Here is a 72,089-nt window from a genome sequence, read left to right as displayed (position 1 = left end):
AGCACACGAAAAAAATACATACAGACTTATGTCTCCTCTTTACCATCACTAACACGTATTAGAGGTAATTCTCTGGCTTTAACATAAATATTTTTAGCCAACATTATTTTGGTTTCAATGGTTTTCTTAATTCTCTTTTGGTTGTCTTTTTTGAAGGGATCGGATCTCGCAGCGGAAGCGCACGAATGCGTGTGCTTCGATCTTGTTTTAAAATTACAACAAAGAAAAAACATAAGCATAAGTTAAAAGGAAGTTAGTGATGCATACCTTTGAAGACACCTCTTCAATGTAGACACCAACGTCACCACAAAGTCTTCCTCGTTATCATTTGGATATTAAGAACTCGGTTTGTGGGAATCGTCTTATAATTTAAAGAGAAGTTGAGAAATCGAGAGAGAGATTTTCTCGTTAGAATTTCATAAACTCTATCAACCGACGTTCGGACGACCGAAAAGAAATGGGAGAAGCTCCCTTTTACAGGGAAAGAGGAGTGAGGAGGAAGTCACCACTTCCTCACTCACTTCCCCTCTTTCCACCTTAAGGTGGGAAATGGGAAAACCTTCCCACTTTCCTCCCATTTTATTTTTCTTTTTTTTAATTAAAATAATAATTAATTAATCTAATTTAATTAATTACAAAAAAGAATTATTCATTTAATTAAATTAAATGTAATTTAATTTAACCAAATTAATATATCACATTAATTTAATTAAATTAAACTTAAATTAATCAACTATATTAGAATCAAATTCTAATATTCATCTCTCTCATAATTTTGAATCCAATTCAAAATTAACTTTATATTATAATGTATCAACATATATTATATTAATTGCATCTCATCCAATTAACCTTAATTCCCTTCAACTAATTTGAACATTTCAAATTCTTTTCAAGACTAAATGCTCTTAACTATCCTTTATGAGCTAGCAAGGGGACTTAATGGACCTACAGATCGGAAGCTCCAATGATATGAGATTAATTGATTAAACTAATTAATCATATTAATCAACATTCGTTAACTATCGGTCACTTTACTAAAGACCCACAGTTGTACTCTTCTCACTGTAGAATATTTTGCGTCCATGGATTTTGACCATTACGGTAAGTCAATCCTTCACGAGCGTTCGTAACCACAGTTGGGTCAAATTACTATTTTACCCCTGTGTTACATCTTGTACCTTAAATATCGTTGATCCTCTAATGAACAACTTGGTTATGGTCCAACCAATAACTGGAAGTCCCTCTCGGGCCAGTGAGGGTGGGGCCCCTTGTTCAAGTCCTGGAGTCAGCACTTAAGAGAACACTCATCTACTTACCCTAAAGTCGGGAAGGAGTGAATTCCATCTTGTGTAGTTATGTTCCCAGCTCCCCACTCGGTCTCGTCCCCAAAATGGTAGGAATATTGAGTCGGCGACTCAGGTTACCATCACCCATATAAATCAAAGGATGGGTCCTAACAGGCAGGAGTCCATAACTCATTCAAGATTGAGATCGAGTTACCCGGTCATCCTATGTAAATATTAATCTATTAGCTAACAGTATTACAGCTAAAGATTAATTATTTCGTGGTATGATCTTATACAAACTCATTGTATAGGATACCCCCAATCGCATGTCTCCACACGAACGACCTGGATCAAGTCATTTGTAACTATTACAAAGTGGACCGTATCCACAGTGTTACCAGGATAAGGTACCAAACCTTATCCATATACTATAGACTCTTTAGATTACTACTGGAACATTATCCACCTGTATATTGAATACATACTGTATATATATATATATTGTATAACAAATATATACGTTGTATATTAAACATATACTGTATATCTGTTATATACTGTTCCAATTACATGACGTAACCTAGGATATTAGTTTACTACATTTGAGTTAATGCAATTCTAAGAGAAACATCAATAACAACTTTATTGAATGAATATTTGTTTTATGTTTACAAACGACGAGTTTAGGGCATAAAACCCAACATTTTTTTTCTTTTTATTTTTTCTATTGGCAATTCAATATGCACAATTACCCACAAAATGTAATGTTTTTTATTGAATTATTTAGTTTCCACCTTCGAGGCAATGCTGGACATGATAACCAATAGGTACAATCTTCTTTCTACTTTGGTTCTTTATCTATATGTGTGTTACAGATTTATATTTGTTATACTTGTTATTATAATTTTTATATTGATATTAAGCCCCCCAGGGCATACAACCTTACCCCTTATTGACAATTTTGATAAGAATCTATTGTATCACAGGATTACCATTGCTTGTCTACTAGTAATTATCTCCCAAATGTAAAGGTAAATATTTCATATATATAGCTATATATTATTTTTGTTAGTTTCAAGTGATTTTTGAAAGAGAAAAACTGAAAACGAATTAGTTGTAAGGATCTTAATGTATTAGAAGGTTGTAATGCAGTCCTGATTTGACTTTCTAATCTTGTCACTGTTTGCCTTAGATATTGCTAGCCATTGGCTTCAAATGTACATATATTATTGTTATTTTATGCTTGATCACGTGGATATTTTTTTTCTCCACTATGTGGAATTATATTGCTACTTCTTTAATTTTTTCCCCTATGACCTTAGTAATTGTTTAAAGGCAAAGCTACTCATAAAAATGTCAAAGATAACACTAATTAGTTGTTTAAGACATTTTTGGAAATAGAACATTTCTGGCTCACTGTTGTGTGTCATGTGAGATAATCTGAAATCATATTTGTTAATTACTCTATTATGAACACTTGTTGATATTGTCATCACCTTGTTTTCAGTCTCCATTTCCATCTGCAGGTTCTTTACATTATTCTATATTTCTTTTGGCGGAGAAGCAAAATGAAAAATTGATGAATGTGAGTATTCTCACTGCAAAATATTTTCGTATCCACGGATGTACGACCATTAACAGCAAGTCAATCATTCACGAGTACTTATAACTTTAGTTGGATCAAATTACCGTTTTACCCCTGAGTTACATCTTGCTTCTTAAATAACACTGCTCCTCTAATGAACAACCCGGTTATGGTTCGACCAATAACCCGAAGTCCCTCTCGGGCCAATGAGAGGGTGGGGCCCCTTGTTCAAGTCCCGGAGTCAACACTTAAGGGAACACTCATCTACTCCCTTAAAGTTGGAAAGAAGTGAATTCCATCTTATATAGTTATGTTCTTAGCTCACCATTCGGTCTTGCCTCCAAAATGGTAGGAATATTGAGTCGGCGACTCGGACCACTCTCACCCATACAGATCAAAGGAACTCACATGGGTAGTAGTCCATTACTCACTGAGGATTGAGAATGAGTTGCTTGGTCATCTTATGAAATAGCAATCTATTAGTCAACAGCGTTACATCTAAAGATTGGTCATTTCACGGTCCGGTCTTATACAAACTCATTGTATAGGTTACCCCCACTCGCATGTCTCCACACGAACGACCTAGATCAGGTCGTTTGTAACATTTACAAAGTGGACCGTATCCATAGTATTGCCAGGATAAGGTACCCAGCCTTATCCATTTACTATAGACCCTTTAGATTATTCCCGGGACATTATCCACTTATATATCAAGGATATATCAAATATATACCCATTATATATATTGTCCCAATTACATGATAATAACCTTGGATTTGGACAATGCAATGTTTTAAATTCAACAATAATTTGATTGAATAAGAAAACACAACTTTATTGAATATAAATTTGTTTTTACATAATTACAAACTATGAGTTTAGGGCAATAAACTCTACACGTTTATGGTCCTACCATAAGATAAAGTCCCTCTCGGGCCAGTGAGAGAGACTTCTTGTTCAAGACCCGGAGTCAGCACCTAAGGGAACAACTTATCTACTTCCCTAAAGTCGGGAATGAGTGAATTTCATCTCACCAAGTTATGTTCCCAGCTCCCTACTCGAACTTGTCCCCAAAATACTAGGCATATTGAGTCGGTGTCTCAGGCCACTCTCACTCATAGAAATCAAAAAACAATTCCTCATAGGCAGGAGTCCATCACTCACTCATGATTGAGATCGAGTTACATGTTCATCTTGTGAAATGTTAATCTAATTAGTTAACAGTGTTACAACTAAAGATTAATAATTTCATGGTCCGATCTTATACGAACTCAGTATATAGGATACCCCCACTCGCATGTCTCCACATGAACGATTTAGATCGAGTTATTTGTAACTTTTACAAAGTAGGTCGTATTCATTATTGTCGCTAGGATGAGGTACCCAACCTTATCCATATACTATAGACCATTTAGGTTATTACTGGAACATGATCTAATTGTATATCCATTATATATGGTGTATATCAATTATATATGATGTATATTAATTATATATTGTTCTAGTTACATTAAATAACATTGGATGTTAGTTTTATTGGATTTGACTAAATACAATTTTAAAACTACAAAAAAAAACTTTATTGAACAAATAATTTGTTTTACATTTACAAACCACGAGTTTAGGCATAAAACCCAACACTCTCCAACTTGTCCAACCCAAGACCTCGCTTCTACCTGTGACTCCTCTTTTTTATCTTCTCCTCAATCTTCTTCATTACCTTCCACTTCTTTCTCTAAACCCATTATTTCCACTTCTGTCCCAACATCCAACACCAATGCCAAAATGTTTCCCGATTATTAACTAACACTCTATGGTTACTCGAGCAAAGTAAGGAATTTTTCAAACCTAAAATTTTGTTGGGAAATATATTGAAGTTGAACCACCTGTCATTACGGGTTTGCGACGTGGAGCGGCCGACTTTCTTCCTAAGAGGAGAAAAATGGAATTGCCACCAGTCTTTATTTATAAGGTGTGACTGGCCACCCAAATGTATGGATAAGAGAGTCTGCATGAAAAAGATATGGGTTCGGGGGTCTTTTATGTATGGGGAAGGTATTAGCACCCCACAATACTCGTTCAACGAACGATAATTTATTTTTCATATTATTTTCAAGAAAATGGCCTTCAAAGAAAAGAATTTTATTTTTTATTCTTAAATGTCCCATGTTTTATTGATCATTATTCATAAGGTAAATAATGAACAATAATTATGAGTGGCCTAAAGCCATTATGAAAATTTTGTTTATTTGAATTTAATTCGGCCTCCCAAAATAAATTCATTACCTCGAGAGTATTAAGGAATCGACCTTTCAAATTCCTCAATTTCCGTCATAGGAATTTCTTTAGGAAAAATATTAACGACAAAGATTTGATTTGTTATTTTTTTGAAATATCATAAGTGTTTTTAAGAGTCTTAGGCTTATTAGGAGGAAATGCATTTATAAAAAGATATTTTCTCAGATAAATGTTTTTTTAAAACCATATTGATTAAAATTACGTATTAAAAATCAAATCTTGGCCTCCAAGATATTGATCTTTACCCTTAAGAATCCGAGAACATCGGCCTCCCGAACATTTCAAGGTTCCATCGTTGGGGCTTTTCATTACCAAATTTTTAGTTGAAAATATTTAATAAAATTAAGAAAAATAACATTTATTGTACAATATTATATACGTTTGCCAAATATCATACATGTAAACAAAATAAACATGTTAAAAAGATAATCAATAAAATCACATGTTACAAATAGTTCAAGCAACCATGATATGAAATTAGCAATAGAGATAAAATAAGAATAAGGTAAATAAAATAAGGGAAGAAACATATCCCAAAAATAATGTCGAAAGAATTAAACTTGCGTTTGGAACATGAGTAGGCAAAACAATATATGAGAAAGTATATCAATCTACTTTATTCGATAACAACATGGAAAACTTACTGTCTTGAGAACAAAACTCCGATTTTTGCCTTCTTATTCAAATGTGTCGTGAGTCAAATGATGAAGAAGAAAGTTGTGGTGAAAATAGTCTGTAGAGCAAACTTTTTGAGAAAGTGAATAAGGAGACAAAAAATGAAGAAAATAAAACAAAAGTAACCAAATGGAATGAAAGAAGATAAAAGAAGTTAGGTGGGTAGAAGAGAAAAAAAGAAAAAAAGTAGAGAGCGAGTGACATACTGTGTGATAGATTGTGAGTAATGAGTAGGAAGTGGTGAGAGAGAATTTGTGGGATAACGAATAAAGTAATGAACAAAGAGAAAGAAAAACGAAAAGAAGCAAACCTTGAGATAGAGCAAAAAATGAGAGTACCTCCCTTTGTGATATGTTTCTCCATTCTCCTTTTTAACCTAAACCACTACCACCTATTTATAGTGTTTCAAAACCCTAATTCACCAATGGAAAATATATTTTCATTCATTACACAATCAATCAAATCATACAAATTTATTACAAATTTTGATTTTTACCCAAATTATGCTAAATCAAATTTAAAACTTTTCCATATGAGTAAGATTTTGTTTTATTTTTATTGAAAAGATTTTATTTTGAAAAAACATGGAAATTCACATTTAATCCAAAAAAATCTTTTTGATTTTATTACTTTTTTAATTTTATTTAAAAATATTTTATTTTGAAAAGGAAATCAATATTGAAATTAAATACTTTTTTATATTTTTATATTTATTTTTTGATAAAACACATAAAAGGTAAAATATTGACCATAAAATAAAAACAAAAATTTACAAGAAAACTACTACAAATCAAATAAAAAAAGAATGATGAAATTGATTACCGGACAAATTTAGGGGTCTACACCACCTACTATCAAAGAGGCACTTAAATGCCCTCATTGGGTACAAGCAATGTAAGATGAATATGATGCTTTGTTACAAAATGATACATGGACTTTGGTACCAATCTCCTTCTAATAAAAAAAAAAAAAAGGTATTGGTTGCAAATGAGTCTTCAAAATAAACAGAACTCCAATGGTTTGGTTGCACGGTATAAGACTCGTATTGTTTCAAAAGAGTTTCATCAAGAGGCTGATCTTGATTATACTAAAACGTTCAGTCCAGTTGTTAAGCTTACCACTATTAGAGTATTGTTTACTGTTGCTCTTGCTTTTGGTTGGCCTTTACGCATGTTGATATTAACAATGTTTTTCTCCATGGTCTGTTTGAGGAGGTTTTTATGTCTCAACTGCCCGAGCTGGTTTCACATAGCAATCCCAAGATGGTGTGTCGCTTGAGGAAGGTATTATATAAGCTCAAGTAGATTCCACGTGCATGGTTTGATCGCCTGAGTAGTTTCCTTCGTTCCCTTGGTTTTATCAATTCAAAGGCAAATTTTTCATTGCTTGTTTATCATAAAAATGGGGATTGCTATTATGTTTTAGTCTATGTGGATGATATTGTGATTACTGGGAGCTCTCATCATATTATTGATCAGTTAGTTCACGATTTGCATCTTAAATTTGCTCTAAAAGATCTTCGAGCTCTGAGTTATTTTTTAGGTGTTGAGGTCTATTATCCTTTTGCTGGTGGATTATTTTTATCTCAAGCAAAATATATTTCTGATTTGTTACATAAGACCAAGATGCATGACTAAATCTATCTATATTCCTATGATCAGTGGGTCTGTTTTATCTGTCTTTCATGGTGAGACTTTTTCTGATGTTCACCTTTATCGTAGTACTGTTGGTGTTTTGCAGTATGGTACACTTACACATCCTGATATTGCCTATAGTGTTAATAAAGTTTGCCAATTCATGCATGTTAACCACTATTTCTCATTGGCAAGCAATAAAACGCATCTTACGGTATTTTGGTGGTACCTTAGATCATGACCTTTTATTTTGCAAACCTGCTAATTTACTATTGCAAGGGTTTGCTGATGCTGATTGGGCTTCAGACCTTGATGATCGTAAGTCAACTTCTAGCTTTTATGTTTACTTTGGTGGCAATTTGATAACTTGGTCTTCTAAGAAATAGGGTATCATTTCTCGTTCTAGTTCAAAGGCTGAGAATAGAAGACTCGCTCATGTTTCTGCTGATATGGTATGGCTTCAATCTTTATTTGGTGATTTACAATCACCAGTTGAGTGCCCGCCTACTGTATGGTGTAACAATCTTGGAGTTGTCCACCTTAGTGCCAATCATATTTTGCACTCAAGAACCAAACATGTTGAAATTGATATTTATTTTGTTTGTGATTTGATACTTCAGAAGCGTCTGCTGGTCTGTCATCTTCCTGCTTCAACTCAGATTGTTGACATTTTCACTAAACATCTTTCACCAACTCGATTGTTACCTCAAAGACCAAACTCAATGTTTATTCTTCATCCCACATTGGCTTGCAGGGGGTGTTAATGTTGGATTTTTGGCCTTAATATCAAATTAATTAATTTTAATTAATTAATTAATTAATGTTTTCATGATAACAAACTTAATTTTATTTATTGACATTTTTTTGTATTTTAAAGTGTCCACAGTGTAGAGCTCGTTACAACGATTCCAACAACTGTTAGATCATCCAAATTGGAGCTCAAACGGAGAAGTTACGATCGAAACAAATTGGAAGGAAAAATACCCGAGAAGATGTCGTGGACAGTTCGTAAGCTGACAAGTGACAAGCTTCTTTTTAAAATATATATATATATATATATATATATATATATATATATATGAAAAAGAAAAGAAAAAGATTAAAAAAACAAAAAAAACAAAAGTTACCAACGGTAACTTTGTTAAAAAAAAAATTTATGTCACTGTCACATTAAATGATGTGTCAGTGTTAAAAAAAATGGAAAACTTTACCGTTTTCTCACATATATATATTATTTTATTATTATTATTATTATTATATATATATATATATAAAATTCAAAAAAACTTGTCACATTTATATATCTATATATATATATATATATATAATTCAAAAAACTTGTCACATTTATTTATTTATATATATATATATATATATATATATATAATTCAAAAAACTTGTCACATTTATATATATATATATATATATATATATATATATAATTCAAAAAACTTGTCACATTTATATATATATATATATATAGAAGGGATGTTAATCCTGGAGCGGAAGCGGATTTTCATTGCTGATTTTCGCGATACAAAACCGAAATTGAAAGAAGGAAAATACAAAGGAAACTTTACATTTGAAGAACGTTTCTTCAACAAGTTTCCCTCGAACACCACCACTATGTCTTCCTCGCTATCCTCTTGGGTCTCGGGATCGTGCTGGTGAGAGCAATCCTTTGGAACGAGAGGGAGAGATTGAGAGCGCTTTGAGAGAAAATGATGGGAGATCTTTTTTTTTTCTCTGTTCTGTAAAAACTCTTCTTCACCTTCTCCAACACTTGGAGAAGCAGAAGAAGGGTGACGTGGGGTAACTCCCCACACCTCCCACTCCCCTGCAATTTTGCAGGGGAGTTTAATATTATTATTATTAATAAATAATAATATAATATATATATATATAATAATTAATATATAAATATATATAATTAATTAATCAAATTAATTAATAAATATAATTAATTATTAATCCAATTAATAATTAATAAATATATATATACATAAATAATTAACACTTAATTATTTATTATAAAATTAGAATCATATTCTAAAACATTTCTCTCGCATCTTATGCACATTATTTTTAACCTATAGTTTTAATATGAATCTCATTCATATTAATTTTATTTGAATCTCATTCAAATAATATCTCTCATAATATATAGTTTTAATTTACAATTAACTATATATTATAACGTATCAATATACATATAATCCCTTAAGTAATTTGAACAATTCAAATTCTTCCAAAAACTTGATCCTCGTTTTAGCCGTTATGAGCTAGAAAGGGGACCTAATGGACCTACAGATCCGAAGCTCCAACGATGCAAGATTAATCGGTCAAACTCATTGATCGAGTTAATCTAGATTCGTTAACTGCGGGTCATTCCACTAAAGACCCACAGTTGCACTTTTCTCACTGCAGAATGTTTTCGTGTCCATGGATATACGACCATTAATGACGAGTCAATCCTTCACGAGTGTTCATAACTCAAGTTGGGTCAAATTACCGTTTTACCCCTGAGTTACATCTTACTCCTTAAACACCACTGCTCCTCTAATGAACAACCCGGTTATGGTCCAACCAATAACCGGAAGTCCCTCTCGGCCAATGAGAGGGTGGGGCCCCTTGTTCAAATCCCGGAGTCAGCATTTAAAGGAACACTCATCTACTCCCCTAAAGTCGGGGAGGAGTGAATTTCATCTTGTGAAGTTATGTTCCCAGATCCCCACTCGGTCTCGTCCCCAAAATGGTAGGAATGTTGAGTCGGCGACTCGGGCCACTCTCACCCATACAGATCAAAAGACGAGCCCTCACAGGCAGTAGTCCATAACTCACTCAAGATTGAGAATGAGTTGCCTGGTCATCCTAAGAAATAACAACCTATTAGTTAATGGCGTTACATCTAAAGACTGCCTATTTTGTGGTCTGGTCTTATACAAACTCATTGTATAGGATACCTCCACTCTCATGTCTCCACACGAACGACCTGAATCGAGTCGTCTGTAACCTTTACAGAGTGGGCCGTATCCATAGTGTTGCCAGGATAAGGTACCCAGCCTTATCCATATATTATAGACCCTTTAGGTTATTCACGGGACATTATCCATTCATTTATTAGGGGTATATCAAATATATACCCCGTATATCAACTATATACCCAGTATGTATACTGCTCGATTACATCATAAATAACCTTGGATGTTTAGTTTATTGGATTTTGGACAATGCAAAGCTATGATTCAACATTAAATTTATTGAATAAATTTTATTAAATAGACATTTGTTTTTTCAAAATACAAACTACGAGTTTAGGGTAACACACCCAACAAACTCCCATTTGAACTAAACTCGAGTGGGGTGTACATTATCATAAAGCAAAAGGGAAAATACAATAAACTAGGGCATACACTATACCCAATTACATTTCTCCCACTTGCCCTAGACTAACTGTACAAAGCTCGTTAACCTAGACTTTCTAGATGGCCCTCAAACACTTTAGTCGTGAGTGCCTTCGTAAAAGGATCAGCAATATTGTGCTCTGTAGCGATCTTTGTGACAATCACATCTCCTCGCTGCACTATCTCCCGTATAAGGTGGTACTTCCTTTCGATGTGTTTGCCTCTCTTATGGTTTCGAGGTTCTTTAGAATTTGCCACAGCACCACTGTTATCACAATAAAGTGTGATGGGCAAGTTCACGTTTGGAACGACTTCCAAATCTGTCAAGAACTTTCTAAGCCAAACCGCCTCTTTTGCTACTTCACAAGCTGCAACATATTCAGCCTCCATGGTGGATTTCCTTGAATCCTTTTCTGTTTGGAAGTCAGAGTCAGTGTATCCTGTAAGGATCAAATCCTTAGCGCCATACACGAGCTTGCAATCCCTCGTTCTCCCTAGATACTTGAGGATTCCTTTAACAGCAATCCAGTGATCATATCCTGGGTTGGATTGGTACCTACTGACTATCCTTACCGCATAGCAAATGTCAGGCCTAGTGCACAGCATAGCGTACATCAGGCTGCCCACTGCTGAAGCATAGGGTATACGTCTCATATCCTCAACTTCTTGAGGTGTCTTAGGACACTGTTCCTTAGACAGATGAATTCCATACCTGAAGGGTAATAAACCTTTCTTGGAATTCTGCATCGAATATCGAGCAAGCATCTTGTCGATATAAGTTGCTTGAGACAGGGCTAACGTTCTGTTCTTGCGATCGCTTAGAATCTGGATGCCAAGAACATACTAAGCTTTTCCCAAATCCTTCATTTGGAACTCAGTCGCTAGCCACTTCTTTATGTCAGTAAGGTATCCTACATCATTCCCAATGAGTAGAATATCATCCACATACAACACTAAAAAGGTTACAGTGTTGTTGACGATCTTTTTGTATATACAAGGCTCATCAACGTTTTGGTCAAAACCATAAGATTTGATCGCAGTATCGAACCTTATGTTCCAAGATCGAGATGCTTGTTTTAGTCCATATATGGACCGTTTAGGCTTGCAAACCTTTTGCTCTTGACCTTGTTCTATGAACCCTTCGGGTTGAGACATATAAATACTTTCTTCAAGATTGCCATTCAGAAAAGTAGTCTTGACGTCCATTTGCCATATCTCATAGTCATAATGTAATGCCCCGTGTCCTTCAGGTTAGTTTAGTCTCGAATTAGGAGATTTTCATTTAATTCTAAATTAATTTTAATTAAATTTATGCATATCGTATTGCGCGTGATTGGTTTTATCTTAGGTTGGGATGGGTTTTTCTTTTGGGTTTTGTTTATGCTGGGCTTTTAGTTGGGTTGGTTTGGTTTTAAAACAAAGGGCAAAATAAAAGAAACCCTAGGGAAAAGAATCAAATTATCTTTTCCTCTTCCCCACTTTCAGCCGCCGTACCCCCGCCCACATCGTTCCTTTTTCTTCTCCGTCGACTACCATTCCTCGCTGGCGCCTTCTTCGTCCGGCCAACAGTTCGCGCGCACAACATCCTTTCGCAACAGCGGCGGCGCACGGCGACAGCGTCTCCTCCGCGGAACAGTAGCGACGGTGAGCTCGGTGCAGCGGTGCGAAACCCAGGCAGTGTTCGCGGCGTTTCGACTTCGACGGATTCCCGGTATTACCGGCGGTTTCTTCGATTTCGGCTGCGTGAAGCGCGTCTCCAGCGGCCGGCCAGCAGCTGGAAGCTTTGGTGGGGGCTGTTGTTCGAGTCTGGGCGTGATTTTCTTGTCGAAAGTAGCGTTCGGGCACTTTTGGCATCAACCCACATTTGATCTAACCCGTTACGCGTAACCCACCCCTCGTTTAAGCCGTTTCAACGTTTTCGGCAAAGACCCAATTGATTTTGGTTGCTTTCGACTCGAGAACTAGGAGCGTTAGGCGTGAGTAAGTAGACAAGGGGCGTGTGCGTGCATTAATGTATATTAGTTGGTTTCCATTGTGCTGTTTTGTGATGTTTAATATTGATTTTGATACGCTATTGTGCTAGGTAACTCTCGTTTGTGTTAATCTGTATGCTTGGTGTAGTGTTGAATATTTGTCGGTGATAATGGTGGAATTTTGTATTGTTAAGCTGCTGAGAATTGTTGTGGAATGATGTGTGTTTACAAAGGATGCTCGTTAAAATGGAATTATTGCGATTATGCTTTCTTATGATGTGAGCGTGCTAGTACAGTTTATATAAATGTTTCTTTATGATGTGAGCGTGCTGGTTGAGTATATATAAACGTTTCTTTATGATGCAAGCGTGCTGGTCCGAGTCATATTATTTTCTTATGAGATGTGGGTGTAATAGAAACATGTTTTCGGACCCTGTTCGCAGGATAGGGGTTGTTGTGGAGTTAGTTATGATAAGGAACGTTGGATTCTTGTGGAAAGTGAATGGGTGAGTGTCAGGGCCTCGGGTATAAATGGTCGGGGGCTGATACGTCACTAATTGGGTATCGAGGCCTCGGGTAAAAATGGTCGAGGGTCGATACGCCAATATTGGATAAAGATGAGTGTTGAGGCCTCCGGTATAAATGGTCGAGGGTCGATGCGAGGAGTCTTTTGAAAGGAAAACTATTGGGGCCTTGGGTAAAAATGGTCAAGGGCCAATAGATTGTAAAATCATCGAGGCCTTGGGTAAAAGTGGTCTAGGGTCGATGCAGCAGTGTCAGGGCTCTGGGTAAAAATGGTCAGGGGCCGACACTACTCGAAAGAGCTAGCCTTGGAAAGCTAGGATAGCTGTGATGAGCATAGAGGTGCTTAAGATGTTAGGGAGCCTCGAGGTTGGTAGTTGAATCGTACATGGTTGTGGTTATCGCCGGATCTTACAGAGCGTGTCTATGTTTAATCGTATAATGTGATGAAGAGCATGACTATGAATGTTTCATGATTTTTGAGCATGATGTTTGTGTGTAGTTGGTGGGGGCTACTTACGGAGTATATTTTTATATACTCACCCCCCCTCTACAATTATTGTTTCAGGCAGAGATTTTGTTGACGACCATGGCGATGACGTGGAGGAGACATGACGAGAGAAGACCATAGGCTGCGTAGTTACTTTTGCTTAGCTTAGGTTTAGATGGTTTATGCTTTATTGCTTGGACAACAAACTACTTGTTCCTATCTGATTAATTGGGAGGTTCCCACTTGTTGTCTACTTTGACTCAGAATAGGTGTTTATTTTAGTTTCTTCCATTCATTGAGTTTGCTTAGCTGGAATAATGGAATTGCTTTATGGAGTTGTCCACGGATGACGATTGATTGATAATCTATAAGATTGATTTTTGGTGAATTGATGGGAGTTGAAGCTTTCTTTTATATAATTATTTCACAGGGAGTTAGTTATCTCGTGTTTAGAGATAAGATTAGACAGGTGGTTTAGTTAACGTTACCTAGAAGCGTGTAAAACGTTCTGGGGCGTTACAGTTGGTATCAGAGTGGAGTTGTTCCTGTAGACTGTCCTAGAATCAAGGTCGTTAGTGTATGGTCCTTGTCAGTCTCCTCGTCATCACCAGGCACGCTTCTTAGTTTTGTTTGTTCGATCATGAATGCTTTACATTGCTTATGGTTGAGATATCATTGTTGTCTGATATTAGATAAGTTAGCGTGCTCCCTTGGTTCATTATATAGACTTGCTTGAACTTTGCGCGTGTGTTGTGACCCGGTTAGTGCGATAGTGACCTTGGTGTTCTGTTCTTTTAGACAATGACTTTCCGGCGGAACATAAGAGCTGACAACTACGATTATCCGAATCCTAGGGGTGAGAACGCTGCGGACCCAAATGTTCCTCCGGTAGCTCCTGGAGGGGAAGTACCCCCGGTCCCTCAGGCAGCTCCTCAGGGAGTTCCCCAGGTGAATCCCCAGGTGGCGTTGCTAATTGAGGCATTGCAAGTGCTATTAAATAATGCGAATGGAGCCGGTGGAGTTCAAGTGCAGCAGCCTCGCCGAGCAAAAACCCCACAGGATGAGGTTCAGTTTATCAGGGATTTCAAACGCTTTGGGCCACCCGTTTTCAACGGGGTGAGTGAGAGGCCTACTGCGGCCGAGGAATGGGTCAGGGGAGCTGGAAGCCCTTTATGTGTATTTGGGATGCTCCGACGATTTCAAGGTTCGGGGAGCAGTTTTTATGCTTCGGGGTGAAGCAGTGAATTGGTGGGAGTCGGTGGCGGCAACGGAGGATCACGCCAATGTACCTGTCACGTGGGCAAGATTCAAGGACCTACTTTATAAGTACTATTTCCCCGTGACTGTCAGGAATGAGAAACGGGCAGAGTTTCTCCGTCTCACCTAAGGGAGCCTGACCGTGGCCCAATACGAAAGGAAGTTCACTGAGTTGTCCCGTTTTGGGACGCAATATATTCCTACTGAGCAATTAAAGATTGACAAGTTCATTGAGGGTTTGCGTAGGTTCTAGTTTCTTCGGGTTAGTCATGAGTACGTGTGTCGGGCATCCCCAAATGCGAAAGTGACGTAAACTAGATTTACGACCCTTCCATAGCTCAAAGGGTGTTTCAAAAACACTCTTTGATGGAACTACGTTCAAAATATAAACTGCAGTTTCCACTGCATAACCCCAAAACGAGTTAGGCAACTGAGCATAGCTCATCACTGATCGAACCATGTCCAATAGGGTTCTGTTTTTCCTTTCTGATACACCGTTTTGTTGAGGTGTACCAGGGGCTGAGAGTTGGGACGTGATTCCATGTTCTATCATATAGTCCTGGAATCTCAAGTCCATATACTCTCCACCCCGATCTGATCGAAGTGTTTTAATGGTTTTACCTAATATATTTTCAACTTCAGTCTTGTAGTCCTTGAATTTTTCAAGGGCTTCAGATTTATGTTGCATTAGGTATAAATAACCATACCTTGAATAATCATTGATAAAAGAGATGAAGTATTCATACCCTCCACGAGCTCTAACATTCATCGAACCACAAAGGTCTGAATGTATAAGTTCTAAGGGCTCTTTGGCTCTATAACCTTTTCCAGTAAAAGGTCTTTTAGTCATCTTGCCTTCAAGACAAGACTCACATGGTGGTAAAGAATCGTCTTCTAACTCACTTAGAATGCCATTCTTAACCAACCTCCCAATCCTATTGAGATTAATGTGACCTAATCTTAAGTGCCAAAGATAGGTATCTTCCTTTTGAGAAATTTTTTGCCTTTTATTTTGAGTTCTAGCATTTTTAAACAACTCGGTATTTAAAACTGCTTTAGTTATGGTTGGTCTTAGCACATACAAGTTGTTTTCAAGTAAAGCTGAACAAATATTAACACCATTTCTTGAAATGAACGCTTCATTTAAATGAAATGAAATTGAATACATCTGTTCTAACAAACAAGAAATTGAAATTAAGTTCCTTTTAATTTTAGGAACAACGTACACATTATCTAATAATATATACATATTCTTATTTGTAAACAACTTGAACTCCCCTACCGCCACAGCTGAGACGACCTCTCCCGTTCCAACCTTGAGAGTCATTTCTCCGGCGTCAAGCTGCCTCCAGGAACTAATTCCCTGAAATGAAGAACAAACGTGATTAGTGGCTCCTGAATCCAGTATCCAGGCGGAGTCATCATTCTCCACTAAACATGTTTCTAATACAAGTAAATCATATTTACCTAAGTTGGCTTTCTTCTTTTCAGCCAAGTACTTTGGGCAGTTGCGCTTCCAATGCCCGTCCATATTGCAGTGGAAACACTTTCCTTTCTCTGCAACCTTGACCTTGCCTTTCTGGGCAGCAGCAGCTGAGTCAGGTTTAGACCCCTTACCAGCACCCTTCTTCTTCTTAAAAGTCTTACTTCCAGAAGAAGAGGGCGCATACTTGGTTCTAGACGACGATCCTCTGTTGAACCTCTTTGAGGTGGCAACATTTGCCTCCCCTTCTTGTCCCTTACATTTCATAAGAGACTGGTAGGTCTGCAGCTCGTTTAGGAGCGTGGTAAGAGTGTAGTCCACCTTATTCATAACCGCATTTTCCAACCCGCAAACCCATATTTCGAAAATATGAAATCACCCACCAAACTTAGCGATTTGGATCCCAAAAAATCAGAACAGCAATCTGGCTCTGATACCAATTGAAGGGATGTTAATTCCGGAGCGGAAGTGGATTTTCGTTGCTCATTTTCGGGATACAAAACCGAAATTGAAAGAAGGAAAATACAGAGGAAACTTTACCTTTGAAGAACGTTTCTTCAACAAGTTTCCCTCGAACACCACCACTATGTCTTCCTCGCTATCCTCTTGGGTCTCGGGATCGTGCTGGTGGGAGCAATCATTTGGAACGAGAGGGAGAGATTGAGAGCGCTTTGAGAGAAAATGATGGGAGATCTTTTTTTTTTCTCTGTTATGTAAAAACTCTTCTTCACCTTCTCCAACACTTGGAGAAGAAGAAGAAAGGTGACGTGGGGCAACTCCCCACGTCACAACACTTCACACTCCCCTGCAATTTTGCAGGGGAGTTTAATATTATTATTATTATTATTATATATATATATATATATAAATATAAATATATATATAATAATTAATATATATATATATATATATATATAATTAATCAATCAAATTAATTAATAAATATAATTAATTATTAATCCAATTAATAAATAATAAATATATATATACATAAATAATTACGACTTAATTATTTATTATAAAATTAGAATCATATTCTAAAACATTTCTCTCGTATAACCTATAATTTTAATGTACATCTTTCACATTATTTTTAACCTATAGTTTTAATATGAATCTTATTCATATTAATTTTATTTGAATCTCATTCAAATAATATCTCTCATAATATATAGTTTTAATTTACAATTAACTATATATTATAACGTATCGATATACATATAATCTCTTAAGTAATTTGAACAATTCAAATTCTTCCAAAAACTTGATCAGAAGCTCCAACGATGCAAGATTAATCGGTTAAACTCATTGATCGAGTTAATCTAGATTCGATAACTATGGGTCATTCCACTAAAGACCCGCAGTTGCACTCTTCTCACTGCAGAATATTTTCGTGTCCATGGATATACGACCATTAATGACGAGTCAATCCTTCACGAGTGTTCGTAACTCAAGTTGGGTCAAATTACCGTTTTACCCCTTAAACACCACTACTCCTCTAATGAACAACCCGGTTATGGTCCAACCAATAACCGGAAGTCCCTCTCGGCCAATGAGAGGGTGAAGCCCCTTGTTCAAGTCCCGGAGTCAGCATGTAAGGGAACACTCATCTACTCCCCTAAAGTCGGGGAGGAGTGAATTCCATCTTATGAAGTTATGTTCCCAGCTTCCCACTCGGTCTCATCCCCAAAATGGTAGGAATGTTAAGTCGGCGACTCGGGCCACTCTCACCCATACAGATCAAAGGACGAGCCCTCACAGGCAGGAGTCCATAACTCACTAAGGATTGAGAATGAGTTGCCTGGTCATCCTAAGAAATAGCAACCTATTAGTTAACTGTGTTACATCTAAAGACTGCCTATTTCGTGGTTCAGTATTATACAAACTCATTGTATAGGATACCCTCACTCGCATGTCTTCACACGAACGACCTGGATCGAGTCGTCTGTAACCTTTACAGAGTGGGCTGTATCTATAGTGTTGCCAGGATAAGGTACCCAGTCTTATCCATATACTATAAACCCTTTAGGTTATTCACGGGATATTATCCATTCATATATCAGGGGTATATCAAATATATACCCCGTATATCAACTATATACCCAGTATATATACTGTCCCGATTACATCATAAATAACCTTGAATGTTTAGTTTATTGGATTTTGGAAAATGCAAAGCTATGATTCAACAACAAATTTATTGAATAAACTTTATTAAATAGACATTTGTTTTTACAAAATACAAACTACGAGTTTAGGGCAACACACCCAACAATATATATATTTTATTTTATTTTATCATTATTATATATATATATTATTCTTAATTTATTTTTTTTCAAAATTATCTCAACCCTTCATTTTTAATGATTAAGATCTAATGGTTCAAAATTAAACTTGATTTTTTTTACCATTTTCTTCCCTCTATTTAAACTACACTTCTCATTCAAAATTATAAAACAATTCTCTTATTCTCAATCCTCCATAACTTCAGAATTCTCATTTTGCTAATCTCTCCAAGTTCTCAATTTTTCTTTCCATCTTATTTGTGAGAGAAATTTTATTGTTGTGAGGATTGAAATTTTTGTGAGCTCAAATTTGTATATTTACTCCATTTGAGAGTTTGTAAGTGTGTGTTTCAAAATCTTCAACTCATTGTAACGGTGTGATCCTCACCGTGGAGAGGATTGTCTTTGCTCTTGTGAAGAGCAGTATACCGGTTTGACTCCTACTGTGGAAATAGTCAGAATTTCAATTTACATCCCAAGAGGTGCTTGGGAAGTGAAGTAGGACAGTTGTACCGAACCACTATAAAAATTTCCGGTGTCAAATTTCTCTAACCCTCTCTCTTATTTACTTTTGCAATTAATCTTAGAATTTTATTGTTTGCTCTAAATTTCTCTGGTTTGCTTTAGAATTTATTTTATCTTACATTGTTAAAATTTCATATCTCAAAAACTGTATTATTTTTGTTTAAATTGGGCCCATTTATTAAAAAGTTTATATTTTGTTAATTAAACCCTATCCACCCCCCCCCTCATCTAGAGTTGCCATACCGATCCAACAGTTAAGAGAGCACAGTAATATGGGGTTTAGTATGTATTTTCTGTTACATTTGATTTTGATTATGTTACAATTGATATTGTTGTTAGGGTTGACTTTTTATTGCAGAAACATGTGTCAATAGCCTACAATTGATATTGTTGTTAGGGTTGACTTTTTATTGCAGAAACATGTGTCAATAGCCCTGTTTGATCACGTTTTTTATGAGATGTGAATCCCGGAGCAAAAGCGGATCATCGTTCATGACTTTTTGAGAAAACCAAACGTGTGCAAAAATTAAAATACAGGGGAAAGAACATTTTTTACCTTTGAAGAACTCTTCCTCAATTTGATTTCCCAAACATCACCAAACGATCTTCCTTACTATCCTCAAGGTGTGACGATCTCGCTTATGGGAGCGTCGGTTTAGAACGTGAGGGTGAGTTGAGAGAGTGTGATTGAGAGAAATGCTGGAGAGAACTGTAGTTCTGTTTTTCTGGGTAGTGTTTTTGCAGAACAATTCTACATCACCCAAAAGTATGACGTGGGGTAACTCCCCACCTCATAACTGCCATCTCACTCCCCTGCAATTAAGCAGGGGAGTGTTAATATTAACATTAATATTAATATTAAATTAATATTAATAATTAATATATAATATATAATAATATATATAAAATTAATTAATAAATATTAATTAATTATTAATCTAATTAATAATCAATTAATATATATATATGTATATATAAATCAAATAAATAATTAACACTTAATTATTTATCATGAAAATAGAATCGTATTCTAAAGCATTTCTCTCGTATAATCTATAGTCGTAATGTACATCTTATGCACATTATTCTATAGGTTAAGAATAATGTGCATAAACTATAGGTTGAGAATAATGTGCATAAGATGTACATTATTCTTAACCTATAGTTTTAATATGAATCTAATACATATTAATTTTATTTGAATCTCATTCAAATAATATTTCTCATAATATATAGTTTTAATTTAGAATAAACTATATATTATAATGTATCAATATACATATAATCCCTGGAGCAATTTGAATAGTTTAAATTCTTCAAAAAACTTGATACTCGTTTTACCTGTTATGAGCTAGCAAGGGGACCTAATCGACCTATAAATCAGAAGCTCCAACGATACGAGATTAATTGGTCAAACTCATTGACCAAGTTAATCAATATTCCTTAACTACGGGTCACTCCACTAAAGACTCGCAGCTACACTCTTCTCACTGCAGAATGTTTTCGTGTCTATGGATATACGACCATTAATAACAAGTCAATCCTTCACGAGTGCTCGTAACTCAAGCTGGATTAAATTACCGTTTTACCCTTGAGTTACATCTTACTCCTTAAATACCACTGCTCCTCTAATGAACAACTCGGTTATGGTCCGACTAATAACTGGAAGTCCCTCTCGGGCCAGTGAGAGGGTGGGGACCCTTGTTCAAGTCCCGAAGTCAGTAATTAAGAGAACACTCATCTACTCCCCTAAAGTCGGGGAGAAGTGAATTCGATCTTGTGAAGTTATGTTCCCAGTTCCCCGCTCAGTCTCGTCCCTAAAATGATAGGAATATTGAGTCGGCAACTCGAGCCACTCTCACCCATATAGATCAAAGGACGAGCCCTCACGGGCAGGAGTCCATAACTCACTCAGGATTGAGAATGAGTTATTTAGTCATCCTATGAAATAACAATCTGTTATTGAACGGCGTTACATCTAAAGATTGTCTATTTCGCAGTCCGGTCTTATACAAACTCATTGTATAGGATACCCCCACTCGCATGTCTCCACACAAACGACCTGGATAGAGTTGTCTGTAACATTTACAATCTGGGCCGTATCCATAGTGTTGCCAGGATAAGGTACCCAGTCTTATCCATATACTATAGACCCTTTAGGTTATTCACGGGACATTATCCACTCGTATATCAGAGGTATATCAAATATATACCTAGTATATCAAATATATACCCAGTATATATACTATCCTAGTTACATGAAAATAACCTTGGATGTTTAGTTTATTGGATTTTGGACAATGCAATGCTATGAATTCAACAACAAATTTATTGAATAAAACTTTATTGAATATACATTTGTTTATACATAAATACAAACTACGAGTTTAGGGCAACACACCCAACAGTTTTTGACCCCTTTCCCATCATTATTTGCCAAAAAGAATCATATATTCTTAAAGTAGAACATGCATAGATTATTTCTGCATAAAAGTCAAACTATGGTACTTTAGGAAAAATATGAGAAAAATGCAGTTAAAGTTGGAAGAAAATAACATAAATCTGTTTTTACAGAATTGGGCCCTGCGCATTTTTGGAGGACAAAATGGCAAAATGCACGTTTTGATTAATGAAAGGCAAGAAGGGCATTTCCCACATGTTCAAAACCGTGAGTCCAAGTCCAAGTGAGGTGGTTAGGTGAATCTCAACCCATTCCTCATAAAATAGAGAGGAGTTTCAACCAACCTATGGTGCTATACAAGGAAGTCATCCCTCCATCAGCAAATTATCCCTTCCAAGCTCAATTTCATCTTCTTTTAGATGCTCTCTAGTTGCAGAACACGTTTTTAGGGTTTATGTTTATGTTATAGTTGTTCGTTGTTTTGTTTTGCACGCTTTTACCTTTCGTATTGTCTTGAATTCAAGTTCTTACTTCCGTTATTTGTTCATTATGTTCTTTTAAAGTTCCTTAGCGAGTTTCAACTCCCCTCACGCTCGAGAGAGAAGAGGGTCAAGCTAGAACTGATTGTACGTCTTATTTATTCATTTAAATTCAATGAAAAATACTTTCTTTATGTTTTCGTACATTTAATTTCCTTTAATTATGTTATAAATTAGTTATCAACCTCTTTGTGGAATGCCTTAGTCAAAATGATTTGATTTTCAACACGCTCGGGATTTGCCCAGAATTGTGCCTGACACTTTTTTGGGTTGGTTTCTAAAACTTTTCTTTACGTCTTTTTTCCATTTGGCTAGTGGGAACTTGATTTATACACCAAAGCACAACCTTGGGAAATGCGAGTTAGGTAAAATAATAGGAAACCAATATGGGATGTGACTTAGGAATAAGTGCATAAAACATGGTCCTAAGCATAGGCCCTCTGACCCATAATGCAAATGAGTTGGTTGATATTCTCTAGGATTGTAATCACACATAGGCATATGATTGTAGGTTACCCTAGCCTCTGCAGCAACCAAAAGCGATAGTGAAATAGTAGAACTCAAATCCCAAGTAAAGTCAGGAATTGCGCCTGGTGCATTTTTCCAACTTAGTGTGTTTCCATGTTTTGCATCAAAACTAAGGTAGGAGATAAGAAGATTGAGTTTTATTAAATTGCTTGTTAGTTAAAACCCCAAACAACAACATTTTATCACATTTTTCTTCCTAAATCACAATTGCATATTTGAACCATTTCACTGCATTATTTGATTTTGAAAAGCAACAAGTTCCTAAGGATTCGACCTTGGATTATTTCCGAGTATTACTTGTGACCATGTGCGCTTGCACGAGTCTCTAATCTTTTTAAAGGTAGAGAAAGTCCAAACACTTGTTATCATTCAGTTTTTATTTTGAGTCGTAATTATATTTAAATATATTTTCAGTATCGGAGGTTTTTTTAATATTGTTAAAAATCAAACTAATTCCAAAAATAATACCACTTTCAAAATAATTCCAAAAATAATGCTTATTAATAGTTTCATGAGTTGTCAAAGTTTGCGGAGCCCACAAAAATATTTTTTTTTATGAAATTTTCTACAGGTGGCAAGGCAACCCATTCGTCTTCCCTCTCCTTCGCCGGCTACTCCAAGTCCTCCCTACCATTTTTATTCCCTCTCCGATGGCGCAGTAGTGGTAGCTTTCGGCCTTTCTTTCAGCAGCCATTGACTTCTGTCGTTGCCACTATCTGTTTCTTTCGATTTTGGCTTCAACATCGATCACGACTACCCACTCTCTGGTACCATCATGTCGATATGCTAACAAGAAAACACATGGCACATTCATCGCCGTCGTGTTCGCGACGAAGGGATTACAAATTTTGGCTGGTGGGGTTGTGGCTATAGTCATCTGTGCCGCTTTCAACGCCAAATACCTTGCTCCGACATACAAGGAAAATGACGCTACCTCTATCATCCCACAAGCCGATTAAGCTCGACAGAAAAGTAGTGGATTAAACATCAGAAACCGCTTGGGATTGTACTGCTGTCGGGGAAAGAATCTGAAATAAAAATGGTAGGAACGAGAGAGAGAGAAGCAGCAGTAGAAGGACAGAGGAAGAAGAACTGGTTGCCTTGCCACCTGTAGAAAATTTGATAAAAAAAAATATTTTTGTGGCCCCCACAAACTTGTCAACTCATCAAACTATCAAATAAGCATTATTTTTGAAATTAGTGTGAGAGTGGTATTATTTTTGGAATTAGTTTGATTTTTAACAATGTTAAAAAAAACTCCTTCAGTAGCTTAGAAACATAATAAGAAAGATGATATCTTTGTGATCCATCTACTATTATAATTCTCTTTCTTTCTCCACTTTAAATTCTAGAATTGTTTGTTAGACATTTTTATGATACTTTGGATTCTTTTATTCTTTTATTCAATTTTCCACTCATAATTTTATTATCTGAACTTTAAACTCGATTTTCTCATTTGAGGGGATGTTAAGGAGAGAATACAACTAACTCATCGTGATGTATCTACTTATGAGGATTGAGGTGGCTTACGATGTATTTCTAAAGCTGAAAGATTAGATTCAATTTTGGTTTGAAAGTAAACCACTGAACCTCACGAACTGAATCGAATATGTGGTATCTCTTTCTTTCATTTTTCCTTTATCCCAAAGCTCATTCTACAACCTTCCCCATCCTTTTTTAGCATGAGTCACATTTTTACACATTGTCTTTTTTATTAAAGAAACTTCTTCCAATTCAATTCATTTCAAATAGAAAACAAACTTATTCATGTTCTCTTCTTCGACCTTGCCCCTTTTTTTCTCTCTCTCCCCATCATTCACCTGCCACTCCCAATCTTCTTCCTCTTCCCTATTTATTGAGTAGACCCATAGTAGGGGTTAGGGGTGTTAAAAAAAATCGACAACCCAACAAACCCAAAAAATCGAACCCACCGTTTGGGTTTGGGTAAAAAAAAATTTTCTGTTGGGATGGGTTGGATTTTTGCACGACCGAAAAATCGGTTCAGTTCGTAGGTTTGGATATCTTTTGGTTGGTCCAACCCGAACTGAACTGACTATCTTTTAAATTTATATATATATATTATAACCTATGGTTTCTTATCTAGCTTTTTCTCTTCCCCTTCTTCTCATGCCGCCAACACTTTATCTCTCTCGCATCCCTTTCCATAGCAAACCCTCCTCCCGTTGACCACTCATCTCACGCCGCTCTCCATCGTAACCAGGTAGTTGCCTTTACCATTGTCACCTTCAATCGCTTGTCTCCATTGCTGCCATCCAACCACTCCTCTTTGCGGTTGTCGAGTCAAGTCATTCATCTCTTCCTCTCCGTCGTTCTATCAATTTACTGGCTTTGTATTTATTTCAAGGGAAAAGTGGTTTTTCTTCTTTTTAAAAACTCTATATTATCCATGCAAGAAGAAATTGATTAGATTTGAGGGAAAAAAAAGTTTAAAACCCTCTATTTTTCCCTTTCTTTTCTATTTTTCCCTTTCAATTTCACTTCTCTAATTTTTTCTTGTCTTTTTTTAAAGAGGGATCAAAACCAGGAAAAGATTAAAAGCAATAAGAGTAGTCAAACAACACATCCAATCTAGAATGGTATAATGCCACACCCATGTTTCCTCTTCAAGTGTGGCCAGCATTGCAATTTTATTGGCAAAAATTATTTGTCTTTCTTCCAATCTATGTTTTCATTCTTCTCCCTCAAAATTTAGTAACCTGATTTTGGGTTGGGTTGGGTTGCATACTTTGTTTTGATCTCTCAGGTAGCAGAACCAACCAACCCGAAAATTTGAGTTGGTCCAAAAATTTTCCCTTAACCCGACCCAACCCAACTCATGTACACCCCTCATAGGGGTGGAGCAATATATCGGGTCATGCATGGGGTTACATGACAACTATGCATGAGTGGTTGTAATTCCAACTTAATGACATGATTGTTCCCACGAACAATGTCAAATGTTGTAGCGTGAAACTCGAATGTTGAGACAAAACTTGAAATTTATTACGCGGTACAGATAATAGAGCGAAGGATTGTATTATTGAATAATGAAAATAATACACTTTTACAATAGTGTTAATACTGCTACGTATATACATACAGTCATGGTTAGTTTGTTAATAACAAACTACCTAACTACCAAGATTATAGTAACAAATTATGGTAAGTTCTAATACTCCCCGTCAAGATGGAGCCTAAAGATCAAAAACACTCATCTTGGACATAAGAAAACACAGAGCAGGCCTTGGTAAACATGTCTGCTAACTGAGAACTAACCGAATAGGCAGGAGCTTTAAAAAACCATCAATAACTTTGTCACAGACAAAGTGACAATCAATCTTAATATGTTTAGTACGCTCATAAAACGTTGGATTAGAAGCAATGGAGACGGTTGCTTGATTATCACAGTAAACCACAACTGGTGGAGAGAAAGAAACATGTAAGTCTGAAAGTAACTGATGAATCCATATCAACTCACTAGTAACACCCGCTAAGGAACGATATTCAGCCTCGGCTGATGATCGAGAAACCGTGGGCTGCTTCTTAGACTTCCAGGAAATTAAAGATTCTCCCAAGAAAATACAAAAACTAGTAATAGAGCGACGAGTATCTGAACACGATCCCCAATCAGCATAAAAAAAGCTCGAAGCTGAAAAGCAGAGGATTTTCGTAACAAAATCCCTTGGCCTGGTGAACTTTTAAGATACCTCAATAGATGATGAACAGCAGCCAAGTGACCAGAACATGGGCGTTGAAGAAATTGACTGAGTCTATGCATAGAGAAGGAAATATCAAGGCAATATATCTGTAAATAAAGCAACCGACCAAGTAGGCGACGATAAGGCGTTGCTTCTTTATCGGAAAGAGGATCACCAGATAATCTCTCAAATAAGAAGGGTGCCGGGATCACTGATGTCGTAAGCAATAGGAGCAGTTGGTACAATAACATATATAATAGCAGAATCTGGTGTAATATTAGATAGAGTTGGATCAACATTAGGCACGGCTGGGTCAGTAATAGGCACGACTGGTACAATGTCAGTAGGGACAGTTGTAGCAAGATCAGAATCTGAAACAGCAATGGTAGGAGACTCATAGCCAGCAACATCAGCAACAATGAGAGCAAGCGTAACATCTAAAGGTTCAGTAGCAGTAGGAGTAGGCAAAGTAGCATATGAAGGATGAATAGAAGGCCCTTCGGGTATAACAGTAGACAGTACAAATTTAGCCAAAAAATCAACAATAGAAGTACTATCAGTCCGAACCACAGTATGAAAAAGGAACAAATCTTCAAAAAATAGGACATCACGTGAAACAAAAAATTGTTTCTTGGTAATATCATAAAGTCTATACCCCTTAATACTAGCTGGATATCCCATAAAAACACAAAGGCGAGCTCTCGAATCAAATTTCATGCGGTGTAATGGTAAAGTGGAAGCATAAGCAAGACATTCAAATGTGCGTAAAGAAGCATAATCAAAGTCTCTTTTAAACAAAACATTATATGGCGATGCATTGGAGAGCATGGCATAGGTTTACGATTAATCAAATAAGCAGCAGTAAGTACACAATCACCCCAAAAATGGAGAGGCACTCGAGATTGAAAAAAGAGAGCCCGAGCAACATTAAGCAGATGTTGGTGTTTCTGTTCGACAACCGAGTTCTGCTAAGGCCAATCAACACAAGAAAATTGATGTAAAGTCCCTTTAGAAGCAAAGGAATCAGTGAATCAAAACTCAGGAGCATTGTCAGAACGAAATATCTTAATAACCTTAGAAAATTATGTCTCAATTATCTTGAACAATCGAGGGACTATTGTTAATGCATCAGATTTACGCCGAATGAGATACACCCAAGTAAAACGAGAGCAATCATCAACTAATGTTAAAAAATATGTATAACCATTGAGTATTAAAAGGATCCCAAACGTCACAATGTAATATATCAAAAACAGAATCAGCAACATGATTATTGCAGAAAAAGAAACTCGACGTTGCTTAGCCAGTTGACATATATGGCAAATAGAAGAAGAACAACCACCAGTAATAGGTAAAGATTGTTTTAACAAAGCAAGTCGAGCAGGCGAGGGATGTCCCAACCGTTTATGCCAAGTATCTATAGAAGCATGACAAGCAAAAATTGAAACATCCTTAGGAGCAGAAATTGAAAGCAAAGGAAGTGAAAGAGTGTAAAGTCCATCCATGCAATCAACCTTGCCAATCGTTTTCAATAATGACCTATCCTGAATAAAACAAGAAGCACCAGAGAATTCGATCAAAATACAATCATGTTGAAGTAGAGCACTCACAAACAGAAGATTATAAGTGAATGAGGAACAAAATAGCACGTTATGGAGGATAAAGTTGCCTGATAACTGAACAGTTCCAATAAGTTCCACAGAAATTCGAGGTAATGTAGGCAAGACAACAGTAATATTAGTAGTAGGGCGCAGATCCAGAAAAAGAGACATTTGATGGCAAATACGACTAAAAGCCCCCGAATCAATTATCCAAGAATTGAAGCCATTATAATCAATTGAAGATAACACCGAAAAAGATGTACCTGCAACGTGAGACACACACATTAGGCGGTGTTGTCTCTGGTTTTTATACTATAAGATGAGATTGTAGCATCTCCATCAATTGAGAGCACTGATTATTTCTCAAGCTAGCAAAAAATGCAGGTTGACTATTAGATGGCGGAGAATTTTGGGAGGATGGGCAACAGGCTACAAAATTCTTCGCTGGAGCTTGATTAATCATGCTTGTAGTAGCAGGAGTAGAATGTATTGTATTTGACCGAGCAGCACTGAAATTATTGCCTTATCCAGGTAGATATCCGTGTAATTTGTAGCATTTATCTGTTACATGGCCCCGAAGTCCACAATGTGTGCAATAGGAACGATTATCCCTTTTTCGAAATTGATTAGTGTTATTCTTCTTTGAAGCTTCAGCAGCAGCCATGACCATGGATTCAAGAGAAAAATTACTTATGCCAACAACACGTTGACGTTCTTCTTGAATAAGTAAGGAAAATACCTTGTTTATCGGAGGAATTGGATCCATGAGGAGAATTTGAGCCCGAACAGTGGCATATGATTCGTTAAGGCCCATGAGAAAGATCACGACGTACCCTAAACGAAGAAACTCTAATAGTGACTTGGATCCGTCGTATTTGCAGTCAAGTGATGGTCGATACTCCACGAGTTCTTGCCAGATCGTCTTCAATTTTGTGTAGTAAAGCTCGATTGACATCGTACCTTGTACAATGGTAACCAATTCCTTACGAAGTTGAAAGATCCGTGGACCATTGCTTTGCTGAAATTGCTCCTTGAGTTTGATGTCACAATATCATTGTTACATTTCCAAGCTGCAAGTAGTGCTTTGTTCTTTCCAAAAAGCGCAATGAACATAGATCTGCGCCAGGAATTGTAATTACTCGAAATTGATCAAGAAAAAAAATCGCAATAACCGACGATTAAATGGAGAAGAAGCAATTGCGATACCATATTACGCGGTACTACATATATATATACCGTCATGGTTAGTTTGTTAATGACAAACTACCAAGATTATAGAAACAAATTAGATTACAGTAACAAATTATGGTGGTTTCGAGGTGAGTGCAGGACGTTCAAGTTAGTACAATCCAATGTGTTCTTTAGACGAGCAATAAAGAAAAATATGTATACCTACATACAAAGGCCGATGTTCGAGGTTCGAGGCATGGTTCCTTAGACCCGAGCATGAGGAATTACTCCACAAGCTTTCAATATCCCTCTTTCTTCTACTGCCACGTGGAAGACCTTATAACTATTTCTTAACCAGCATATTTATACACAGCTATCATTCGCTCCAAGTCCAAGAACCAGGCCTTGAGGCAACAAACCGAATTAAGATTTGAGCCAACAATTGGAATAAAAATTACATCACATACAGTAAGAGTTACCACTCGAGAAAAATTCAAAAATTACAAATTCTATGATGTTTGAAATGGGAAACGATGATTATACAGCCAGTTGAATGTTGCCAAGATCGATCTGTGCAGCGATCTCCTCTAGCTGCTTCTTGACGCTCAAATCGATGAGTTTGGATCCAGCATTCCCAAACCTGACGGTGAATCCAGCCACGAGGCTTGGATCGATCTGCGTCTTGATCCTCACGTTCTTGGCTCCGCTCAATTTCTGGACCTGCTTCGCAATCTGCGCCAGATGCTGCTGCTCCAGCGCCACCACCGAGCTCACCACCGCCAGCTCCGTCTCCGTCAATTTGTTGTACACCAACTCGAACTCCTTCACGATCTCATTTATTATGTCGATCCTCTTCGCGTCCACCACGATTTTCAAGAAATTCGCCGTGTGCGGCTGCAGCGCCGACGACGACGCGATCTCGTCCACCAACGCCAGTTTCTTCTCGATCTCGATCGTCGGATTCGCGAAGAATTCGTACACCGCCGCCTCCGCGAACACGCTCTCGATCTTCTCCACGTCGCTGCTCGTCGCGTCCAGCGTGTCGTTCGCCGCCGCCACTTCGGCCAGCGCCGCCGCGTAGCTTCCGGCGGCGGTTGCGGACATCCTCGCTCCGCCGTGAGAGCGATGGCCGAGGGTGAGTCGGCGGGAAGGAAAAGCGGCGGCAAAGGAGAGGCTCACGGCAGGGCTCCGGAAGACTCGGACGGCCGGAAGGAGCTTCGGCCGGAGAGAGGCGGCGGTTTGGTGAACGGCGGCCATTGTTAGCTCCAGTGAGATTCTGAGTTGGGGAATGGGTTGTGTGAGTTGTGGAAAATTGAAACCTAAAGAGAAGGCTGTGGATTGGATTATGTGGTAGAGATGAACGGCTCGGATTGAAAGGAAATAGGGCATCAATGGATGAGAATTGAAGGCTTATCTCAATGCTGTGGTGCAAAAGTTCGTAGTTGAAAATAGATAAAATGTGGACACGTGGAAGTATGGAATGGGATACGCAATTTAAGCCCCAAAATGAATATTTTGGATTATTTATTTATTTATTTAAGAAATTATAAATAATTTCGGAATTTCTCAAATTTTAGCGGAGGACTCGACTTAATTAATCAATTTTAACTTTTTAACTTTGAGTTTCATCTAATTGGCTCTTGTTTCTATCAAACTTCGTGAGATGAGATTTGAGTGAGCTGAATAGAGAGACAAAGAAATATTACTTTGATAGTCAGATCTATCTAAAGTCTGAATTTCTAAATTAGTTTTAGACATAATTGCTACCTGATTTGGTTGAGTGATGTTATATTTATAGAGGTTTCTAAATTTGAGCTAATTAGGTGAGAATATTTGTTGCATGAATCACAACAACAATCATGGAGACAATCCCAACAACCATTTGAATCACTCCTAAATGTGCTTGTTGTTGAATTCATTGCAATTGTCTAAATCTAATAAACTAAACATCCAAGGTTATTATCATCGAACCGGATAATATATACTGGGTATATATTCGATATACTCTCAATATACAAGTGGATAATGTCCCGGGAATAATCTAAAGGGTCTATAGTATATGGATAAGACTGCATACTTTATCCTGGCAACATTATGGATATGGCCCACTTTGTAAATGTTACAGACGACTTGATCCAGGTCGTTTGTGTGGAGACATGCGAGTGGGAGTATCCTATACAATGAGTTTGTATAAGACCAAATCACGAAATAGCCAATCTTTATATGTAACGTCGTTGACTAACAGATTGTTATTTCATAGGAAGACTAGGCAACACATTCTCAATCCTGAGTGAGTTATGGACTCCTGTCCGTGAGGGCTCGTTCTTTGATCTGTATGGGTAAGAGTGGCCGGAGCGCTGACTCAATATTCCTGCCAGTTTGGGGACGAGATCAAGTGGGGAGCTGAGAACATAACTTCACGAGATGGAATTCACTCATCCCCGACTCTCGGGGAGTAGATGAGTGTTCTCTTAAATGCTGACTCCGGGACTTGAACAATGGGCCCCACCCTCTCAATGGCTCGAGAGGGACTTTCAGTTATTGGTTGGACCATAACCGGGTTGTTCATTAGAGGAGCAGTGGTATTTAAGGAGTGAGATGTAACATAGGGGTAAAACGGTAATTTGACCCAACTGTGGTTACGAACACTCGTGAAAGATTGACTTACCGATAATGGTCAAAATCCATGGACGCAAAATATTCTATAGTGAGAAGAGTGCAATTGTAGGTCTTTAATGGAGTGACCGATAGTTAACGAAGGTTTGATTAATATGGTTAATGAGTTTAATCAATTAATCTCGTATTGTTGGAGCTTCCGATCTGTAGGTCCATTAGGTCGCCTTATTAGTTCGTAAATGATAGTTAAGAATAGTTAATCTTGAAAAGAATTTGAATGGTTCAAATTAGTTAAAGGGAATGACAGTTAATTGTATGAGATGCAAATAATATAATGTATGATGATACAGTGTAATATAAAGTTAATTTTGAATTGGATTCAAAATTATGAGAGAGATGTATATTGGAATTTCATTCTAATATGGTTAATTAATTTAAGTTTAATTTGATTAAATATGATTTAATTAAATTAATGACTTATCTTAATTTGGTTAAGTCAAATTTGATATAATTTAATTTAATTAATAATTCTTTTTTGGTAATTAATTAAATATGATTTAATTAATTATTGATTTAATTAAAATAGTTTTAATTAAATTAAAATAAAAAGAAAAAGAAAAAATGGAAATGGTGGAAAGTGGGGAGGTTTTCCCACTTCCCCTAGGGAAGTTGTGATTTTCCCACCACTCTTCCTCCCTTATAAAAGAGAGGCTCTCCCCTTCCATTTTGTTCCCCGATTTTCGAGAAAATCTCTCTCGCTCTCTTGTTTTCCCTTTCAATTATAAGACGGTTCCTACAAGCCGAGTTCTTAACGTCTAGAGGATAGCGAGGAAGACTTTGTAGTGGCGTTGATATCTACATGGAAGAGGTGTCTTCAAAGGTATGTATCACTAATTTCCTTTTATTCATCCCTATATGTCTTTTCTTTGTTGTAATTCTAAGACAAGATCAAAGCACACGCGTTCGCGCACTTCCGATGCGGGATTCGATCCCTTTAATTGGTATCAGAGCCAAGACTTTGCTTTCGATCTCGTTTTGAATAACAAAGAAAAGAATGGTGGGTATTTCTATACATTTGATGTATGTGGTTTGCAAATAGATGTTTTCGGTTTTTGGCATTAGATTTACAGCTTTTCCGTTGATTCAATCAATGTAAAAGCCCGTTCTTTTGGACATTTAATCCGGTAAATCGAGTCTGTAAGTTAGTGTCGTTCATGGCAAGGAGTTGCTGTGAAAGAGTACCAGAGAAGTGAAGAAAAACCGGAGGAACTAGGCGGATACCGCCTCAGCGCTGGACAGCGACGCCTAGGCCCCAGACAGTGGTGCCTAGGCGGCTGCTGCCTTAGCTGTAGAAACTTGAGAGCTCGGGCTTGCAGCAGTGGAGGCAGCGCCTAGGCACTGTCCCACGGTGCCTCGGCGCTGGGTCTGGCTGCTAGGCATCGGGTTTTATAAAAAAAAAAGTTTTTTTTGTTTGGTTTTGTTTCACTTCTTATAGGAAGCCAAAAACCGGTCTATTTTGCTATTTAATTATTATGCATTTTGAATGTATACTTAATTAGTAGTATATGTTGCATAAAGTATGTCATATAGTTTAAAATCCCACCATAGGTTAAGCATGCATCATATGTATATAATAGTTATAATGTATGATAGCATGATTTATTTCATGGTTAATCAATATAAGCGTTGTATTAATTAGATGAAAATAAAGTTATAATGAGCATGACACTATTTTAGTGTAACGCCCCGAGTCCCTCAGGTTAGTTAGTCTCGAATCAGGAGATTTTCATTTAATTCTAAATTAAACTTTAATTAAATTTATATATATCGGGTTCTGCGTGATTGGTTTTATCTTAAGTTGGGATGGGTTTCTTTTTCTCTTGGGCTTGGTTATGTTGGGCTTTTATTGGGTTGGTTTGATTTTAAAACAAATGAAAAGAAAATTAATAATAAGAAAGAAAAAAAAAACACATTAGGTTTCCATCTCTTTCTTCCTCCCCTTGCCCTAGCCACTAACCCCCTTCTCTTCCTTTCTTCTCCGGCGGCCACGACGGTAGCAGCGGCGGCGGCGTGTGCTACGGCTTCTTGGCACGGCGGTAGACCATCACGAGCAGCGGCCGCAATAGCTCTTCTTCGACAACCAGAAACTCGAACGGCAGCCTCTGCGCAGCAGTCTTCACGGCGGCACAACCACACCCACGACGACGTGTGTTCTTTTCCGACGAACAGAAGCTCGGACGACGGCGGTTCACGAATCTAGTTGTGTGTCTCTCTCCTTCATGCGGTAGTGTGGCGTGTTCCGGTGGATTCCACGGCAGCACGACCCGTTCTTCAACAAAAAAACCCGTGGTCAACACGTGAACCAGCGGCTCCGGTGGCTACTTTGCAATTCCGGTGCGAAACAACCCAACGTTTTCTTCGTTTCGACAAGTTTCAGCGCTTACCCACTCCTATTCGAAGCTCAATCCATGTTACCCACCCTCTTTTGCATTGGTTCGGCATTGACCCACCACTAATCGGACTCAAACCAGAATTACCCATCGCTTTTTGACATCGGAACAACAAGCCTAAGGACATTCGAACTCAGTTTTGGAAGTCGAACCTGCGTTGACCCACTCTTAACTCATGAGGTTTTGGTGTGAGTTAGTAGGTAGCGACTCACCTAAGTTAGTGTTAATGCAAACTACGTGTTTTTAGTTAGTTTCTAACTCAAGCTTGGTTGCCTTTGATTTAGGGAATCCTTCGGTGAGCTTAGTAGCGTTAGGGCCATTGTGTAAGTAGACAAGGGGCGTGTGCGTGCGTTAATGTGTGTTAGTTGTTTTCCATTGTACTGTTTGGTGATGTTTAATATTGATTTTGATACGCTATTGTGTTAGGTAACTCTCGTTTGTGCTAATCTGTATGCTTGGTGTAGTGTTGAATGTTCGTCGGAGATAATGGTGGAATTTTTCCTTGTTAGACTGCTGAAAATTGTTGTGGAATGATGTGTGATTACCAAGGGATGCTCGTTAAAATGGAATTATTGCGATTATGTTTTCTTATGATGTGGGCGTGCTAGTATAGTTTATAAAAAATGTTTCTTTATGATGTGAGCGTGCTGGTTGAGCATATATAAACGTTTCTTTATGATGTGTATGATGCGAGTGTGCTGGTCTGAGTCATATTATTTTCTTATGAGATGTGGGTATAATAGAAACATATTTTCGGACCCTGTTCGCAGGTTAGGGGTTGTTGTGAAGTGGGTCGTGATAAGAAACGTTGGATTCTTAGGGAAAGTGAATGGGTGAGTGTCAGGGCCTCGTGTATAAATGGTCGGGGGCTGATACGTCACTAACTTAGTATCGAGGCCTCGGGTAAAAAGGGTCGAGGGTCGATGCGAGCAGTCTTTTGGAAGGAAGACTATTGGGGCCTTGGGTAAAAATGGTCAAGGGCCGATAGATGGTGAAGTCATTGGGGCTTGGGTAAAAATGGTCGAAGGTCGATGCAACAGTGTCAGGACCCTGGGTAAAAATGGTCAGGGGCCGACTCTACTCGAAAAAGTTAGCTTTGGAAAGCTAGGATAGCTGTGATAAGCGTAGAGGTGCTTGAGATGTTAGGGAGCCTCGAGGTTGGTAACTAAATTGTTCATGGCTGTGGTTATCGCCGGATCTTATAGAACGTGTCTATGTTTGATTGAATAATGTGATGAAGAGCATGACTATGAATGTTTCATGATTTTTTTGTTTTAGCATGATGTTTGTGTGTTGTTGGTGAGGGCTACTTATGAAGTATATTTTATATACTCACCGCCCTCTACAATTATTGTTTCAGGCGGAGGATTCGTTGGCGACCATGGTGATGAAACGGAGGAGACATGACGAGCGAGGACCATAGGCTGCGTAGTTACTTTTGCTTAGCTTAGGTTTAGATGGTTAAGACTTTATGGTTTGGTCAATAAAATACTTGTTCTTATTTGAATAATTGGGAGGTTCCCACTCGTTGTCTACTTTATTTCGGAATAGGTGTTTATTTTAGTTTTCTTCCATTCATTGAGTTTGCCTAGTTGGAATAATGAAGTTGCCTCATGGGGTTGTCCACGGATGACGTTTCATTGATATTCTATAGAGTTGGTTCATTGGTAAATTGATGAGAGTTGAAGCTTTATTTTATATAATTATTTCACAGGGAGTTGTCATCTCGTGTTTGGAGTTAAGTTTAGACAGGTGGGTAGTTAACGTGACCTAGAAGTGTGTGGGAAGTTCTGGGGCGTTACATTTAGTAAATATAAATGTTATATTAATGTATGTCATTGATGCATGATTATAGTTTCAATTTCTTTAAAATTTATAAGTGTTATAAGTTTGGTGAATAGAAATTAAAGTCTATAATCAAGAATTGCATGCAAACCCTAGGTCTTCAATAATTAATTTCAAAGGGGTTTGGAATTGATTATGTCATAGGTTATATACTTTTTATTTTGGTTTTAAATAGGTTTAAAACGACGAAATAAAAGGTAAATATAAAATATTGCCTATAAAGGAACCATGTCTAAGGAAGGTTCTGTCTAGGTTGAGGTACTTAAACTAACCGTAAGGGAACACCACTACTTGGGAATCGACTTGGGGGTTGAATTAGTCAATATTTTATAGCATGCAATAATGTGGTTAGTTCGTTAAAGTGTTTAATGAACTAAAACATTAAGTTTTAAACAAATCCAATATAAAAGTTATATTGGACAAACTAATAAACTTAGATAATTTCATTTAGCCGGATTTTACCTAAGTAATAACCCTAAATTGTAAAATACTAAGTGAGAGGATTAGGTGTATATATAAAATATACCATGTATATGAGATATACGTCATATATATATACATTCTTTCACTCACGTTCTACGTATAAGTTCACATCGTGAGTTCTATGCTCGGTCTCATGTCGCCTTGGGAGTGGCCTCCCTACGGAAGGTGTTTGCATGGTTCAATACCAAAGTGAATGGAGAAAGTATTTATAGTAAGTGGGAGAAGGACGTGTGACATCTCTTTCATTGGTTTACAATGTGAGGTTTCATACACGGCCTGTCTGTCGTCCTAGAGCAACCACCCCTACGAAGGGTCTGTTGTATGGAATCAAAATCAGGGTGAACTTCAGAAATGGATAAGGTCTCTTAGGTTTTGCACCAATATTTGTCCTTCCCTACGACAGGCTTATTGGGGCGGACCTCTAGGGTCTGAAAATGGCGGGTCACACTTACGAGAAGTTATTTAAGTTTGTTAGTAACTCCTTGACCAAACAAATGGCGACTAACTGTTATAGGAATAAGAGTTATTCTGGTGTAATATTTAGTTGAGAATGTCTCAATTCAGTGAAGGAGTAGCTGACTGCCCCATGGTAGTTGTTGCTCTAAATCACTGAAGCATCGTCGCAAAAATAATCTGGATTGAAAGGGTGCATTATTACTTTTTGCTAAAATTGATTGGGTTGTTAATGGGTAGTGCAAGTGTCTAATATAGATTTGTTTATATTTCAGCATGTCTAAATCTATTGCCTTGCTTGCCGCCGAAAAATTCAACGGTGAAAATTACACACAATGGAAAATGAACCTTAACACGATACTCATGGTAGATGATCTTAGGTTCGTCTTAACTGAGGAGTGTCCTTTGGCTCCCACGCCTAATGCCAGCCCGAGCCAGTCGAGATGCCTATGACAGATGGATCAAGGCTAATGACAAGGCCAAGGTCTACATTTTGGCAAGCATATCTGATGTGCTGGTCAAGAAGCATGAGAGCATGGTCACCGCAAGGGAGATCATAGATTCGTTGCACGACATGTTTGGACAGTCGTCCATTCAAGCCTGACACGATGCTCTCAAATTCATTTACAATTCCAGCATGAAAGAGGGAACATCAGTGCGAGAACATGTTCTCATTCTGATTGTCCACTTTAATGTGGCTAAATTGAATGGCACTGTCATAGACGAGGGGAGTCAGGTTAGCTTTATCTTGGAATCTATTCCAAAGAGTTTCCTATAGTTTCGTAGCAATGTTGTGATGAACAAGATCGAGTACAACCTTACCACGCTCTTAAATGAGCTACAAATTTTTCAGTCTCTTATGAAAAATAAGGGACAAGAAGGGGAGGCAAACGTTGTCACCTCAAAACGGTTCCGTTAAGGTTCGACCTCAGGAACCAACTCTGCACTTTATTCTTCTGGAAGTAAGACCTCAGTAGGCAAACGTTGACCCTACTGCTACTACTGCTACCAAGAAGGGCAAGGCCAAAGTTGCAGACAAAGGAAAATGTTTCCACTGCAACATGGATGGGCACTGGAAAAGAAACTGCCCGAAATACTTGGCCGAAAAGAAGAAAGCCAAAGAAGGTAAATATGATTTAATTTTTCTTGAAACATGTTTAGTGGAGAATGATGATTCTGCTTGGATATTGGATTCAGAGGCCACTAACTATGTTTGTTCTTCTTTTCAGGGAATTAGTTCCTGGAGGCAGCTTGATGCTGGGGGAATGACTCTCAAAGTCGGAACGGAAGATGTCTTCTCAGCAGTCATAGTGGGAGACCTAAAGTTGTTTTTGAAGGGATGTTAATCCCGGAGCGGAAGCGGATTTTCGTTGCTGATTTTAGGGATACAAAATCGAAATTGAAAGAGGAAAAATACAGAGGAAATTCAATACCTTTGAAAAACGTTTCTTTGACAAAATTCCCTCGAACACCACCACCAAGCCTTCCTCGCTATCCTCTGGGTACGAGATCGTTCTTGTGGGAGAGTTTCTATTGGAACGAGAGGGAAAATTTTATTGAGAGTTTGAACAGAGAGAGCATCACTTTGGGAGTTCTGTGTTCTTCTGTTTTTGCAGAACACTTCTGCAAATTTTCCTAGAAAAACAAGTGACGTGGGGAGTTACCCCACATCACTTAACTCCCCACTCCCCTACATTAATGAGGGGCGTTAATAATTAATATTAATCAAATTAATAATTAATTAATTAAATGTAATATAAAATAATTTATTAATCAAATTAATAAATAATTAATATTAATAATTAATTAATTAAATGTAATATTAAATAATTAACAATTAATTATTTAACATTTAATTAAATATCTCATATTTAATTAAACCATATTCTCTCTTGTATAACCTATAGATTTAATGTACATCTTATGTGTATTAACTTTTAACCTATAGTTTTAATATGAATCATATTCATATTAATTTTATTTGAATCTCATTCAAATAATTTCTCTCATAATATATAGTTTTAATTTAGAATTAACTATATATTATAATGTATCAATATACATATAATCCCTTAAGAAATTTGAACAGTTCAAATTCTTCCAAAAATTTGATCCTCGTTTTACCCGTTATGAGCTAGTAAGGGGACCTAATGGACCTACAGATCCGAAGCTCCAACGATGCAAGATTAATCGGTCAAACTCATTGACCGAGTTAATCTAGATTCGTTAACTACGGGTCATTCCACTAAAGACCCGCAGTTGCACTCTTCTCACTGCAGAATGTTTTCGTGTCCATGGATATAGGACCATTAATGATGAGTCAATCCTTCACAAGTGTTTGTAACTCAAGTTGGGTCAAATTACCGTTTTACCCCTGAGTTACATCTTACTCCTTAAACTTCACTGCTCCTCTAATGAACAACCCGGTTATGGTCCAACCAATAACCGGAAGTCCCTCTCGGCCAATGAGAGGGTGGGGCCCCTTGTTCAAGTCCCGGAGTCAGCATTTAAGGGAACTCTCATCTACTCCCCTAAAGTCGGGAAGGAGTGAATTCCATCTTGTGAAGTTATGTTCCCAACTCCCTACTCGGTCTCGTCCCCAAAATGGTAGGAATGTTGAGTCGGCGACTCGGGCCACTCTCACCCATACAGATCAAAGGACGAGCCCACACGGGCAGGAGTCCATGACTCACTCAGGATTGAGAATGAGTTGCCTGGTCATCCTAAGAAATGACAATCTATTAGTTAACGGTGTTACAACTAAAGATTGTCTATTTCGCGGTCCGGTCTTATACAAACTTATTGTATAGGATACCCCCACTCGCATGTCTCCACACGAACGACCTGGATCGAGTCGTCTATAACCTTTACAGGGCGGGTCGTATTCATAGTGTTGCCAGGATAAGGTACCCAGTCTTATCCATATACTATATACCCTTTAGGTTATTCACGGGACATTATCCATTCATATATCAGGGGTATATCAAATATATACCCCGTATATCAACTATATACCCAGTATATATACTGTCCCGATTACATCACAAATAACCTTGGATGTTTAGTTTATTGGATTTTGGATAATGCAAAGCTATGATTCAACAACAAATTTATTGAATAAAACTTTATTAAATAGACATTTGTTTTTACAAAATACAAACTACGAGCTTAGGGCAACACACCCAACAATTTTTAGACAAGAATACATATATATTATTAGATAATGTGTATGTAGTTCCTAAAATAAAGAGGAACTTAATTTCAATTTCTTATCTACTAGAACAATGTTATGCTATTTCTTTTTCATTAAATGAAGTGTTCAGTTCATGAAATGGTGTTAACATTTGTTCTGCAAAACTTGAAAACAACTTATGTGTGTTAAGACCAACCATAAGTACAACAATTTTAAATACAGAGTTGTTTAAAAATGCTAAAACTCAACACAAAAGGCAAAGAACTTCTCCATAAGAAGATACCTATCTTTGGCACCTAATGTGACCTCAATAGGATTGGGAGATTGGTTAAGAGTTGACTTCTAAGCGAGTTAGAAGATGACTCCTTACCTCCATGTGAATCTTGTCTTGAAGGCAAGTTGACTAAAAGACTTTTTACTGGAAAAGGTTACAGAGCCAAAGAATCCTTGGAGCTGGTACATTCAGATCTTTGTGGTCCGATGAATGTTAAAGCCAAGGGAGGGTATGAGTTTTCATCTATTTCATAGATGATTATTTAAGGTATGGATATCTCTACCTAATGCAACATAAGTCTAAAGCCTTTGAAAAGTTTAAGGAGTACGAGACTGAAGTTGAGAACCAATTAGGTAAGACGATAAAGACACTTCGATCTGATTGGGGTGGAGAGCATATGGACTTAAGATTCCAGGACTATATGATAGAACATGGAATTACATCCCAACTCTGATCACATGGTACATCTCAACAGAACGGTGTATGGGAAAGGAGAAATAGAACCCTATTAGATATGGTTCGATCTATGATGAGCTATGCTTAATTGCCTGCCTCGTTTTGGGGTTTTGTAGTAGTTTTGCAGTAGAGACTGCAGTATACATTTTGAACCTAGTTCCATCAAAAAGTGTTTCTGAAACATCTTTTGAACTATGGAGGGGACGTAAATCTAGTTTACGTCATTTCAGAATTTGGGGATGTCCAGCACATGTGTTAGTGACAAACCGAAGAAACTGGAATCTCGTTCAAAAGTGTGCCTATTCATAGGTTACCCCAAGGAAACGAGAGGTGGACTCTTCTTCGATCCATAAGAAAACAAAGTTTTAGTTGAGAGTGCCTCGACGTAGTGGGAGGATTGTTTCACAACCTAATCGTTACGTGGGTTTAACAGAAACCTAAGTAGTCATATCTGATGATGGCGTTGAGGATCCATTGACATACAAAAAGGCAATGGAAGATGTTGATAAGGACAAATGGATCAAAGCTATGGACCTTGAAATGGGTTCTATGTACTTCAATTATGTCTGGGACCTTATAGATCAACCTGATGTGGTCAAACCTATAGGTTGTAAGTGGATCTACAAGAGAAAACGAGATGCCGAAGGAAAGGTACAGACCTTTAAGGCTAGACTCATGGCAAAGGGTTACACCCAAAGGGAAGGGGTGGACTATGAGGAAACCTTCTTCGCGATTGCCATGCTAAAGTCTATATGAAAACTCTTGTCCATTGCCACATTTTATGACTATGAAATTTGGCAAATGGATGTTAAGACTGCTTTTCTGAATGACAATCTTGAAGAGAGTATTTATATGTCTCAACCAGAAGGGTTCATTAAGCAAGGTCAAAAGCAAAAGATTTGCAAGCTTAAATGATCCATTTATGGATTAAAACAATCATCTCGATCTTGTAATATAAGATTTGATACAACAATCAAGTCTTATGGTTTTGACCAGAATGTTGATGAGCCTTGTGTATACAAGAAGATCATCAACAACACTGTAGCTTTCTTGGTGTTGTATGTGGATGATATCCTACTCATTGGGAATGATGTAGGTTTCCTAACTGACATTAAGAAGTGGCTAGCAACAGAATTCCAAATGAAAGATTTGGGAGACACTTAGTTTGTTCTGGGGATTCAAATCATAAGGAATCGAAAGAACAAAACGCTAGCTCTGTCTCAGGCAACTTATATCGACAAAATGCTTGTCAGATATTCGATGCAGAATTTTAAGAAAGATTTACGACCTTTCAGACATGAAATCTCTCTGTCTAAAGAACAATGTCCTAAGACACCTCAAGAAGTTGAGGATATGAGACACATTCCTTATTTTTTAGCAGTGAGCAGCTTGATGTATGCCATGTTGTATATTAGGCCTGACATTTGCTGTAGTAGAGATTGTCAGTAGGTATCAATCCAATCCAGGATATGATCACTGGACTGCCGTTAAGAGTATCCTCAAGTATCTTAGGAGAACGAGAAACGATATGCTTGTGTATGGCGTTAAGGATTTGATCCTTACAGGATACACTGACTCTGAATTCCAAAGTGATAAGCATTTGAGGAAATCCAGTTTGGGATCAGTGTTCACTCTTAATGGAGGAGCTATAGTATGGCGGAGCATCAAACAAGGATGTTTCGCAGACTCCACAATGGAGGCCGAATCTGTTGCCGCTTGTGAAGCAGCAAAAGAAGCAGTTTGGCTTAGAAAATTCTTAACTAATTTGGAAGTTGTTCCAAACATGACTTTTCCTATCACACTTTATTGTGATAACAGTGATGCTGTGGTAAATTGCTGATCCGTTTACAAAGGCTCATACAGCTAAAGTGTTAAAGGACCGTCTAGAAGGTCTAGACCTACGAGATATGTACAATATATTCTAGGGCAAGTGGGAGACTTGTAAAAGGTATAGTAGTGTATGCCCTAGTTGATTGTATTTGTACTTTATTGTACAACCCATTGTTGCCTTTAGCTTTTGTACACCCCACTAGAGTTTATTTCAAATGGGAGTTTGTTAGGTTTTATGCCCTAAACTCGTGGTTTGTAAACATAAAAAACAAAATATTCATTCAATAAAGTTGTCATTGATAGAATTGCATTAACATCCGAGGTTATGTGATGTAAGTGGAATAGTATATAATAGATATACAGTATATATTTGATATAAAATGTATATATATACAGTATATATTCTATATACAGGTGGATAATGTTCCAGTAGTAACCTAAAGGGTCTATAGTATATGGATAAGGTTAGGTACCTTATCCTGGCAACACTATGGATACGGCCTACTTTGTAATAGTTACAAATGACTTGATCCAGGTCGTTCATGTGGAGACATGCGAGTGAGGGTATCCTATACAATGAGTTTGTATAAGACCGGACCGCGAAATAATTAATCTTTAGCTGTAATACCGTTAGCTAATAGATTATATTTCAATAGGATGACAGAGTAACTCAATCTTAATCCTGAGTGAGTTATGGACTCCTGCCTGTTAGGGCTTGTCCTTTGATTTGTATGGGTGAGAGTGGCCCAAGTTGCCAACTTAACATACCTACCATTTTGGGGACGAGACCAAGCGGGGAGCTGGGAACATAACTACACAAGATGGAATTCACTCCTTCCCGGCTGTAGGGTAAGTAGATGAGTGTTCTCCTAAGTGCTGACTCTAGGACTTGAACAATGAGCCCCCACCCTCTCACTGGCCCAAGAGGGACTTCCGATTATTGGTTTGACCATAATTGGATTGTTCATTAGAGGATCAGCGATACTTAAGGCATAAGATGTAACATAGGGGTAAAACGGTAATTTTACCCAGCTGTGGTTACGAACACTCGTGAAGGATTGAATTACCGATAATTGTCAAAATCCATGGATGCAAAATATTCTACAGTGAGAAGAGTGCAACTATAGGTCTTTAGTGGAGTGACCGACAGTTAACGAAAGTTGATTAATATGGTTAATGAGTTTAATCAATTAATCTCGTATCGTTGGAGCTTCGGATCTGAAAGTCCATTAGATCCCTTTGCTAGCTCGTAAAGGATAGTTAAGAACAATTAGTCTTGAAAAGAATTTGAATTGTTCAAATTAGTAAAAGGAAATGAAAGTTAATTGTATGAGATGTCATTAATATAATGTATGATGATACATTATAATATAAAGTTTATTTTGAATTGGATTCAAAATTATGAGAGAGATGTATATTGGAATTTGATTCTAATATGGTTAATTAATTTAAGCTTAATTTGATTAAATATGATTTAATTCAATTAATGACTCATGTTAATTTGGTTAAGTTAAATTTAATTTGATTAAATTAATAATTCCTTTTTGGTAATTAATTAAATATAATTTAATTAATTATTGATTTAATTAAAATATTTTTAATTAAATTAAAATAAAAAGAAAAAAATAAAAATAAAAATGGGAGGAAAACCTGGTGGAAAGTAGGGAGGTTTTCCCACTTCCCACCATGGGGATTTGGTGAATAGGGAAGTCAACTTCCCCACCACTCTTCCTCCCTTATAAAAGAGAGGCTTTCCCCTTCTATTTTGTTCTCCGGTTCCCAGGAAAATCTCTCTCGCTCTTTTGTTTTCCCTTCCAATTATAAGACGGTTCCCACAAACCGAGTTCTTAACGTCTATAGGATAGCGAGGAAGACTTTGTGGTGGTGTTGATATCTACATTGAAGAGGTGTCTTCAAAGGTTTGTATCACTAACTTCCTTTTATTCATGCTTATATGTCTTTTCTTTGTTGTAATTCTAAGACAAGATCGAAGCACACACGTCCGTGCGCTTCTGCTGCGGGATCCAATCCCTTTATGCTTAACTTTGGAGTTCTTATGGTTGAGTCTCTAAAAAGAAAGGTCCACTTTATTGATATAGGTAGTGACTATCAATTCTTTTAAGTTTTTTTTAAACATGTTTCCATGATCTCATGATCCTCTCATTCAGATGTAGTACAGGTTCGTACCTCTCCTCTCTACTCGAGTGCCACAACCACCCACCGAGAATGTGAACGCTTTGACGTGTCGAGTGGTCCGATCGAGCTTTAACCGTGCCCTTGCTCGTTTTGAGCTTTTCTCTCCACCTGGTGGGACCACTGTCCAACTCGCGGCTGACCACGTCGCTAAGGTAACCACTTGATCTTGTTAACTCATATATCTTTCCTTATCATTTATTTATTTATTAACACATTTCCCTACAGCCTAATGCTCTTTTCTACAAGACATCAGCTCTACTCATGGCTGATCTACTTATGCGCGAATAGTGGGTAGAATGGGAGAGAGCCAGCTCTGCCAAGGCACTCAAGGAAACTAAGCAAGCAAAAGCAGAGCTGAAGAAGGGGAGGGCCAACCTGCTTTGAGTCATCCACCAGATCAGTAATGCTGAAGCTACTCTGGACACTTTTAAGGGAGAGGTGAAGAACCATGAAGACAAGTTCAAAGAGATCGAGGCATAGATTGAGAGATCCTATACAGACCTTGTGAACCTCAAGCTTGAGGTAGAATAGCTCAATTCTAAGCTGGCTGAGCTCAAGAAGGCCGAAGTGAAGATGGCCGAGAACTTGAAGGACGAGGCGTTCCTAAATATAGCCTTCCAAAAGCTCCCATCTAGGGATGGCAACGGGGCAGGGCGGGGTGAGCTAAAGGGCCATCCCCATTCCCGCCACCGTCCTCGAATTTTGGGGGTGGGGACGGGGCATAGATTCCTCGAGTAACCCATCATCTATATTTTTTAATATAATTCTTTTGGTGTCTTCCAAAAAATACACCAGACAAAGGGTGGCTGGCGGAACTGGGTCGCTGGAACTGGAGAGACAATAAGGGTGGTCGTCACCGGTGGGTGGGGTGGGAAGTGGGTGAATGGATTTGAGAAGTTGAGAGAGAAATAGATTAGGGGAGAAAGTGAAAAAGTGGCTAGATTTGAATAAGATATTAGGGTTACTAGTACTATGAGGAAATAAAAAGTAGCTAAATGGGCTATTGGGCTTCGGTTTTTTTTTTAAACAGAAAAGTATTTATAAAAATCAATATATATTAATATTATTATATATAAAAATATAAATATTACTAAAATATTAAATGGGACAGGGATGGGGACGGGGAGACCTCCCCCCACCCCATCGGGGACCCCGATTAGGATCCTTCGTTTGACCCTGTCATCGATCAAATCAGAGATTCTCCGACCCGACCAGGTTGGGTACAGTGAGGATCGAGTCCAATGGTTTTTTTTTGCAATCCTTACTCCCATCCTACATGAATTTGTTGGGCCTCTACCTTGACAGATAAAAGGATACGTGCAAGTGCACGCGACCTCAAGTAATACAAGAAAAATAATGAATTCTTCCAAGTTTGTATCCGTAGGGACTTTTAAAAACTCAGTTGTGAAAAGCTCTCAAATGCAATCAGTTTTTTGCAATGTATGACCAACCCTCTCCGATGTATATCCTGTTATTTCTCCAGAAAATGCTTTAGGAAAGAGGAAAGTAGTCCAATATCTGCAAGTAGTGAGCTTGGGTACATTACTAAACTTATGTGCACTTTTCTTTACTCTTACCTCTATCGGTTGTTCTAGTTCAACATGTTTCTTCCTCCCTACCTTGTTCATCACATCAGGAATTGGTGGATCACCATTTTCTACTAAGAGCTTAGATTCTTCATATTCTATCTCGCTCCAAAAGCTCATTGCAAGTACTTCCTCTTTTCCTTCTCGCTTTTTGAGCTCCATGTTGCTAGGCAATGCTTTTGGTGGACTATTCCTCATCTCGTCGACCAACTTCTCGATTTGAACCTCAAGGTTGTGTAATGAAACAGCTTGGCTTTGGATGATTACTGCTTGACTTTGAACCATCGCATCGCTCCTTTGTCATATATTCTATCATCATCTCTTTAAGGCTGCAATTTTGTGACGATTGCATTTTTTGGGCATCCATTGATGATTGTACTCCTGCTGAGGTTGTGTTGGTTATTCTAGTAGGATAGTTTGCTCGTATGGCTGAATACTTTCATCTTATTGTCCAACCCACGAGAAATTTGAATAATGCCCCAAATCTGGGTTGTAGGGATCTGAATAAGGATGGAAGTCTCGTTGGTCACATGGTTGACCTGTATAATAAAAAGATTTAGGATTAGATGGACAATATTCAAGATAATGGCAGATATCACCAAAATATAAACAATAAAATGGGTTAAGAAGAGCTATGGGCATGTTACTTCATATTGTTAGACTATATATCATTTGAGCATCCATTTCAAGCATTCATGTTGGTTGTTGTTTGACTACAAGTAACTTCTCCTACATTTTTTTTCCTTCTCTTTTTCAACTTCTCTTTTGTTTTCTTGATCTATGTTCTCACCTTAGCCTCGTTAGGGTTCTTTCTATCTTGGGTTATAACTTTTGCAAGAAAGACTTTGTGTTCATACAAATTAAAAATATCAGTTAAAGGTCAGATATAAAGAATAGTTCACACTGAACAGAGATATGCGATGACCACAATATTGAAAATAGTTCACTAAAACGTGAATTTGAAAAAAAAGTCTCCAACGACGACGCCAAAAACTTTTTGAGTCTCTACCTTAACCGATAAAAATAATACATGCAAGTGCACACTGCCTCAAGTAATACAACTAAAATAACGAACCTTCAAAGTTCATATCCATAGTGACTCATAAAAACTTAATTGTGAAAAGCTCTCAAATGCAATCGATTTTTTTGGACACAAAAGACTGGATGAGGTATTTTGGTTTTAAAAACTGTAGGCAATTAAATAAAGACAACCCATCTACTTCCTGCATTACTTTGGGAATAAAAAACACAAAGTTCATAATAGCGATAAGCACTATTTACACTTCTACTAGAAACAAAGTTCTTCTTCTATCACAAAATGCTTCTGGGTAGTTACATACCTAAAGAACACCTAACCAACTTCTTCTTCTACCAGTAAGAGGTTCTATGTCTAAGCTATATCCTTGTATTCTATGTGAAATCCAATTTAACCTAACATTTTCAATAATAAAACCAAGCTATTAGATTACTTAACTAAGAGGTTCTATATGTCTCAGGGTATTCACTACAAGAATTTGGAGTTTTGGCGACGACAATTTTCGTCGCTAAAAGGTCAAATTTCGTCCCCGAAGATCTTTGGCGACGAAACAAAGTCGTCGCCTAAATCGTCGCCATTACCCAGTCGCCGAGGGTTTCGGTGACGATTTATATTTTTCATCGCCGAAGGTAGCTTCGGCGACAAAAATAGATTGGGTCGCCGAAGGTCATAAACCTTCGGAGACTAAAATGAATTTGGTCGCCGAAGGTTATATACCTTCGGAGACGAAAACAAATTTGGTCGCCAAAGGTCATAAACCTTCGGAGACGAAAATGAATTTGGTCGCCCTTCGACGACCAAATCTGGTTTCGTCTACGAAGGTATCTGACCTTCGGCGACCAAATCCTTTTTCGTCTCCGAAGGGTTTTTTATTTTTTTTCATGAATAAACCTTGCCATACATTGAATTTAATATAAAACTTATAATATTAAATAAAATTTAGTTTTACAAAAAATACAAGAAGTTCATACAAACAAAAATTAAACAAATTCTAAGAAGTCTCAAATAAAAAACCTAAACATATGAAAATTTCTCATATCATAATTCTTCACGAGATCAGATAATCAACTTTTCAGAAGCTTTCGATACAGAAATCGAAAGAACTTGAAAAAATAAATAACAAATAAACTTATGTTAACAAATAGTTCCACAAGTTAACTCACTACTTCTATTCAAACAAACTTCCAATTCTAACTCATATTCCACGTAACAAACTAATTGCACATGCCATGAACTAAAAATGTTATTCTCACTTCATATGCATGAACTCAAGTAAGCATTAAAAGTTAACTCATTAAAAACAACTTTCAAATTCACAAAACTTACTCTCACTAAGTCTAAAAAACACTTAATAACTCACCACTTCAAACAAACTCACCACTTCTATTCAAATAAACTCACTACTTCCATTCAAACAAACTTCCAATTCTAACTCATTCCACATCAAACAAAACATTCAAACTTTGCACATGCCATGAACTAAAGCTTTGCATATACATGAACTCAAAGTAAGCATTAAAAGTTAACAAAAACTCATCAAAACAATTTTCAAATTCACAAAACTTACTCTCACCGAGTCTAAAAAACATTCACATAAACTCTATCACAATTCACTTAAAATTCAACAACGTTATCCAAAAACACTTAATAACACCCCCCCCCAACACTCTCATATATTTAAAGCCAATAAAAACTCTCCCAAACAAACTTAAAATGCACAAAACTTAGTCTCACTATAAAAAAACACACACAACTCTCTCATGTCCATATAACTCTCATTAACTTCAATCCAAATTATACAAACTAAAGGAAAGGTACGTATAAAACTGACTGGGGTTATGCTGAACGCACGCACTAAGCGTGGTAACAATTCTATAGATGCAAGCGCACACCTGTCAGAGTAATATAAAATGGATGGAGTATCCAAGTATCGATCCTCAAGGACTTCTAAATAATTTCCAAACTCTAAAGTTTTAATGAATAGTGAACGTTGAAATGAGTGATTCTTGTAAAATGGGAAGTGGTCACAAATAATGGTTTTGGATTTGGGATTTGGTCTTATAATGGTAAAACCTAGCCCGAATTACTTCAAGTTAGCCAACAAAGAGTCAAGGATACGCTAAGGACGATATGCATTTTACTTTAGGAACCAACGAGTACGCTTTTCACTTGACTTATGTCTAAGCAAGTTCAAAGTCCTAAGACATTCCCTAATATGTCTATTATGAGAGATATCTTAGTTTTAGGATGGAAATAGTCGCAACCTCGGGTTAAGGTCCTATGTCTAGGCTACTTAACCGGAACCCTTATGTCTAAGGCGCTCCTCTCCTCGGTTTAACCACTCAACAATGCAAATAAGCAACCTTTTCAGTATTGGCTTGTTAAGACTTATAGTGGCCTTCTCTAAATCCTAACTTTTTGGGAAAACATGTTGAGCAATGAATGGAAAGCAAAAACACTACTTCTTAGCAACCCTTTTTAGAAATAAAAGGCTAACTATCCATAACCGGGCTAGAGACGGGAATTTAGAAAGACATATTGAAGAAAATAAGCAAGTAAAATGGTTGAAATTGAAATGCATGTGTGAAAAACAAAAGTTAACTAACAGAGAGTTTTGCTCGGGATTGAGAGCTTCGCCCTTCTCTTTCAAGCAAGGGGGAGTGTCACGTGCTCTTTCCTCCAAAAACACAATTCTCTTAACTAAAAATAAAGTAAAGGCAAAGTAAAGATAAGCTAAGTGCTGGATTTTTATAAATTTGAATAGGTAGAAAATAACTAAGTAATAACGGAAACAAAACAAAGCTCAATAAAGGAATGTAAAGTGTTCCGGATTTAAAAACTAAAAGCAACTAATGAAAGCAACTCAAAAGTACTTAGAAAGCACAAAGAAACACTAAGAATGATCAAGAGAAGGAAGCAAGGCTTGATGATTTTGGTCGAGAAGCTGCTGAAATTTATAGCTATGCAGAATTGGTTAGGTAGGTCCTAAAACGCTGGTGGATTACCCATTTCCAACTCCTTTGACTGACTAAATCGTGCTCAAACTGATAGTGGAACACTTCTTCTACACGTATGCATCGGTTGGAACCACCAAAACGCATTAGAAGACGCGTTTCATTAAGGGCAAAGTTGGAAGAAAACCAGTTTTTCTGCAGCCACACAGGCGCCTGGCGCCTCCCATGATGATGTTCCCGTCTTTTTGCTTCTTTTGATTAATTTGCACTCCCAAATGGTCCTAAAATGTCATAAATACAATATAAGCCAACCACAAACCATCATATATGAATTTTGCATGAATTGGAACTCAAACGACCGAGAAAAAGTCCAAAACATAGTAAAAACAGCATCTAAAACCTTCTTTTTACGCATGTAAACAAGCGTAATCAAAAACCCCACAAAATTAAGAAAAACTAATCTTCAAACTTCAAATTCTCAAAACTTACTTTTATTATGTAAAACATCCACAATCACCAATTCATTTTACAGATTCAACAAAATCATCCAAAACCACAAACTATACATGACATATGTTTTAAATGGCTACCATAACTGCAGGATAGCCACATTTACAGTTATTGAATTCCAACAACATTATACTTGACGTACCAATTCACTTCAAAGATTCACTTCCTATTAATATCTAAAACACTTCAAACATGCACTCAAACATAAACATAGTTAAATCATTCATAATACACGTTCTAAATGGCTACCATAACTGCAGGATAGCCATATTTACGATTATTGAATTCTAACAACACTCTATTGGACGTACCTATTTTGACGAGCTGGCTCCACTAGACTGACTTATAAGGTTTAACACCATTGATCTCAAATCTGACATTTCACTGCGTAGACCCGTAATCTCAGAATCTTTGGCTGCGAGACGCTCATCTAACTCCTTGTCTTTCTAAGCAAGACGATCGTCAAGCTCTTTGTCTTTCTACGTGAGACGGTCCTGAAATTCTTCTCTTAGAGTACATATTTCTTGTGACAGCTCTTCTTCCCGCTGTGTTGATGCTACACTTGAAGAAGAACCTCTACGAGACTTTGGTTTTCGGCCCCAACCAGCACCCTTAATGTATCCTGAACGATAACCAAGAATTGTCTCCAATACTTCTGGGTCTGGTAGCGGTTCACCTCCATCGTGCATAGATGCTTCTCTAACACGCATCATGTCTAGCTGCATACATATTTTAAAAAGATCAAATTGTTTACACATAAAATTCAATGCGTAATTTGCAGTTAATTATTATAAGATTTGTAAACTTACGTAAGCTGTCTCTGCTCCTTCGACCCAACCTTTAGTGTCAGAATATCTCGTCTCCCTGAACAAATCGATTTCAGAAAAGTTGTCACCTCCCTCTTTTTCTTTCTGCAATTGATAACACGCAATTGTTGATAGTCGATCTTAAGTAATATAAGTATAAGGCTAAAAAAATATTATTGTATTGTACCTTCTCCTTTGCAATAATAGCAAACGCCTTCGGCCCTACACGATGGTTGAATGGCATCTTCGCCCTGTTGCGTTTGTTGGTCTCATATTTTTTCTAACAAAAGAAAACCTAAATGAGAATATATATTGAATATAAATACTAAAAAAAAAGTATAAGTTATATTCGTAAATTGCCTTCCACTCATCTGTCTCTCATCTATCGCACAACATGTTCCAATCGTCTGGTTTTGCTAACAACCGCTCCGGAGGATTGTTGCGAGCAATCTCAGGTGTCGGATAACTCAGGTAGTGTTGGCGCAATTTTCCCCTATACGCCTTATGTGTCATTTTCATCTCATGCTCGATGAATTTCATCATAACTCGATCTGATTCGTTGAAATCGAAATGTCCCTACAACAAAAAAACATCGAGCATATATTTAAGTGTTATAACTATTGCATCATAACAAAAGATAAAACATATTAAGTAATTAATCTCAAACCTTGAGCTGAGTTATAATTGCCCGCTTCTGAATTTCTTCGACCTCACTCCACTTGTTAACCTTTAAGTCCACTTGTTCACGTGTATGTACCCTGATCGCCATAGAGAATGTGGTGGCTATGAGACATATTGGTTTATTAACTGTGTGGTCACATACGATACATACCTTTGCGTTCGTTGCACGAACTTGATTTTCTAACTCTATCAATCGAGTATATCCTCGCACGCCTAATCTATCTGTATGTTGCGAAACAATAAGCCAATTAGTAAAATCATACTTATTTATTTTACATATATTTAAATTGACGTACCTGGAGGAAAAGCCGGAACAGGTGAGTCTGCTGATGGATGCCCACGACCCTGTACGTGTGCCTCAACTGACTTGCTTGGTCTGGTCTCATTTTTCTGCGAACTTAGGGAACCAACGAAAAGTATTATATGTTGACAAAACAAATACTCAACATAAATCAATTTGATGCATAATTTATCCAACATATATTTAAATCGACATACTTGGAGGAATACTTATTCGCTATAGTACTCGTCATCAACATCATCTATATCATTATCAGTTGACGCGTCCACATCGTCTGATTCGTCATTTATAAAATCATCCACATTGCTCTCATCTATGCTTCTATTGGACTGTTCTCGACCCTCAACGACAATAGGATCAACATCATCTCGATGCAATGAACTATCTTGAGTGGATTCATCTATTTCAATCATAGGTCCTACTTCTAACAACGAAATTTGATCATTTTCAACGTCTTATTGTTCTGGAATATCCCATACACGTTTATTTAGAATATTTTGCACAACTTTCCAATTATTACCAAGTTTAGGGTCATCCAAATAAAACACTTGTTGTGCTTATCCAGCGAGAATTAAGGGGTCGTCGGCATACCAATACTTAGACGTATTAATCGACTTAAAACCTAAGTCAACTCGAATTCTATTCTTCTTAGAGTCTGTGTCAAACCACTTGCACTTAAAAAGTATGACACGTCTCCCCATAGCATAATTTAACTCCCAAACATCACTCAAGACACCATAAAAATTCATGTCATCCTCTTCTCCTCCACACACCATGACCCCACTATTTTGTGTCGTTCGACGACTATCGCGTTCTATATTATGAAAATGTAGTCCGTTTACAATACAACCACTATATGAACGTGCAGTTAGTGACGACCCTAACGCAAGTGAATAAAGATCATCATCTAATTCGCCTTGTTCTCGTAATGTTAAAACCTGTAATAGATCATAACAAAATACTTAACGATTTCGTTTTGTGTTCATCTACATTCAAACCCTAAAAATCAATATTACCTTTTTTTTTAACCAATCCGGAAGTTGTGTACTGTGTCGTTCATATAGGGCATGAACATTGTCTCCAGGAATTCGAATTGAGCTCAAATGTTGACTATAATTCCAAAAAAATGAGAAAAACAACATTAGTGTTATACGTACTAAGTGTGAAATTAAAGTGAACGTAGCATAAACCGAACTTACGCGCGATACGACTCTATCTCTGCACAGTTGTTCAGTACGTACCAGTGTGCAACTTTTCTTTCAATGACGGATAATGTTTTCGAAGTTGATGCCCCAAGAGGCCGTGCACTTAGCCTGAACACGTCAAAATGTCCACAATTTTTATAACCGACAATATATCATCATTGCATTCATCTCTATTGAATCTCGTTTCAATTCCACTCAGATACAATGAGCAGAAAGTCAACGATTCATTCGTGACGAATGATTCCGATATCGAACCCTCAGGACGAGCTCTGTTCTTTTTTTGTGCATATTGTTTTAAGGTTTGAAGACTTTGCTCGATAGGGTACATCCAACTGTAACTAACTGGCCCCACAATTTTTGCTTCGTATGGTAAGTGAACTGCAAGATGTACCATAACATTAAAAAATGTTGGTGGGAATATTCTCTCCAACTTACATAGTATGATTATAATGTCAGATTGCAATCGATCCAAATCACTGATGCGTACTGTCTTTGTACATATATCACGAAAGAAGTTACATAGCTCAACGATAGTCGTACCCACATACTTTGGTACGTATGCTCGAATGGCAATCGGTAAGAGTCGTTGTAGCAAAACATGACAGTCGTGAGTTTTCAACCCCCATAGTCTCCCGTCCTCTGCGCTCACACATCTCTATATATTTGACACAAATCCATCGGGAAACTTAGCTGATTTCAAGAATTTGCAAAACTTCACCCTCTCAGCAGCAGTCAATGTATACGTAGCATGTGGTTTTACAACTTTATTCCCCTCTTTTTGTAAGTGTAAATCTTTTTGAATTTTTAAATCTTCTAAATCCAGATGCGCATTGATCGTGTCTTTTGTTTTCCCATAAATATTTAACAAAGTTCCTACTAGATTGTCGCATATGTTCTTCTCAATATGCATCACGTTCAACTTATGTCTTAACATAAGTTTCGACCAATAGGGAAGTTCGAAGAATATACTTTTTTTTGTCCAATTTAAATCTCGCTTTCTTTTACTCTTCTGTTTGGTTGGATTCTTACCAAAATCTGGAAAGTTTAGTGTATTTACTTGTTGAAGAATAACGTCGATGTCCCATGAAACAAATTTTGTTTCTTATTCGAAAAGATGAATTATCCTCCTTACAGATAGGACATGCTTGGTATCCCTTCGTACTCCATCCGGATAAGTCGCCATATGCTGGAAAGTCATTAATAGTCCATAAAAGAGTTGCGTGTAGTTGAAAGTACTCACCACTTGCACAATCATAAGTACGAACCCCAGTATCCCATAACTCTTTCAACTCTTCAATTAATGGCTGTAAGTAAATATCGATATCTTTTCCAGGTGACTTCGGCCCAGGAATAAGCAATGACATTAATAAATTACTTTCCTTCATGCACTTCCAAGGAGGCAAATTGTATGGAATAAGTACCACTGGCCACATGCTATACGAGTTGTTCATATTTCCAAATGGATTAAACCCATTTGAAGCTAGTCCCAAACGAACATTTCGTGGATCTGAAGCAAATCGAGGAAATGTGCTATCTAGATGATTCCACCCCAAAGCGTCAGCTGGATGTCGTAAGACACCCTCTGTCTCAACTCGTTTTTCTTTATGCCACCTCATTTCAGAAGCGAAATGTTTTGAAGAAAAGAACCGTTTCAATCTTGGTATCAACGGAAAATGTCGTAACACTTTTTGGGGGACTTGTGAAGTTTTCTCATCACTGTTTTTATAACGAGGTTCACCACAAACTGGACAACTTTGATATTTGGAATATTCTTTCCTGAATAATATACAGTCATACTTGCAGGCATGTATTGACTCATATGAAAGTCCTAAATCACGCAGTCTCCTTTTAGCCTCGTATGATGTACTAGGTATAGTGCAGCTATCGTAAATGCTTCGTTTAACAATTCAAGTAACATATCAAACGATTTATTACTCCAATTGTTAATGACCTTGATATGCATCAACTTTGCTAAAAAATTCAATGATGAAAATTTTGTACAACCTGGGTACAATTGACTACGCGCTTCATTGAACAACTGTTCGAAATTGTTAGACGTGTCTCTTATATGTTCGTTTGGGGGTGTCTCAAAACAAAATTGTTCACCTTCGACATTTCCTTCTATCACGGGGTACTGTAAATCATTGAAAAGTCCAGACATATCACCATCCTCATTATTCATAACATTGGGTTCTCTAATTAATTCATTGTGCGAATAAGTTTCACGTCTTGTATAGCAACTTGAAGGGATTGGTTCTTCTCCGTGGTATATCCATTGAGTATATGAATGTGATATTCCATTTATAAACAAGTGTCTTTCTACTCCATCAATTGAAAGCCACTTTACATTCATACAATATCTACATGGATATCTTGTTTTTCCCGTATTGTTGACGTGATGTTTTGCCAATTCTATGAATTGTTTTACTCCTTGAACATACTCGGGCGAGAATCTATCCCTAACCTTAATCCAATATTTATTCATTCTAAAAATCTAGACCAACAATCACAACCACAACCAAAATAACGAATTAGAAAGAACACATAAATAAAACAATCATGCGGGCAAGCATCGATTAATTTAAGTACTTCACTTAATCAACACATATTCATTTGTAGCTTTTAAAGTAAACAAGTAACAATATATATTACATAGTTTCAAAACCAATAAATTAAATCACACCAACAACATTTCAACATCTCACAACTATGTCAAAATCAAACAATTAACAATTTTCATAATTTCTCAAATAAGTCATTACACAATTTCTTCAAATAACGCATACAAAACATAACTCAAGCATGTGTTCAAGATTACAAAACATCAACTTCACAATTTATCCATTAACTCACATAAAACATCACAATTTCTCCATTAACATTTACAATTTCCCAAATAGGATTCACAATTTATTAAATAAAATCCACAGTTTATCAAATAACAAACAAAATAATATACATATATAAAATATTTAAAAAATAATATCTAATATTATAAAAAAATATATAAATAAAGAAAATATTAAAAAAAATAACCTCAAGCCCACCGGTTGTTGGGGCGTCAGTGTGGCAGCGACAGCGGCAGTTGGCGACGGGCGGCGGGCGGCGGCAAGCAGGTTTGGGCGGCGAAGAAACGGTGGTGGGTGGCGGCGAAATGGGGGTGGGTGGCGAGAAGCGGGTGTGGGCTGCTTCGAGAAAAGAAGGGAGGGTGCGGGATCCGGCGACGGCGGCGGATGGTAGCGCAGCTCGAGCGGCGACGGCAGACGGTGGAGCGGCGACGGCGGACGGGTTCGATTCCAGCGGCGACGGCGGATGTGGTGGCGGCGAGAGAGATGAGAGGGACAGTGGGGCGCGATAGAGAGATGAGAGAAAGATGAGAAATGGAGAAATGGAGGTGAAATTGATTTTAGGGCAACCTTCGGCGACGACTATTAAATTCGTCGCCGAAGGTTAAAAAACCCGTGGCCAAAAAGTAAATCAAAAACTTAAAATAAAATAAAATAACGAAAAAAAATTTAAAATCGGCGACGAAAATAAAATTTTGTCGCCGATGTCATTCTTCGACGATGACATTCTTTTGCCGTCGTCGAAAGGATCTGAAGGGGTGGCAAATTTGCCACCCCAACAATTTCATTTCAACTTTCGGCGACGACTTCTTATCGTCGTCGCCGAAACATATTCTTCGGCGACGACATTCCTTTGTCGTCGCCGAAAGGATCTGAAGGGGCGGCAAAATTACCGCCCCATTAATTTCAACTTGACCTTTTTGGCGACGAAATATATATTTCGTCTTCGAATGGGATCTTCGGCGACGAAATCTACATTTCGTCGCCAAATATCCCAAGTTTCGACGACGAAATATATATGTCGTCGTCGAAGGTGCACCTTCGGCGACGAATCTAATTTTTGTCGTCGAAGAGCCCTTTCGACGACGAAATGTTGTTTGGTCGTCAAAAATTCCGTCTCCAAAAGTGAAAATTCTTGTAGTGATTTTTCTATCTTTAGTTCATTGTTTTTATGGTTTTTAGATTTAGTGATAGAATACTAACATTTTTAATATTCTTTTAATGTTTTAGAGTCGCATTATGTACGTAGCAATCGTTGATCATTCTGTATCTTGCAAGCATTTGTCAGTTTCATCTCAAACATAAGAAGTAAATATATTTTACGAAAATATAGAATAATATGCCTTGGTTTTGTTCTTCACTATTGTTATTTTTAAGTTTGGACTATTTTGTAGTTAATCTTAATATCGTTATTTTTTTATTTTAAATGTTTTTACATACTCATTAAAAATTGTTAGCTAAATTTTGAATAGTTTATCTGGTTTATTTAAATACAACATGATTAAGGTTTGATTTTAAAATTATCCTATCATTTTATTTTAACATTAAATAAATGTTTTGTATGTATTATTTTAGTTGTTGGACACATTCAATAGCTCTAATTTGAATTCAAAACAAGAACAAATATAATACAATTAAAGAAAATTGAAGTGTTTTTGTCACCAAAAAAAAAGAGCCAAGAATTAAAATTCCTTTCATTTGTTAGAAAAAATTACAAACCTTCCATTAAAACGTATCTACTTGTTACTAAAGATTATTTGAAACCTTCAATTCCCATTCTCTCCCTTCCCTCCTCGTCCCCTTCTCTGTGGCTCCATTTATTCTCAAAATCTCCCACTTCAGAGATCTTCTAAAGACTCAACTTCAGACTCGGGACCAAATTTTATCCAAATTTCCTTTGTTTTCTCTATGATTCCTGGGATGAAGATTAAGGAATAATCAAAGCGAGTAACATCAAAGCAACACTAAGAAATATAGAGTAAAAGAAGAAGAGAAACCCCAAAAATTATAGTGGTTCGGATACCAATGTGATAACCTACCTCCACTTCACAACAGCATCCATCAACACTTAATTCACTCGATCTGAGAATCTAAATACAAGCAATATTATGAGAAGATTGGTATCCTTCACAGAATGCTCACCACCAACCTCTCAAACCTAATTTTCAAACCTAATTTTCAAAGAGAACAAAAAGAAGCTTCTGGACTTCCTCTCTTGCGCCTTAAATTTGCTCTCCTCAACAATAATATTCCCCACTAAAAATAACCAATTCACAGTAAAAAAACAAAAGACTAATGTGCAATTTTAGAAATGGCAGGTCTTCCAGGTCCAAATTGACTTTTTGGAAACAAATTAAGAGATTTCGAGAAGAAATTGAGCGACGGAGAAGTGGGAGGAGAAAGGAGAGAGAATGCTAGGTAAAATAATAAAAGAATAATAAATATTCTCTAATCATCTAAAAATTACCAATTCATTAGTATCACTAACACAAGTTTAACTCGACTAAATAGAAACCTAACCTCAAATTCAAAGATAAAAAATGTATTTTACCTAATGTATTGTCTTTTATATTAAGAGTCTTTTAAAATCTTTTTGAAAAAATCTTTTATCATAGTATGATTATGAAACAAATCCCAATTATCAAGTCCGTTACTTGTTATCTAAGGTTCATGAAATCTTCCTCCCAGGTCCAATAACTCTTGTTTTCCAAAGATTTACGCTTGGTATCCATGTACCAAAGTCCAAGTTGGCTATAAAACCAACGTGCGGCAAAACATAAAGAGTATTAAAATGTGTAAGAAACATAAAGAGTGTTAAAATGTGTAAGAGTAAAGAATTAAGGGGCAATTAGAGGAAGAACTATATTACATAGTGTAACTTAAAAAATGGTCAAAAGTGCTAAAATTATTCTACCATTATCCCTGAAATTTTGTGACAAAAATACCCTTGAAACAAACACCTTAATCGAAATAAAATAGTGAATCAAAATTTTAAAATTCAAAATTTCAAAATAAAATTTAGATTTAGAAATTTCTGGTTTGAACTACATTGACTCTTATTAACCACTAGAACATCTCATGATGATTTGTTGTGCATGTCTTATTATTATTATTTTTTGGAGAATTTATTTTCATGAAGAGAGGGGATGAAGAATTAGGAAGAGAGATGAGAGAGAAGAAAAAATAAGAGAGAGAGGACTGTACGCCTTCAACGGATTTATTTTACTGGAGGGAGGGATGAATAATCCGGGAGGGAGAGGAGGGCATGCCTTCAAAATCTAGTGACTAACAACAAAAAATCTAAAATCCAGGAAAAATAAAAAATAAAATATAGTAAAAACAAAAAAAAACATCCATATATGGAGAACGAGAAATCTAATAGCGAAAAAAAAAAGTCAGGGGGAGAGGAAGATGAATTGTAGAGGAGAGATAAAAATTTGAAGATAAGAAGAGAGAGAGGCTCAAATGGAAAAGAGAATGAAAAAGAGAGAAAGATAGATGAGAGAGTAAACAGAGGGAGAGGATAGACGAGAGGAAAAGGGGAGAGAAAGGAGAGAAATTCAAAAAGGTAAGGAGGGCAAATATGTAATTTCACATAAAAAAAATGATGTAAGCAAATAATTAGAAAACATAAAATTTGAGAGCGGAGACATGTATCCAAGTAGGCCTCCAAAAATAGTACTCACCCAAAAACCCTCGCTCAATCTCACAACATATATATATATATTTGAAAAAGAATATATCACTTTCTGTGTTCATGTAGGGAAATTGGATGGAATAGGCATTCTCTCATGTCTTTTATATTTTTTAATCATCCTTCTCCCGCATGTGTTTTTAAGTGTTTGCTGACATCACCTAATTGCCAACCATCTACTTATATAATGCATTCTCTCTTTGTCCTCTCTCTCATCTTCCCCCTCCTCCCATTTTTTCTTTACACCATCTTTTTTTTTTCTCTCTTGAATGTTACAAAACACCTTTCATCGTTTTTGTTTTGGTTATACATCATCTTCTACTTTATTCTCTTTTTTTTTTCTTGAGTTTTACGAAAAAAACACCCAAAAAAATAGCTTCGGAAGCAATTTCCAAATCTAGCTCTTGCTCTCTCTCGCTCTGGCCATTGTGTTTTTTTCTCACATAATGATAGGGGTAGATACAAATTGAAATAAATTTTAAATTTGAAATTCAATTATAATTAAAACTACGAGCGATTAAATGAGATTTAAGGAGATTGAAGATCAATTTAAGGAAACAAATTTAGATTACTTCTAAATTTGAATACTAAATGACTAAAATTAACGAGATTGAAGACAATTCTGTTCTTTGAATTCCAATTTTCAAAATTTGAATTAAAAGAATATTTAATCTCTAATTATTTAATAATTAATTTTAAATTTGAATTTGACCAAACTGTTTTGAAATTTATTTATTTAGTTCTAATCGATTTAATCTGATTATGATTCATTTAAATTAATTAAATTTTAATTTATTTATTAGTTTTTTTTAGAGTAAAGAAGAAGGGAACGAGAAGCCCAAGAAAATTTTAAAGAGAATGAGAATAAAAAACCCGTAGCGGAAGAGAGAAAGAATGAGTTAATGGAAAATGACAGAAGAAAAAAAAAATTAATGGAAAAAGAGAGAAGAAAGAAAATACTGGAAAGAGAGAGGGAAATAGAGGGAGGAAAAAATATTCTGAAAAAATAGCACAAATTTTTCAAATAATATATATTAAAAAAGAAATTACAAATTTAATGTAAAATATAAAATTAAATTAAATAATAAAAATCTAAAATAGGGTGAATTTCAAAACTATTGACAAAAGTAGGGTAGTAGAGTCAAAGTCTTCTACAATGTACACGTTTTACACGTGGAATGTGACGTGGACTAAATGTACTAAACTCGTGTACATCGTACACGATTTTTGGTAAATCGTGTACATTGACACGATTTAAGGTAAATCGTGTACAACGTACACGAGTTCAACCAAATTTTTTTTTGTGTAAAATTTATTAACCATAATAATTTGCCAGCTGAATTTGGAAAGTATTTTTTTTTTGTAAAATATATTAACCATAATAATTTGCCAGCTGAATTCGGAAAGTATACAAACTTAAATTTGTCGATTGAATTTGACACTGAACCCCAACTGCGGTATATGTTCCTACTGCAATGTCTTGCATATCACTGACAAAAAAATTCTACAAAAATAGAAAATAAAAAATTGGCATATAAATTTAAGTTAATATCACAATTAATTAATTAAAGAAATGCAATACTCATCGGTCACAACGTTGACGCCATATTGTTATATATGTTGGATAAGTGTTGGACAAGTGCATTCGAGGAAAAAAACAGCAAATATTATCGAGGAAAAAAAAGAAAAAAGAAAAGGGGGTGGGGACCTGATGCAGTGAAATCGTGTACATTGTACACGATTTTCGGGACCTGATGCAGAGAAATCGTGTACGATGTACACGATTTAGAAAAATCGTGTACGATATACATGATTTTTGATCCGCGTGGCTCCAACTGCAGAGTTATTAATTGGAGCCACATCACACAAGACTCGCATCCATTGGATAGGATGTCGCTACCCTACTTTTGGAAATATATTCAAACCTACCTTATTTTTGTTTTTATTTTATTTTTTTACATTATTAAAAAACAAAGCCCGAAAAAAATAGGGAGGGACATACGGAGAGAGTCTGAGAGAAATCTAAAAAGATGAGCGGAGGATAGTAAAAGTAAATTGGCAACGGGTGATGTCAGGGTTTTGAAAAGGGTGATTAAACATGATAAAAGGCGTGGAAGAACGGCTTTTCCGTCCAATTTCCCATATGTTTCACCCCCCCTCCCGTCTCTCTCCCCCCGCCGCCGTCTCCGGCCAGATTGTACCGATTGCCGCCAGGCCGTCTGCTCTCAGCCGCCGCCGTGATTATTTCGTCTCAGCCTTCAAAGGTTTTTCTCTCTCTCCTCTCAAATTCCCGATTCTCTCCCTTTGGCGCCTTTCTTTCATTTTCGATGTGTTGTAACATCATTTCGTCTCAGGCTCCACTTAGCAATTTCTTTCAAATGTCATTTAGCAACTGCTATCCTGTGTTATGCTTATTGGTTTGCAAATCTAGTAATTACCTGAGACCAAAAAATGGAGGTTAATTCAAAACATCTAGCGATGAAGACGGTTCTTTCTCGAGGTAATGCAAGTGTGAAGGATGAATCGTTTAGAATACGAACAACCGCTAGGTATTTGTACCATTTTGAAAGCTTCTCTGATATGAAGGTCTGCCATAGCCAAAGCTTGCAAGAATTTTGTATACTTCGTACAGCTCAGGGTGTTTTTTGTTTTTTTTTTAGATTTTGTAAACATGTTGAGATGGAAGGGTAATTAGATCAGAAGTATGTGGAAACGGGAAATGAAAATTTTCACTACTAATTTAGAAACTGGAGTTTGTTCTGTATATCTCGAATACTATCTTAGCTGTTGCTGGATTTCTTCTTCTTTTAGAGTTTCTTTCTGCAGTCTCTTGTAAGAAACACTTTTTGAGCGCAAGTTTTCTTTATCTGCCTCACAAGATCTCTTTCTTCCATTCTTTTATACAAGTTTTTGAAGGGAAATTAGCTCCTTAAACTGTATGATTTGAATAGTAAAACATATTGTTTCGATTCAGTTCAGTTTGATATTTCATATCATTTGGGAGATAGTTCAAGCTCATGCCCAAATTGCCTCTGTATGTATTGGTATTGTATATGAAGCGAAAGATTCTGATAATGGCAATACCAATCAGATCGAATTATAAAATATTATTTACATAAGCATAGTCTCAAACAATGTTCTACAATTGCAGTGTTAATTTCGTAATCTTTGCTGTGCGCATGGGTTAATGGCAATACCAATCAGAAATCCAAATTTCTAATGGAAGCAAACAACTTCGGTGGTTTTTTGCAGAAATTCCTCCTGTGAATGGAACGAAAACTTTACGGATGATATCCCATGATTTTTTCACAAAATGGGGGTTCTTCAGATTTGACCGGAATGAACCAAACCCGCTCTTAGTCAATGCCACCTCATAAATCAGTTAGTTTTTAAATGTGGGTTAACAGCAAGGACCAAAATCAACTGATTGAACCATTTCAAAGTACAACTGAGAGTACAAGGACCAACAGAGTATTTTAACCCTATTCTTATTATTGAGTTTTAAACATGAATCAAACTTGGCAAGTATTCATTTGTATAATCTTGACTTGATAGTTCTGAACTAATTTGTGTGTGTTTTATAGTTTAAGGGTTTTTCTTTTTTCTTTTGCTCTTTTTTTTTTTGTTCCCCTTGTTTGGATTTGAACCTGTCAACTCTTGTAGATGGCTTTATATTCCTTGGACTCTGCCAGCCAGTTTGGCTATAAGAAAAAACCAGTCATGTTTTCTTCCTAGTTCATGCTACTTTGCTCTAAATAAAGGTGGAGCAACTATAAGATCTCTATGGTAGACTAGACTGTTTATTTTGCTTTAACGAATGGAGTTCGTTTGTAATGGTAACGATTAGGTCCACTTAACAAAGTTTTTATCTTTGAAGGGGTAAAACTTGGTTTGAACTTTGAAGGAGCACAACATAGAATAAGGTGACATCCTACTATATGATTGCTTCTATTTCTTCCTTCTATTCTAATTTTTTCCTTTTATTACTCGCAGAGTCTTGATAAGAGTTGCTTGGGTCTGTTGAGAAAAGCCTATTGTAGCTCCCTTAACTTGCTCCTTCACAGGGAGGTGAGTGAAAATATCTTACTACCTAGACCTTAACCATACATAATCTCATAGTACGTATTATAGCTATTTTCAATTTTGCGCGGTTTGCAATCATTTACCAAGCAATAAATAACCGTGAAATTCAAAGAAAGTATTTACTTTGTCGTTCTATTGTAAAAAGATGATGACCTTTGATAATGGGGAGTTGAAGCTTTGCTCCCCTATATCCAAAGGTACCTGCCTCAAGGCCTGAACCCAGTAGATATCAAGGATTTTTTGTATTAAGCTCACTGAAGGATTTTTTGTATTAAACTCACTGAAAGGCCTGAACTTGAGACATCTAAGTCAATATGACCAAGATACCCAAGATGTTTTTTTGCATACTTATGTCCTTGCCAATTGTACGGTATACTGTGATTGACAATGAAATCCTGGCAAAGAAATAATATGGAGTTCTATGCATCCTTTCCCATACTTATTAAATTTGTCCCTTTTTTCGTTAAGAATTGGGAAAAAAAAACTTGGTCAAACTCTATTCTAAACTATGGGTGCTTTGTATAGAGGGCTATGAAGAAAAGTCTAGTAGTTATAAAAGACATTAAAATTTTGGAAAGGTAACTTAAATTTTCTAAAAATAAAATAAAATATTAATTTAATATTATTTTCAAATGCTATTGATTTCTACTTGATTTTGAAGGATTTACAAATGTCAATGAGGAATTATTTTTGAAGGTTTTGTTGAGAATGGCATTATGACATTTGGAAAATAATAAAAACTTTCCAAGAAGGCCGGTAATTGAAAATAATTAATTATTGACAACTAATTTGACAATTATTGAAGACCTGTAAAGTTTGAAAAATATTAATTTTTGAAAGTTAGTCGAACCTTTGAAAAAGTTTTTTGATTATTTCGACACTTTTTGAGGTTTCACGAACCTTAAAAAAAAGATTTAATGAATGACTTCTAAAAAGGGTGTGACATTTGGAAATAGTCTTATACTGTGAAGTGTGGGTCAATTTCATAAAACCAAGAATTTTTTGGGTTATTTTTTACAATCATCTAAAACAGAATAACAGTTGGGGCTTTTTTCTTGCAAATCTGATAGCCTGGCTCGTGAGGTCATTTCTTCACTCTCTGATGCTCTCTCCACTCCTGCCTGCAGCAAATCAAGGATTTCTCCCTGTCTTTCGGTATTATATCATTTCTTTATTTTTCATTTAATTTCAATTCCTTGTTCTATCATTTGAATGCTAGTAATATTTGTTCAAATTTTTCATAGCGGAAACTCCAATGGCGTTATATTCAAACCTGAATTATGTTTAATTTGTTCAATTTTCAATGTCGAGAGCTGTGATTATTGGCGAAATTGAATAACTTAGGAAACCTATTCTATATTCGTGTATTTGTCGTAACTCCCTATTATTTTCTTCTCTTCTATAGGAGCGTTCAAACATGATCTTATCATTCATATCCTGAAAATTTAAAAATACCAAGACAGGATTATATGGACTAAAAGTTATGAAGCAAAGAAAATCATTATTAAAATATAGAAGGCAATGTAAATTAGAAGGAAGTAAGCTTGGGACTCGGGAGGCAGTATGTAATTAGAAGTAACAAATTGAATTGATGAAAAACACAAATAAAAAAGGAAAACAGAAGTTGAAATGGATGGATTGGTACTTGGTACTCTGGAAAACCTTAAGATTGGATTGTTACTTTTCGGTTGTTATTGGTAACTTTTTTCTTTTTTGGTTCTCGTCTGAGCGTTTGGCTTCCTTTTCATGATCTTCAGTTTTTGTTAGAATCTTAGTTTATTACTTAATCCTTTTAACGTTTTTTAGTTTGCTCTTGATATAATTTATTTTTCGTTCTGTTCTGTTAGAATCTGTGGGTGGATATATGATGAGGAGAGGCTTTGAGGCTAAGCTTAGAAATAAAAGAAAAGAATGAAAAAGGAAGAAGAGGGAAAAGATGGCTTTAAACTTTTCGTAAAATACTCGCTCGTAATCCATTAGATAAACTACACCTTTGTCAATTTTCCCAATCCAATTATTCCCTCGATATCTCAGATAGATACTATATTCATGGAATATTTGATGAAAGGATAGACAGATGAAACTCAAAATCTTGTGCTAAAGAGCATGTAGGTTCGAGTTTGGGTCGTCTTCCTCTTCTCTTTTGCTCTGCTGCTTCTGTTTCGTGTTCGCCCTTCTGCTGAATTTCTCTTCTTTTCGTTCCTTCTGTCTTCTTCTCAACAGCCATACATACATTGGTCTTTTAGGTTCTTGGTATCATATATTTTTCCGATGATTTTGTGTTGATACGGTAAGTAAATGAAAATGGTAGTCATGCCAAAGAAAACCTTGTGTTTATATTATCTTGAATATTGATATCTTTTTATTTTTTTTCATATAACTGGATGTGCTTGAGAAATCACACTAATTCCTTTTTTCTGTTTTGGAAAGCTAGCTGTGGCTTTCTACTTGGGCCTTTTAAGAAGTTATACTCTTAATACATACAACGTCATTCCCTTCCGAGTTAATATTGGTAGCGACTTATTGGATTTTGTGCTAATTTCAAACATAATTAACCTGTCAGGCTAAACTTTTGGATTTAACAATGATTTAACAAATCTCGGTCAAACTGAAGAGCATAACAAACATTTTCAGGAGAGCATCACCTTATATGACCCACAACTAGCGAAGTGTAGTTGATTTTTAGTTTTATCAATGGTGGGAATGTTTGCACCTCCCTTGGTACTATTGTGATTTTCTCTCTTTCTTCAGGTCTGCTACATGGATCCAGAGGCTGCACGAACCGCTCGAGAATCACTAGACCTTGCATTTCATATGTCTAACATACTCAATACTGGAATCGATCGCCATACCCTCTCCATCCTCATTGCTCTTTGTGACATGGGGGTGAACCCTGAAGCACTAGCTGCGGTTGTCAAGGAACTACGTCGAGAGCCGCCCTCTGGGGAGACCATCATCTCTGATATTCCGCCATCAGTCACCCGAACAAATTAGCAGGTTCGTTCATCTACTGATGGTTTCTGAAGTTCAAATGTTTTTTAAAACCAGTTTTCTGTATACAATTCACTTTGGATTTGAGCATAACAGCATGCGAGGTAAAGATTCAAATTCATGATCTTTTGATCGAGAATATATATTGTAGTTAGGGTTGGCAGATGTGACTCGGTGTTTTGAGTGTTTACTGTTCTGTTCTGTTCAGTATATGCAATTATCACATTGTTTTGCATATTAGCTAATGCTTTTTTCTTATTTCTTATTTTGAATCATTGCTTTTTTATCTCCCTAAAGGAAAAGAAAAATAAGAACATATGTGGTAATTATTTTCTTCTTATTTTATTTTATTCATAAGGGAAAGAATTCTCGTGATAACCCTTTTCGGTTATTGGTTCTCCGAAATTTAAAATGGGGTTCACATGATTTTTTTTAAATATAAGTAATTAAAATATTTTATTATATTTAAAATTTGAAAATGTTTATTATGCTCTTTTATGTAAAAAATGGTAAAATAATATTTTTATGGCTAAAATACTATTTAATCTATGAAAAACAAAGTTGTATTTTTTGGTTTTAGTATTTTTAGATTTGGTAACTGAATTTCAATTTAAAAAGTTGTTTAATGGGCTTTAGCAATATATTTGTAAACGAGTAGTAGTTATCAATTAAATATTTAGTTTAATCTAAAATAATATTTATTAAGTTATCAACATTTTTGTTATGAATTTTGTATAATTTTTATTTTACAATGTTATATAATTTATAGTATATTATACCATCATGGGATGATCTAGTGGTCAATGAGAGCCAATGCAAATAGTAAAAGACTTAGAGAGAATGAGTTCAAAGTATGGTGGCTATCTACCTAGAATTTAATATCCTATGAATTTTGAATTTTCTTATCAACAAGTCAGACACGGTTGACCTATTTATCAAAGTTTTTATCATTTTTAATATAATTATACATCTGAATCTATTGCCTACCAAATATGCCCTAAATTTATTTGTGTTTTTGAAAAACTAATGATAAAGAAATCAAGTTTTGTTTTTTCTTTTCTAAAACTTGCAAATGAGTTATTTGAGAATGTTTATTATAAACGAGAAATCGAAAACAATCTTTTTTCTCAAAAATTGAAAATAAGAGGCAACTTATGAGGCTTTAGGCAAAACTTTGACAAGAACAATCATTATTGTTAATACATTATTTCAATGTTCTTTCTCTTTATTAATTAATTCTTAAATATCTTTGTTAATTGTTTTATTTTTAAACAATCTAATTTGTAAATCAACCCAAGCATTCATATTAAATATGTGTTGATGAGTAGATTCATGACTTCTAGAACTAAGATTAATTTTTAACTTTTTCATCCCCTAATAAAACTTATTAGATTTAGTATCAAATGGCTTACTACAAAAACAATAAACTTTATCAAAATCCAGTAAACTAGTCGAAGTTCTATCATGTTTTTTGTTGTTAGATAAACTTTTAGTATAATGAATATTATAAAAATATCTAAAATTTTCATCTTTCGAAAAAAATTAAATAACTTTCTCTAGTGGACTTTTTCTACCCATAAATCAATTAATTTTGAATCAATATTTTTCCATCTTCCATCATAATTAAAATGCATCATGCATGTTATTCTAAGTAAAACTTTCATATAGATTATAATCAATTTTTCTATTCTTCTTTTCTTCATAAGCTTTTCATATCCATATTCATATTTTCTTGTAGATAATAGACATTGATATTTTAAGTAAATATAAACAAACCTCATACAGGTATTGAACAATCAACCGTATGAAATAATATTTTTTTAAAAAAATAAAAAATGTTGGAAGGAAAGAACTTGAAATTTTGAGGCTGCTAGATTGATTTGAGCAAATAAAGTTTTTTACTCTAGCAATTGATAATCACAGCATGAAAAATTGAGACTTAAAATTGAGACTTGAGAGAGAAAGTTAAAGTTAAAAATATATTTATTATTATTTTTTTAAGAGAAGTTGAAACGTTTTACTTGTGAAAAAATAAATAAAAAGTTGTATAGGAAAGTCTCCCAACATAAACTTAGGAGAATTTTAAACAAGTTATATTAATTATTGAGATTTTTAAGAAAATTTGAAAGGAACTAGAAAGAAAAAAAAAAGAGATAAAAGTTAACAAATTTGAAAGGGTATCCAATTAAAATTTGAGAAAAAATTTGATTTGGTTGATTATGGATGTTTTATTTTCAAGAGAATTATATATGTTATTAGTTTGTATTTTTCAATATTATAAAAAAGATTTCTGAAAAGTATATTATTTTATATTTTAAAATTCATTTATAATTAAAAACTAAAATAAATAGACAATAATATTATAGTATATATACCATATATATTGTATATATTAATTTACCTAGAAAATATGAGGTCCTTCTAGAATTAGGGATCGTCTTACTCGCGTATAAGTTGGTTCAGCGATATCTGTCGTCGATGGGGTAGAGGGTCTGCAGATACTCGTCGAGCTCTTCATTGCCCCAATCTTCTCTATAGGCTCCCTGCTCCGCCAGCACGACAACTGTCAAAATCATTTGACGCTTCTTCCCTGAGCATAAAGCTTATGCGGCCTGAGAAGTAAAATACACCCTTTAAAAACAGTCCATATGAAAATGAAACTGAGGGACAATAAATATCATTCTTCTATTTCCAAGCATTTTGTTCCATTTTCATGTTTCTATTTAAAAAAAAATATATAGATAAAAACATTCATGTTTAATTTATAAAATGCATAATAAATATCAAAAATTAAATATAACATAAAAATTTTAATATTTAAGTTAAAAATTAATTTTCATATAAATCTTTTCCTTTTTCGTATTTAAAATTTTAGAAAATAAGAAACAAGAAATAGTTATGAAACGCAATTTAATGAATGTTATCTAATAGACCATGAGTTACCCAATTGTTCTAAAAGTGAAAATCTATTTCTCTCTCTTTTTTTTTTCTTTTTAAATATTCACTTTTGAATAGTAGATGCAAGGAGGAGGAAACAAGAGAAACAATTCAATTTCATATTTGACATCGAAAACAAGAAATTCAATAAAAAAACAGTGTTAGATAGGCATTTGGTAGATTTGAAAACTAAATCTCAAATTTTAAAAAATTACTCAAAGTATTTAGTAATATATTTGTAAACTAATTGCTAAATATTTAATTCGATCTTAAATATTATTAATTTATTTATTAACACATATGTTATGAATTTTGTAGAATATTATTTTACAATATTATATAATTCATAATATATTATATTTGACATGTTTTAATTAAAAAAATGGAATGAGTTTATAACATGAAATAATACATTTATTAATTTTCTTTTATCTTTTTTAAAATGTAATTACATTTTAATTTAAAATTGGAAAACACTTAGATTTTCTAGAATTTGAACCACAGAATCTAAAAAAAAGTTTTAAAAAACAAATGCACCAAACAGGTCTAAATCCAATTGATTAATCGAATCTGAAAAATAACATATTGCATTTGAATTGCAATACCAAATATAAATAATGTTGATTTTAGATTATGCAACGCATTATAGTTAGGGGCTTTATTATGATAAGTCTGTGTACGTAGCCCGATAGCCTCACTCGTTAAGTTAACCCTTTCTTCACTCTCTACTACTCTCTCCACTCATGCCAGCAGGAAATCAAGGTTTTTCTCGCCCTCTTTTGAATGCTAGTAGTATTTGTTTAGGTTTTTCATACTGACAACTTTGACCGCGTTATATTCAAACTGTTGGGTATTTTTCACATGTGTGAAAGACCAACAATTTTAGGCCCAAATGGGCCACTATGTTTAGGGTTATATATATATATATATAGTCGTAAAACACAAAGAGGGAAAAGTCTTTGCACGCAGATTGAGGAGGGAAAACGGAAAAGAAAAGGGAAAAGAAATTCATTCTGTACGGTAACGTTTTTTGCACGACCGGAGGTCGATCCATGGTCCGATTGAGGTGAAATTTTGACAGCGTGTTCGTACACGAGGGTCTTCAATATGGACGGTGGAGATTTCTTTTGGAGCTGCCTACAGTCAGATACAGTGGGTCGTTGGTGCCACTTTCTAAGTGAGATCTTTCTAATTTTCTTCCCCGGTTTATTCCCTTTGCCGAGATTTATTGTCTCGAGATATTATTATTGTATGTCTCTAGTTGTTTCTAGGGAGAACTTGATGTACCCATTATTGATTATAG

The 72,089-nt window shown here is 36.1% G+C and overlaps 4 protein-coding genes and 1 pseudogene across 7 annotated transcripts; 1 reads left to right on the top strand and 4 right to left on the bottom strand.

Annotated features, from left to right (window-relative positions):
- Nucleotides 1-28,713: 28,713 nt before the first annotated feature.
- Nucleotides 28,714-29,145, bottom strand: LOC148208241 (uncharacterized). Its single transcript, XM_088120161.1, has one exon. The coding sequence runs from the start codon at nt 29,143-29,145 to the stop codon at nt 28,714-28,716; it is 432 nt and encodes a 143-aa protein (XP_087976287.1).
- Nucleotides 29,146-29,765: 620 nt separating this feature from the next.
- On the bottom strand, nt 29,766-30,684 carry ATPD (F-type H+-transporting ATPase subunit delta). The gene has a single exon (XM_088120284.1). The coding sequence runs from the start codon at nt 30,615-30,617 to the stop codon at nt 29,898-29,900; it is 720 nt and encodes a 239-aa protein (XP_087976410.1). The 5' UTR covers nt 30,618-30,684; the 3' UTR covers nt 29,766-29,897.
- A 20,886-nt stretch (nt 30,685-51,570) lies between these two features.
- Nucleotides 51,571-52,324, bottom strand: LOC148208239 (uncharacterized). Its single transcript, XM_088119298.1, has 3 exons — nt 52,236-52,324; nt 52,052-52,153; nt 51,571-51,961 (listed from the first exon to the last, which is right to left on the bottom strand). The coding sequence occupies exons 1-3, from the start codon at nt 52,290-52,292 to the stop codon at nt 51,722-51,724; spliced, it is 399 nt and encodes a 132-aa protein (XP_087975424.1). The 5' UTR covers nt 52,293-52,324; the 3' UTR covers nt 51,571-51,721.
- A 1,901-nt stretch (nt 52,325-54,225) lies between these two features.
- Nucleotides 54,226-56,720, bottom strand: LOC148208238 (uncharacterized; annotated as a pseudogene).
- Nucleotides 56,721-62,859: 6,139 nt separating this feature from the next.
- On the top strand, nt 62,860-68,084 carry LOC111019635 (mitotic-spindle organizing protein 1A). 4 transcript variants are annotated; one of them, XM_088120223.1, is made up of 6 exons: nt 62,860-63,039; nt 63,927-64,246; nt 64,653-64,698; nt 64,769-64,843; nt 65,929-66,013; nt 67,610-68,084. In XM_088120223.1, the coding sequence occupies exon 6, from the start codon at nt 67,619-67,621 to the stop codon at nt 67,850-67,852; it is 234 nt and encodes a 77-aa protein (XP_087976349.1). In that variant the 5' UTR covers nt 62,860-63,039; nt 63,927-64,246; nt 64,653-64,698; nt 64,769-64,843; nt 65,929-66,013; nt 67,610-67,618; the 3' UTR covers nt 67,853-68,084. The 4 variants fall into 4 exon arrangements, with proteins under 4 accessions (XP_087976349.1, XP_087976348.1, XP_022151722.1 ...); XM_088120222.1 differs by lacking the exon at nt 63,927-64,246; XM_022296030.2 differs by lacking the exons at nt 63,927-64,246; nt 64,653-64,698.
- The last annotated feature ends 4,005 nt before the right edge of the window (nt 68,085-72,089 follow it).

Source organism: Momordica charantia (genome assembly GCF_013281855.1).
Source record: "Momordica charantia cultivar OHB3-1 chromosome 11 unlocalized genomic scaffold, Mcharantia_2.0 BLBB01000011.1, whole genome shotgun sequence".
NCBI classification, from domain to species: domain Eukaryota; kingdom Viridiplantae; phylum Streptophyta; class Magnoliopsida; order Cucurbitales; family Cucurbitaceae; genus Momordica; species Momordica charantia.
The sequence above is the reverse complement of the archived record's forward strand: the minus strand, read 5'-3'. Positions and strand labels throughout refer to the sequence as shown.

Coding starts and splice junctions, on each gene's coding strand:
- LOC148208241 (XM_088120161.1), bottom strand. CDS start 29,145: ATGTCAATCGAGCTTTACTACACAAAATTGAAGACGATCTGGCAAGAA.
- ATPD (XM_088120284.1), bottom strand. CDS start 30,617: ATGGCCGCCGTTCACCAAACCGCCGCCTCTCTCCGGCCGAAGCTCCTT.
- LOC148208239 (XM_088119298.1), bottom strand. CDS start 52,292: ATGCCATTCAACCATCGTGTAGGGCCGAAGGCGTTTGCTATTATTGCA. Junction 52,154..52,235: donor CTATTATTGCAAAGGAGAAG/GTACAATACAAT, acceptor TATCAATTGCAG/AAAGAAAAAGAGGGAGGTGA. Junction 51,962..52,051: donor AAGGAGCAGAGACAGCTTAC/GTAAGTTTACAA, acceptor ATATGTATGCAG/CTAGACATGATGCGTGTTAG.
- LOC111019635 (XM_022296030.2), top strand. CDS start 67,619: ATGGATCCAGAGGCTGCACGAACCGCTCGAGAATCACTAGACCTTGCA.